This window comes from Mustela erminea, chromosome 1 (assembly GCF_009829155.1).
Source record: "Mustela erminea isolate mMusErm1 chromosome 1, mMusErm1.Pri, whole genome shotgun sequence".
Classification (NCBI taxonomy): Eukaryota; Metazoa; Chordata; class Mammalia; order Carnivora; family Mustelidae; genus Mustela; species Mustela erminea.
Window position 1 is genome coordinate 138,768,434 of NC_045614.1, and position 72,089 is coordinate 138,840,522.

At 39.5% G+C, this 72,089-nt stretch overlaps 1 protein-coding gene and 1 long non-coding RNA gene across 2 annotated transcripts; both read right to left on the reverse strand.

The window, feature by feature from the left end:
- Positions 1-7,446: 7,446 nt before the first annotated feature.
- LOC116601108 lies at positions 7,447-10,806 on the reverse strand. Its single transcript, XR_004289922.1, has 3 exons — positions 10,768-10,806; positions 9,070-10,386; positions 7,447-8,944 (listed from the first exon to the last, which is right to left on the reverse strand). It is a non-coding gene; the product is annotated as an uncharacterized LOC116601108 (long non-coding RNA).
- Positions 10,807-21,971: 11,165 nt separating this feature from the next.
- Positions 21,972-54,717, reverse strand: TIPARP (TCDD inducible poly(ADP-ribose) polymerase). The gene is made up of 6 exons (XM_032343991.1): positions 54,484-54,717; positions 50,280-51,237; positions 33,204-33,372; positions 31,709-31,869; positions 26,058-26,336; positions 21,972-25,419 (listed from the first exon to the last, which is right to left on the reverse strand). The coding sequence occupies exons 2-6, from the start codon at positions 51,194-51,196 to the stop codon at positions 24,972-24,974; spliced, it is 1,974 nt and encodes a 657-aa protein (XP_032199882.1). The 5' UTR covers positions 51,197-51,237; positions 54,484-54,717; the 3' UTR covers positions 21,972-24,971.
- Between the last annotated feature and the right edge of the window lie 17,372 nt (positions 54,718-72,089).

Here is a 72,089-nt window from a genome sequence, read left to right on the forward strand (position 1 = left end):
TAGAGGCCTGGCATAAGGTTCTCTGATACAAGGCTACATGCTCAGTTAGTGATAGTTCTCATGAGTGTCGAGTCAGAATTTGCACATGTCAGACGTCTTTGATCATTTCAAATGGGTGTTCAGAATCCTTTTGAAAAAATTTACTTAAATGCTTTCACACAGGAGCACCTGGCTGGCTCAGTCTGTAGACCATGCAACTCTTGACCTCAGGGTTATGGGTTCAAGCCCCATATTGGATGTAGCGATTACTTTAAAAAAATAATTAAAAATCTTTAAAAAGAAAGGAAGGAAGAAAGAAATGCTTTCAAACATATATAAAAGTGCATAAAATAGGGATGCCTGGGTGGCTCAGATGGTTAAGCATCTGCCTTTGGCTCAGGTCATGGTCTAGGGTCCTGGGATCAAGTCCTTTATCGGGCCGCCTGCTCAGCAGGGATCCTGCTTCTCCTTCTGCCTGCCACTCTCCCTTTGTGTGCTCGTTCTCTTTCTTTCTCTATCTCCCTGACAAATAAATAAATAAATAATTTTAAAAAGTACATAAACTAATACAATAACTCTTCTTGTACCTATTACCTTGCCTTTACAAGGATCAGCATGTTGATCTGCCTTCTTGTAATTCTGTTCTGTTTTTTAAGTGGTAAGAAATGTAATGATTCCCAAGGTAACCTGTGCTTGGTATTTTAAACCTTCTGAGAGCCAGTGCTCTCAGAATGAATGGGAGGAGGGGGATAACGGATGTTAACATAAGCTAGAAAACCTACGCTAGATAACAGACACCAGAAAAACCCATTATAGTTCTGACCATACAAAATGCATCATCACAACTCAGGCCCCTAGACCCACAGCCATGTCCACAGAGAGGCCTGCGTCCTGGACCACACTGAACGCTGTCAGTGGTATTGTAGAGTTAACTCCAACTAAGACAAATATGTTTCTAAACTGTGAAACCCATAGAGTGGCTTCAGGTCCAGCCCATCCATCCCTCCACCCAGACTGTATGTTCTATGCAGAAAACTGTGTCAGAGCAGCTCTTCATGATGAACAAAAACACCGAGGAGGCTGGAGTCCTGGCCCTGGCGTGCTGGCTGAAAGGTCTGCTATTTGAGAGTATGAAGGACATTTGGGACTTCTCTCCTCCCAACAACCTGTGGCAGTCCTCACATCTGCCAGGGGACATGTGGTCCTTGCCGTTGGTTTCTAAGGCTCATCGTTCTTGAATCCTCAGTGTGACGTACTGACGCCCCCAGTGAGAACTCACAGCTCCTAATGTTTCTTTATTCATAAGTTAATCATTGAATGGGAAGCAGATCAGCAGAATAAACCAGACTCCAAGCCCAAACAAAATATGAATAGGAAGGAAGAAACAAACCAGCAGCAGAGCTCAGAACTCAGCTCTGCTTACTTCAGGGTAGAAATCAGAATTCAGCACCAACCAGGGCTTCTATGAATCCAGAGCCGAAGATGGTTCCTTGGGGCTTGGGCTGCAGGGAAGGGGGTTGCCGGAGCCCTGAGGCCCCACTGAGGTCGCGGTAACTCTGGGGCCCATGAAAAGAAGACACAGACACTCAAAGCAGTGAGGGAGCAGAAGGCCAGCTGAGGGCAAAGCACAAGCTGACATTCAGCAACCTCCTCCCCACCCCCCACCCACCCCAACATTGTGGGATCTGTGTGACATTTCTCAGGCACTCCTAGCTGCCCAAGAACAAAGGAAAGGGAAAAACAAATGGTTAACTGATAGAGATCACAGTCTTGTAGGACAGGAGTCTCCATCAGTTTGCAACTGTCTTAATGATTTACAAGAAAAAAGCAATCTCCAGAAACCTAGAGACTAATTTCCTGGAGCCCTAACATCACCTTCCCCTCTATAGGATAGAAAATCTTATATAACCCAGTTACTCCTCATGAGCCCAGTGCAGCTCTTTCTGCCCATGGGTCTTGTCCCTGTGGTTTAATTATAGCACCTTTTTCCACCAAAGATGTCTCAAGAATTCTTTCTTGGCCCCACCTTTTCAAACCACATCAAAAGTATGGAAGCCATGTTTGGTTCTCTTGTTCTGACACTGCTCACCTCAGGAATTCTCCAGGAAACCTCCAAGGAAAAATCACACATGCAGTCAGACATCTGAAGAAGGCTGCAAAGCTCCTGATCCCACCGCTCATCACCCACACCTCCCTAACCTTCTAGAAGGATGGCTTTTCCACAGTGGGAGTGTGGCTTATTGTGAACTTAACCCAGAGCACTGCCTGTCACATACTCACATACTCGCATTCCTGCCAGGTCACTTGCCTGCCCGCCCAGCTCCCTCCCTGAAGGTTGATAACCTCTCCCCACCCCCCAACAATGCCCTGTGACTACAAAGTGATGAGACTTATCTCCAGAGCCAGATCTGGAACTCTGTCTTGTTACTTTTCAGTCACACTGGGCATGTGACGCACTTGGAACACCTCAGAGGACAGAAAGGTCAGAAAGGTGTCATGGTTTACTTAAAGGACTCAAAACTGTTAATCGTGGCTAAGAGCAGGGAGGGGGGGGAAAGGAAGAAAAAAAGAAAGGAAAGGAGGAGGGAAGGAAGAAAGGGTGGGCAGTGGGCCACAAGTTACAAATTATCAAGAAGTCCAGCTCCTATTTTATATTAGTTTAAACCAAAATCATTTCCTCATTTGCTAGAACTGTTTACTTCCTTGGGATAAGCTTTTCGTTCAGTCTGAGGTGAGGAGGAATAACAAGTCAGCTAAAAAAGTTTTCCTTTAAATTGTGGAAAAGTCTCGGAGAATCTTTTAGCAAAGCCAAAGCTTGTTCTGACAGTCTTTGAAGCATTTTGTCTTAACTTCATACTGAGTTCACCTTTGCGGTTTTTGTTACTGTAATGACAATGTGACTTTCTCTCATGCCTTCCCTTTTTAATGTTGCTTTCCTCATAATAAATCATCTCATCATAATATTCTTACCCCAAGTGAAAAAAAAAAAACACCAGACAAAATGGGGGATACAAATTCAACCATTCACTTAATTCACTTCCACCCCTCCCCCAATTCTGTCAGCAGCCATAGGACCAAACCTGGGGCATCTCCCAGGCCCCACTCAGCACAATGGTCATCACCATATCAAAGAATCCCATGGTGGTAATTCAGGCAATGGCATCTTGCACCTTAAATATCTGGACAAGTGCCCACAGCCACTGGCTGGCCAAGGCTTCTTGGAAAATAAAGGCTCCCGCAGGGGCCACCTTTTGTTCTCTTCCCTGTAAATGAAACTCACCGGGTCCTGGAAGCCGCCTGCCCACTTTTGGTAGGACATTCCTCCCTTGAAGGAATTGGAATGAGAAGCCAGAGGAAAGGGCTCCTTCTCTCCCAAGGTGTGCCCGGATATCTCTCTCCTGGGCCACCTGGTCCCCCTCTGATGCCTTTGTACAGCTGGTGTTGACATCAGGTTAATTACACAGTCCCGTGTTTACACACGGATCTCCAGAAAGGCAGGGAGCAAGTTCACTGAGCAGGGGTGAGTTGCAAAGCTCATTGACTTCATTTACTTTTCCTTAACATCTGAAAGTGGTCTTCCCAAACACCAGCTGGTGGGGGACGTACACACATGCCCAGCTGTCTTCTTTGTCAGTGAAGAAATGGGCACAAGGTAGAAGCTTCTGGTCCAAGGCCACACCGCAAGCATGTCAGCCACAGAGCCAAAGAGGATGGGATTGGGGCCGGGGGTGGATAGGCATGAGTTCCTCTGCTCCCACCCTGGGCAGCTCCAGCTCCTCTGAGCAGCATATGCTCTTGGTGTATCTCAAAGCTTGGCAAACAACTCTGAAGGGCGTCCATATGCAAATGTTGCACTGTTTGCTCACCCCTTAGCTTTCTAAAATTTGTATCTGAATTATTGAGGGCCAGCCCTTTGGTGTGATATGTAAATGGAAACTCCCTGAGGGCAGGGAATGTTGATGTTTTCTTGGCTGCAGTAGTATCCCCAGTGCCTAGACCTGTGCCTGGCTTATAGCAGGGGCTCAATAAATCCAAGCTAAATGGTGACTGAATTTTGACTGCGTTCTGAGAGCCTTCTGTGCTAACAGTTGGGCCCTGCCTGCCTGGTGTGCCTTTGTGGGGCCTGTACTTCTTACCCATCTCAGTGATAAAGGCCATTTAAAAAAGCTTTTCGTTGAGCTTCCCTGAAGAAATCACAGAAGACCACATCTAGAACGGCCTCTATGCTACAGATTATCTTAGCCTATACAACTATACAAGTATTAGGAGTAAAATGGTTTGTTTAAGCTCCCTCTGTTTTAATGCCTGCTCTAAACTGAATTATGTCCCACCCAAATTCATACACTGAAGCCCCTTACCCCCAGCAGGAGAGTATCTGGAGAGGCGCCCTGTGTTCTCTCTCCTCTCTCTCAATTTATCTCCCTGATACAGTGACAAGGCGGCCATCTTCAAATCAGAGAGATGGTTCTCCCCAGAATCTGGCCATCTTGGCACCCTAATCTCAGACTTCCAGCCTCCAGAACAGTGAGAAAATATATGTCTGTTATTCGAGCCACCTGATCTGTGGCATTCTGTTATGACAGTCTGAGCTAACTAAGACAAAATCGCAAACTGGCTTTCCTACTGTAGATTTGTGTCAGTCCTAGGCACGCTGGTCATCCTGGCAGAGCTCCTGGGCAGAACAGTGATGTAGAGGGTTTACAGAGAAGGCCAAGTCCTCACGATTGTGACTTCAGCTCTGGAAAACCGAGCAGATACACAGGTTCTTATTAGGTATTCATTTTAGGGGAATACACTGTTAAAACACTGAGCCAGGCCTGGCAAATTAAGCCTTTGTGTGGGGAAGCTCTCCTAATTCGAGGGCATTTTGTTTCAGAAACAATCTCAGTGGGTCCTATGAATTGGAATCATCCCATTCCTCCCCATGCCACTTGCTAGAAAGCACGTGTTTCTCTCTGCCTTCCCACGAGGCAACCAAAGTTATTTGTGGGAAAACCCTTATTTCCTGGGTGGAAAATCTAAAGTAGGCAGATGGATGAGTGATGACCTGTACAGAAACGTGACAGAGAATCGTAAATTACCTTTTTAAAAAAACCTTGTACATTTTTATATACACAGATATGTGGTTCATTTTTTCTTTGAGGGCTATTTCACAGACGGTCTGGCAAATACATACTGTGAAAAGGAAGCACATCTTCAGCTCTTCGGAACAATTTTGGTCCTTACATCTTAGCAATCCTAAGCATCAAAGAAACTCTGATTATCTCAAGTCATGCCCAACTTGGCATCGTACTTTCTTCTGACTTTGGAGAGGGCACTGGTTCAAATGCTCAGGCTAGCAGGGGCTCTGCTAGCCCTCAGAGGCTACTGTGTAACCAGCAGGCCATTTTGCTAGGTGTTACAATCTTTGGGAGTAGGCACCTGTAGAGCCTGGGCCTGAAAAGAAACCACTTGGCAGACTCAGGAAATTTCTCCTGAACCTGGTGCTGCTGGTTCTGTCCCACACGGGATAACCCTGTACTGCCACATTCTTCCACAGAGTCAGAAGTTCACTAGGTCCCTGGGCTTGCTGAGATCAGAGGAGGGAACGCTATGAAAGGCGACCAAGAATGAGTTCCCTGGAGGTGGTGAGTCTGCAGAGATAGAAGTAGAGAGCGGCCACCGGAGGCTGCCTTCATTGGGACAGACCGCTCTCCAGTGGCTGCTTCCTTGGGCATCTGCCGATCTGAAGGCCCATGCCTGCCTGGGGTGACTGGGAGACTGCTCTGTGGGGGTGTTCACACACAGCCATCCTGCCAGAAGTGGGGGCCAGCTAGAAGACTTGTCTTTGAAACGGCACTTTCAGCTTGAGAAAACATTAATTGTTCATTGAAGGCATTGGAGAAGTGAGTGTAATGGGGTATGTGGGGGTCTCAACCCCAAAATCCACCTGCCTGGCATGGCACTAATGTGCAAAACACTAGATGCAACTGTATATGAGAAACGGAGTGGCAGATTTCTCTAAGAATTCTGAGAAATGCCCACTCTTTCTTTGGCAATGAACACGAACCTACTTAATATATTTAATTAATCAAGACTGAGAAAGATTTTCCAGTGGGAAAAGTCACATGCATCGCCTGTATCTTCCAGAATATATAACGTCTAGAAAGCTCCAGTGACATGTTCATGTCTTCCTGGTGTCATGCCAGTAAATGGGTGGCGAGAAATGTTTATACCAAGACTCATTACCAAAATTTTCCTCGCGGCTGAATCTAATTAATTAAGCTCAGCCAAACCTGCCAGCCACACCCAGGACCCAGCCAAAGAACTTTAGAGGATTCTGAAACACCCCTTTAGCAAACACTCATTTATTACTACCTGTATTCAGTGAATCACCTCAACATCAGATACCACCTTCCAGAACTTCCTGAAAACAGTGCTTTATAAACTAAAAGTCAAAAACCTCTGCTTTATTTTTCATTAAGGAATATCTTTATGTTCTCTAAGACTCATAGCAATAGTGCTTGATAGTCTTCAAATACTTTACAAATATTAATTTGTATTCCACTTTGACTCATATTTTGCCCAGAACCAAGAACAATGCGATCAATTTTCTTCAGTCCCATGTCAAAGGACAAGTTAGTTCCCACCAGCCCCGTTTGTTTTCCCTGAATGGTGCGAGCCTTATTTTTTCTCCAAAGGCTGTACCATTTCCAGAATGGGTTAGAAACTCATCTGAGCCACGCTACCACCACCCCGAACCCCCACATTTCTTGGAGGGCTCTGGAAAGTTACTCCAGAGCAAACTCACATCCATGGGTACCTTTTTACCCAGAGTTTCTGTCAACACACATGTATGGGGTGCTGATTCCATGCCAGTACTGTTCAAAGTCCTGGGTAAACAACATAGATGGTCATGTTACCTGCTCTCCTGAGGTTCATCTTCTAGTGGAGGGCAGCAGGGTAGGGGGAAAAGTAAACAAATAAACGAAGAAGTCCTTTCTGATAGTGACAAGTGGTAGGAAGACAACACAAAGAACACTGGAGAGTGACTGGGGATGTGTGTGCTGGTTGGTCAGGGAAGGTTTGCTTAGGGAATAGCAGTTTAGTTGAGACCTGAATGATAATATTTTATGTTAATCGTGTCATGTTCGGTCTGATCTACTTCTCTCTCTTTTTTTTTAAAAAAGATTTTATTTATTTATTTGAGAAAGAGAGCACACACCTGAATGCTCATGTGCAAGCAGGAGAGGAGAGCAGAGGAAGAGAATCTCAAGCAGACTCCCCACCAAGCCAGTTGCCCAGTGTAGGGCTCAATCCCACAACCCCAAGATCATGACCTGAGCTGGAATCAAGAATCAGATACCCAACTGACTAAGCCACCCAGGCACCCCAATATCTCTCTATTTTTAAAGCAATTCCATGAAGACAAATACTCAAATAGAGCAGAGAGTGATCAGGAAAGCATTGTCCTCTCATAGTTTTTGGTTTTTGAGTGGGAGGAGATATACAGGGAATGATGGTAAATTGGTTGTGTCTGAAGAGGTCAACATTGCAGTATCTACCAAAGTTTAAAATGCACTGTCCTTTGGCCCAACAACCCCACTTCTAGGACTTTTGTCTATAGGAATAATGGCACTTACGCATGAATACACACACACGTGTGTGTGTGTGTGTGTGTGTGTGTGTGTGTAAGGATTTCACCACAGCACAGCTTATAATCTAAAAGACTGCAAACAACCCAAAAGTTCATCAGCAAATTCTAGAATATCCATAGCAAAGAATGTTTTGCAGTCATTAAAAAGAATGATGTTGAGCTCCAAGACAAACTAAGTGAAGAAAAGCAAGGCGCACAAACCACGTGTTCAATATACTACCACCTTTTAACATGTCTATACACACATACATATTATCTTTGGAGAGGGATGCAAGAAACTGATAGTTTTTGCCTTAGCCGGTATTAGAGGAGAATCAGGGAGACTCTATCTTCTTTTGTGACATTTGCATTTTTTATGTATTGCATGTCTTAGCTAATTAATAACCATGTTTTGACCATCAAAGCTTCACAGTATAAGCAAATGCCTAATATTCACACAAAATTCTTTCCATGTGTCCTTCTACATCATAGTTCTAGCCAGAATGAATTTTAAATGTTCAAAGTGCCAAAGCTCCTAAAGTCAGTTGTGCTGTCAACTTGCTGGCGGGCTCGATGTTAGGACACTTCCCAGCTTGGACTTGGTTGGGGCTCTAGGAGACTGAGTGTAGGAAATGTTTCAGAAAAGGCATTTTCTTTTGCGACAAACATCCTTTTGGAAAGAGGACTCATGCACTCATTTCGAATCCATTCAAATATCTGAACAACTGACCTGACTGGTGTTCAGAGAGAGAACCGAAAAAAATACGATTTGTCTTTAAAAATATTTCCCAGTGTCTATAGATATTTTAATTTTCCTCCAAGTTAGAACAGACGTTGTTTTCTAAGAATGAACTTGTTCCAACTAGAATGTTTTTCTTAGCTCTCACAGCTATTTCATGTTCTGGTCCATTTATGATTATGGACTGATAAGAGTCTTCAGCTACTAGTAAAATTTTAAGAAATATGATGAAAATCAAATGTTTTTCAGATGTCTGTATTCCAAGCACAGTTTCTGCGGTTTCCTACTACGCTGTGCCAGAGAAGAACAGCAAATAAGACTTAGAACCTCTACTCTCCTGGGAATAAAATCTGCCCCATGTTAAATAAATCATTTATACATATAAAAGTTTTATTTAAAAGAAAACGTGCCATCAATAATCTGAAATAGCCATGGAAATGACATTCAGTATCTATTTTAAAAATGCATTAAATATGTAGCAAGTCAAATCACGAGGAGCTAACTAGCTTGTAGGCAAAACTTCCATCAGCTACAAGGTGGATGTGAGAATGCAGGCAGGGGCAGGGCCCGGGGACTTGGTAGAGTGGCCTGTGGTTTGAGTCTCGGTGGGGCTGCAGAAAGGAGAAATGGCTCATTAGAAAAAGCCCTGGTAACACCCAGAGAACAGTTGCATGTGAAGCTGAGTCACAGAGCACAACCTGACCAGGGAGGCGCAAACAGGACAGAAACAGCTCACCATCAACACGTGGACAGCAGCTTTGAAAGCACCACTCAAGCAGTGACTGTCACCAGTTCTTGGCAGAGCCTTCCCCTCTGTGAACCGGGCTGAGGCTGAAAGGTGTTTCTGAACACTGGCTTGCAAGCCATTGGTCTTGATGGCAGCAGGAGCCCCAGGAGAGAAAGACAGAATCAATATTGCAGCTGGCCCCTCCCCGCAGCAGCCCTGCTATCTGTGCGCAGAACCTGATCACTGGGGAGGAAGTTATTAAAAACTGGGTCACTGCAGAGGGCTGCCTAACCAAGGATCAGGGTCCCCGCCCTCAAGATCAGGTTTCAGGGAAGGCTTTTGTGGCTCTTGAGGACAGGCTTTCTCTGGTGTTCTTGGGGGAGGGAGGGAAAGCGTTGTCGTGTGGGACCTGGCAAATGGAGATGGAGAGAGAGGAAGAGAGAGAATGATTCAGATGGGACTCCAGAATGAAGACTGAAAGTGGCTCTGTCCCAGGGAAGGGCTCTTCTATTATAGGCAGCAAATATATCTTTGGAGATCAGAGTCACACGTGGGAATAATCTTGGATTTCAATGTGGATTTTCCACCTTCCATTTGTGAGATCCTTCTAGGGAGTCACTCTGCTTGGAATCAGATGAGTTTCTTCATGAAACATATATATGTCTCTAAGGTCAAGGTCTTAGTACTAATGATTGAAGCTATAGATTTATTATTTATTTATTTGTTGTAGAATCATAGAGTTGGAAGGGGCAGTAGAGATCTAAGTCACTCACTTTACAGATGAGGAAACTGAGGCCGTAAGTAACTTGGATAAAGCTCTCCAGAAAGCTGGGGCTTGAATTTATGTTTTCTTTCTCTGAGCAGAGTCCTTTGCCATTTAAAAAGTAATTTTCTACTTACACATTCTACTCACACCTCTATTCACTCTCTTTCCAACTGTGCGGTCTATTTCCCTGCCCCAAAGAGAAGTGAATATGTTGATTCAGCAGAAAATTTCAGAAAGCTGAGCTGAGAGAGGGAGAGGAAGAAGAAAAGAGAGCGAGAGAGAGAGCAAGCCAGCAGATCTATATAAAGGACCGCCAAGCTTAATGTGACCAAAGGTAATCTTCATTGACAAATAATGTCCAGATTTAATAACACTTTGGTCAGAAACTGACAGTAGCTCACATATATGACATACAGAAGATAAGATTAATCCTTGTCTTCAGGGGAAGCCATGCTGGCTGATGTCTTGATGTGGTTTGGGATTTTTGCACCTCATTGTTGCAGGTAACATTCATGTGGCACCAAAGGAGAAGGAATTTGACATTTTCCAGTTTAGTAGGTCTAAACAAACCACATAATTTGGCATTAGGTAGATTGTGTTTTACCAAAATTTCCCAGTCCTGCTGTCTATATTGAACAACAAACAAAATTATTGCTACTCTGGCTATCTGTGAAAAGACAATTTAAAAACCTGGTGCCTCGGGGCACCTGGGTGGTTCAGTGGGTTAAAGCCTCTGCCTTCAGCTCAGGTCATGATCCCGGCATCCTGGGTTCAAGCCTCACATGGAGCCCCACATTGGGCTCCCTGCTTGGCGGGGAGCCTGCTTCCCCCCCTCTCACTCTGCCTGCCTCTCTGCCTACTTGTGATCTCTGTTTGTCAAATAAATAAATAAAATCTTAAAAAAAAATAAAATAAAAAATAAAAATAAAAAAAATAAAAACCTGGTGCCTCAGGGCTGAGTCGGTTCAACAGCTGCCTTCAGGTCAGGTCATGATCCCAGGGTCCTGGGATTGAGCCCCACATAGGTCTCCCTGCTCAGTAGAAAATGTGCTTCTTGCTCTTCCTCTCTCTGCCCCTCTTTTCCATTCATGTTCTCTCTCTGTGTCTAAAATAAAATAAAATAAAATAAAATAATATAATATAATATAATATAATATAAAATAAAAACCTGGTGCCTCACCTTACATATCTTCTTGTAACCTGTCTTCTGGTGATGGGGAAATGTCCCATTCTGCTGAGTCACAGTGATTTCCTCCTTCTCTCACTTGGGTTGGGGCTGTGATGCCCAGTGACACTTTGGAGACATATCCTGCCTTATATGTTTATGTGTCTGTCTTAGCTAATCTTAAATTAATCTTATGCCTTAAGAACAGGACCCAGAATCTTGTGGCTTGTCTTCTGCACATCTGCATTCACTCACTCACTGAACATTCTTATTGGGTGTTCACAACACCTGGTTTCTGAAAAAGGTACTGAAGATACAAAGATACACTCAAAGTGCTCACAGCTTAGTCTACCTTTAAATAACTAATAATAATGTAGTGTGGTAAAGGCATGACAGACTTGGTCTAGATGGCCGTTAGGAAGTCTTTCCAAAGGCCACAGGCCCTGTTCTGTTTCTTCTTCCCTTATTTCATCTCTGTACTTCTAGACCTTCATCCTTGAAGCAACCATGCCATTGCATTGGTGCCTCCCACATCTGAAAAAGGTCTAGTTTAGAGACGGTAAAGATCCCACACACCCCTGTCATTCATTTCACCTCCCATTCTTATCCCAATGACCTACTTTTGTGGATGGATGTGCAGAAGCTTGAAGTCATCTCAAAAGTGAGGTAAAAACAATGATCAATTGAGATGAAGGACAAAAATATTGAAATAACCACTTATATCCATTTTATCTAAAGAATTTTAAAGAAAAATCTTAAGGGCCTCCAACTTTTCACTTTTCTGACACTGGCACCCTAAAAGACCTGTCCATTGGACGGGCACCTGTCACATGCAGTAGGCTTGGTACCCTTGGGCAAGAGTAAGGGGTTTCCTGAGTAGAGGGAGGCATCTGTCTTCTTTTCCCTTTCAGAGTATTGCAACACATTACAAATTATCTGTGCTTGGTTGAGTGGGTTTGAAGATGATAACATCCTAAGTCGAGGGTTGGCAAACTATGGCCACAGTCAAATCCAGTCTGATGCCTCTTTTTGTAAATAAAGTGTTATTTATACAGTCACACTCATTGGTTTACATATTGTCTATGGCTGCTTTTAGACAACAAGGGCAGAGCTGAATAGTTGCAACAGAGACCACATGGCCTGAAAAACCTAAAATATTTGCAGGCAAGCCCTTTACAGAAAATATTTGCCAAAACTTGTCCCAAATAGTTTGTTTTTTGTTAAAATTTGTGAGATGGGTTGTGGTCATAAAAATCTTTATATTGCACCTAGATTCACTGGTTACCTCATGACAAAGTTCTTCAAAGGAAGGTGCAATTAAAGATCAGTTATACATTTTTAATTTTACAAAACTCAAATGTTTCAAAGTTGCTGACCTTGTTTTTTGATGACAAGTAGTTGATTCTAGTGACCTAGAAGATATTTTGGAAAACACACACGCACACACACACACACACACACACACACAAACCAAAAACCTCCACACATTTCAACTATATTTTCAAGTGAAACTTCCACTTTTCAAGGAGAGAGAAATAGGCATTTCACAAGAAACCTGTGAAAGAGCATTTTGGAAAAGAATATTTTTATGTGTTTCCATTTTATATTATTCTGCTTCTTTAAGAAAATGTAAATATCACATAAAAATATTAAACTATGCATACTCAGAAACAGAAGTAGAATTTTCTTGTTTAAACACCATCTAAATGAAAGTTTCAATGGAATTTGAAGTTGTATGATCAAGATATAAAAATACAGTATGTATGAATATATGCAATATATAAAAAATGTGGTATTTTTGTATTAGTTTGCAAGAATAACTGACATCTGGGAATAGGAATATTCACTAGCTGAAGTATGGTCATTATGGACGTCTATTGGCTGTAAGTACCTTTGTGATACACTTTTTTCAACTATTATTAGTAGTACTTTTTTAGTGAAGGCAAAAACATTTGTATACATTTAATAAATATAAAAACATTACATTTCTTGTATTTAAAGTTTTCTATCTTTTGTTTTACATTATTTATGTCATCTTTTTCTTGTTTTATTTCTATTTTCATGTCTGTCTTATATATAGTTTATTAGCAGAAAAGGAGATATATGTAATTTATGAATAAATAAATAAACATACAATAGGGTATGCCCCCCAAGTTTTTAATGATTGGAATGTAAAAATTAAAAAATTTGGAGATGGGGCGCCTGGGTGGCTCAGTGGGTTAAAGCCTCTGCCTTCGGCTTAGGTCATGATCTCAGGGTCCTAGGATCGAGCCCCACATCGGGCTCTCTGCTCAGCAGGGAGCCTGCTTCCTCCTCTCTCTGCCTGCCTCTCTGCCTACTTGTGATCTCTGTCTGTCAAATAAATAAATAAAATCTAAAAAAAAAAAAAATTTGGAGATGACTGATTTTCACTGTAAATTTGGAATTTAGCAGACAGATTTAAATAGGACTCTGCCACTTGCTGTCTACATTCTCTTGATCAAAATAATTTTTTGTTATGGGCTTTATTGCCTCAACTGTAAATTGAGATAAGGCCCATCAGGCACTTAAATATAGAGTCTAACATAGAGTAAATGTTCAGTAATTATCAGTGAGTGTTCAAAAAACATGAGTAAATATTACTGTACCTAAATATCTGCAAGTTCTCAGCCTTCTTTAATAACCCAACAAAATAACTCCGCTCCTCCTACCTCACTTATTTATGAGAAGCTCAGTATATATTCCCCTGAATTTCTACAGAGGAGACTTACATTTTTTTTGGTAGTGACAACCAGTAGTGGTTGCCTGATGTCTCTCTCCTTGGCTTGGTTGTCTATCACCTGGAGGCTCTGTCCTGTTCCTTCTTTACATGACTCTAAGAGCAGCTTCTTTGAGCAGTCTTTAAGACCCAAGGCTGTTGTAAGACTTTACTTAAAACTTGTGGAGAACACAAGGTAAAGAGAGTTCAGAACAGGAAACAACTCAAAATGCAAGTATCAGGGACGCCTGGGTGGCTCAGTTGGTTGGACGACTGCTTTCGGCTCGGGTCATGATCCCAGAGTCCCAGGATCGAGTCCCACATCGGGCTCCCAGCTCCATGGGGAGTCTGCTTCTCCCTCTGACCTTCTCCCCTCTCACTGCCTCTCTCTCAAATAAATAAATATCTTAAAAAAAAAAATGCAGGTATCACACTATGCCCTTCCTAAATTCATGTACTGCTCACTGCTGGGAATGTCCTACTGATTCTGTCCAGCCTTAGATCTGGCCTCTTTATTGTTGGCCCTATTTTTTTCTTTTTGAGAACTTTCTGCCTTCTTAGCACTTCCTTCAGGGTCCAGCCCTAGTTCCTCAGGCTCTCTGTTAGGCCCAGGCCTTAAGGCTTCCCTTTGGGCATTGAAGTCCTCCAGGAGTACCAGTCACATTGATGAGTGGATGCTCCCTGGAATCATACAGTAAGACAGCCCTGATGCTTTCCATCAACACTGAGGTGGATTAAAAAAAGAAAGAAAAGAAAAGAAAAAAGAAAAGAAAGAAACCCACTTCATTTTCAAAATTAAGAAGCCCATTGAAATAAAAACCCATTCACCTCAGGTCTCTAACTTTTGCATGAGTTTGTTGCTTTTCTTTCCTAACTCCATTTATCAGACTGATAACAGTCTTTCCAGACTCCATTTATCTGAGGCAGGGATCAAGGTCAAAATTTGTGTACTTCCCTTCTAGGAATTTTTATAGTGGAGTTGGGCAATAAAAATGTATTATCCCCACTTTCTTTTCAGCTCAGGTCCTAGAAGTCTTGATTTCTTTCCTTTCCACCACCACCAGCACAAACAGCAAAAATACTATCATCACCACCACCACCATCATGATGTACATGGCCACCTTGACCATGAATATCACCATCACTATTACTACCAACACCCTCACCATGTTTCTTCTGCATCACCACTGTATCGCCATTGCTACCACGCCCAGCATCACAGTCACCATCAACATGAAGGACCACCCCAGTGATCGTGATCACTGCCACTGTAGCCATTACTATCTCCTTATTGGCTTTCCTGAGGCTCTATGGTAATTCTGTGAAAAGTTGCCACAACTTATATATCATATCATATTATATTATATATATTATATTATATTATATTCCCTTTTTTTGGAAAGCCTATAGGCATGTCTGTCAACTGTCTCTTCCCACTTTTTTTTTTTTTTTGATTATCAAGTATCCCCTTTCCCCCATTTCTGGGAAGGATAGAACAAAACTCATGTCCCAGTCCTGATCTCTAGCTTCCATACAGCCCAACTGCAGGCTCTGACGTTGGTCTCTTCAGACTTGGGGCTGATCCTGAGTCTTGTCAAACATACAGTTGCAGTTTGGTAATATTATTTCTACCCTTTCCATCCTATTGTTTCCCTGTATCTCCAGAAAGACTCCCTTCTTTATTTCCCTGGGGTGGGGGTGGGGCTACCACAATCCTGACAACACTAACCTGAAAAAGAGGGGTAAAAATTATACGTGACCCCCTTGCCTTTAGGGGCTTCTTTATGCCTTTGGTCATCCTATGGCAGAAAACCCCAAAGTCAGAGAAGTTTTCTACCACCTGGCGTTCCAATAAGAGACTATCTGCTACTCTTGGAGCCAGTTGGTCTCTTGTCTACTTTGCCCTCTGAATGGGAGGCTTCTGTTAAACCAGAACAGAAAGGAGAAGACTGCGTTTCAACTGGTGGGTATATCAGTGGTGGAACCCTTTTCAAAATGGTCTCAGGATAACCACCGCTGCCCTCAGAGAAAATAGAAGCATTACAGCATGCCTTCACAAATAATATCAGCACAAAGGCATAGCCTTCTTAAAGGCTTTCAGTTTTCCTTTTAAGTTGAATATGGCCTCATATAGGACAGGGAGGGAAATCAGATTTTAGGAAGTAGTAATAAGACTTCCCTGTAATTAGGAGCACAATTATAGTAGGAGCTAGAAACAAATATTTGATACAGTACCTGGCTAACTTTGGTTCAAATATTTAGATTGAACGAAAATGGTACATAGCATAGGTGGCAGCAGGCCAGAAGTAAGGTCCTATTGGAACAGCCATGCCATTCACTTACATAGAGTCTATGGCTGCTTTTGTGCTATAGTGGCTGAGTAGAGTAGCTATGAGATTTTGTATGACCCACCAAGTCTATCATATTTACTGTAAGCCTCTTTATACAAAAAGTTCATCAACCTTTGCTTTAAATAATGAGTAATTTTCTTTCCCAGGAGCTGGCAGGAAAGTGAATTGAACTGGCCTTTCATCGAGTCACAGAAGTAAAGCCTCATACCCCAGGTAGGGCATCAGAAGTAGGGAAGAGTTGAGGCATGGCTCCTACATAGTCTGCTGGATCTGAAAGCGTTTAGTTCTCACTGATAATAGACCTTCCAACCTTCAGTCTAGTTTACAGTATTAGAGATTGGAGCCAAGACCCCAACCAATAAGAGTTTATTTGCTTTGCTTCCTTTGGACAAATACCTCCTCAAAGATATTGCGGGAAAGTAGAGTGACTGATCCAAGGCAGAATTGGGCATACCCAGAACTGGGTTTTCTGGGTTTTTGTCGGATTACTGCCTGGTAATGCCTAAATGCCATCAGATGTTTTTCTGCATTAATGCGGAAAGCTAGTTTAGTGTGCTTGCTCATAATGGTTTAAATTTCTCATCTGAGTAAGCTTATCTCAACATCCATCATAAGCTCAAGCCTGTGAGATCCCAGCAAAACTGAAGGATGAGTCCCTTTCTGATGCTGCCCCTTGCCAATCCCACTTCCCTTCCAAATTCTGAGAACCCAGACTTTCATAGCAGTTCCATTAAAGCCAGGGGATTGGCTTTGATGCTGAGGGATAAGGTGGGCAGTTAATTTATTGCTTTCATTATATTCTGCTTACCTGTATTTTATTTTTGTAGTTCATACTTTTAAAAATTTTTACTAGGGTTATAAGGAGCACTGGGTATTATATGACTGATGAAATCACAGACCTGTACCTCTGAAACAAATAATACATGTTAATTAATTGAATTTAAATTATAAATAAATAAAATGTACAGAATTAAGAAAATTAAGAGAGAGGGGCAGGTGCCTGGCTGCCTGTCAATATAGCATATGACTCTTGATCTCAGGGTTGTAGTTCAAGGCCCACATTAGAAGTAGAGTTTATTTAAAAAAAGAAAAAAAGAAAGAAAATTAATAGAATAATGTGAGATAATCTTGGGAAAAAGACTGGCCACACATGAAAAAAAAGAAAAAAGTAAAATATACATCAGATTTTGAAGACCAGTTTAAAAAAAAGAATATAAATTATCTAATAATTTTTTTTAAAGATTTTATTTATTTATTTGACAGACAGAGATCACAAGTAGGCAGAGAGGCAGGCAGAGAGAGAAGGGGAAGCAGGCTCCCTGCTGAGCAGAGAGCCCGATGCGGGACTTGATCCCAGGACCCTGGGATCATGACCTGAGCCGAAGGCCAAGGCTTTAACCCACTGAGCCACCCAGGCTGCCCCTCACTAGTAATTTTTATATTGATTACATATATGTCAAATAAAATATATATTATAAAATACTTCTTTTACTAGGAAGTAGGAGTTTATGAGTCTAAAACCAAAGAAAATGTATGCTTTAACTTTGCAGGGGCTTATCCTTACTCCCAAATATAGATCTTCAATTTGGCCTCATTTGAGTCCTTGGACTCAAGTAAAAAGAAGTCAGCATACAGTGCTATGTGTGCTACATAAATTCTCCTTAATCTATATATAGGCCATGCCATTATTTATTATAAGGAAATTTTAGAGATGCTAACCTGCCCAAGTTACCCCACATGGAGATAATGATGCTAGGCTTCCAACCTAAGTAACATAATGGTTTTTGTTCCTGCCCCTCATGCTGCACAGGCCTTCTTAATGCACAGGCCTTCTTAATGTCAGTCCACTAGGAAAGACAAAGTTTGACACTGAAAATAGCTCCATTTAGAATCTGGAAGTTTCCAAAACCAGACAGTGGTAAATCCAGCATTAAGTCAGCTTATAGCCTTCCTGAAACAATGGTTTTCCTTCCATAACATTTGGTCTTCAAGGAAACGTATACTTAAGGTTTTTGTGAAATAAACTGGAAAACACTCCTAAGGAGTGCCCTTTAATGCAATCCCTCAACTTAACCTTGAAAAACAATATGTGTGAGAAATAATTGGTTTTTCTCCCCAGTAACTGCCTTCCTTCCTAATAAAATCCCAATCTTGTTCAGATACAGGTGACAACTTGCTTAATGGATCACTCACTTGCCCTATGGTGTGAATGTTGATTAGTCCAAATCATTCACAGTGATTCTGTCTTCCTTGCCAGGTTTGGTTTAGGGATGGACATGATACAACCCAGAACAATAATACAAACATGGCAGAACACTGGGGTGCTTTTGTAAGGTTTTTCCAACTTTTGAAATTTAAAAAAAAAAAAAAAAGGCACTAGATGAAGATCATCCTCTCCTACTTTTGGATGTTGCAAATGAGATGTAGTGTTTGAGGTCAGAGCAGTAACAATGAGGGGAGAACCAAGGGAATTATACAGAATCCTTGGAAATGCTGCACTTTTGAATTAAGCAGTGTTGAAATAACCTGTTCTGAATTTGTTATGATAAAGAATTCTTTATACTCATTTATGATTTAAGATACCCTTATGCATTTTTACCAAACAATCTGATTAACCTGACCTTCTCCACAAGACTCTTTGGAAGAACGTACAACAGAGAAAAGAAAAGAAAAGCTGACTAACTAGATGTCCCCTCCTTTAAAGTAAATTTCAATGCAGCCTTTTGATAAGTAGTTCCTGAATAAAGGAAAATAAGACACTTAGGAGTGGAGTTACTCTTACTAAGATTTGAGACTTCAACGAAATCTTTACAAAGACAAGAGTTTCTGATATTCCTTAACAAAAAGAGGTGGGGAAAACAACAAAAACAAAAACCCTGTTTTTGGCGAAGGAAGCCCCTCTAGATCATGGAGCACAGTGTCCTTTCAAGGAAGAATTACCAGACTAGAAGCTAGTCAACAAAATAAATAACTGTGTGCTCTTTTCCTATATGAACAAAAGACCATTCAAAGGAGACTTGAATTTGTAAAACCCATTTTTAGAAAATCTTGGTACTAAAACTTGCCATCCCTCCCTCTTTTCACCAGTTCTTTAAAGCAGTTTGCTTTCTCCCTTTCAAGACGACTGGGCTATCTGATTCACTATAGTGCTTGTCTTTATTCAGTAAATACCTCTTTAGAAGAAGCCTTATTTTAAGTGAGGTTTGTCTTTAGTATGTGTATATACCACTCTCAGAAAGCCACTGGTGGTTTACTCTCTTGGAATTTCACACAACCTTTTAAAATTTCCAACAAACGTGGGAATTTTTCTTATTTGTAGTGCTCTTTTCTAACTTATGAGGTTCTTGATAATTCTTTAAGATTTCTATTATATTTACTACTTGTATTACTTTCTTATTGTTATTACAAAATGCCACACATTGGTGGCTTAAAACAAATTTCTTATCTTACAGTTCTGGTGGTTCGAAGTCCTAAAATCAAGATGTCAGCAGAGCTGCAGTACTTCTGGGAGCTCCCAGGAAGACAATTTCCTTACCTTTTCTGGCTTGTAGAAACTGCCAGCAGTTCTTGGCTTATGGTCTCATTCTTCATCTTCAGAAGGAGCAGCATAGCCTATCCCCATCTCCCATCTTCTGCTTTCCTCTTATAAGAACTCTTGTGATTATATTGGGCTCCCTAAGATAATCTCCCCATCTAAAATCCTTAATTGAATCACAACTGCAAAGCCTCTTCTGCTATATAATGTAACACAGTCACAGGTTCCTAGGGGGCTATTACTTGGCCTACTGTACTACTACCACTGGCAAAATTTTATTGTATACTATGAGCTAGGCACTGGGCTAACTGCTTTACATTTTTTTATCTCAATTAGTCCACAAGCCACACACTAAGATTGAGTAACTTTCCTAGGCTTCTAAGTCATTGCTTTCTGATATATGACAGCAATTCATCACAAAATTGAATAACCATGATTCACAAAATCTGCATTCCCACTCCTGTCTAGAACTGACTTGTATATGTCTACAAAGTTAACTACGAAAGTAAGACTACGAAATTGTATTTTTAGAAAAATGTAAGTCATGTGGGTAGAAACTTGCATTTAGAAATAAGCCACATTGGGGCACCTGGGTGGCTCAGTTAAGCCTCTGCCTTCAGCTCAGGTCATGATCCCAGAGTCCTGGGATCGAGCCCTGCATGGTACTCCCTGCTCAGCCAGGAGCTACTTCTCCCTCTTCCTCAGCCCGCCACTCTCCCTGCCTGTGTTCTCTCTCAAACAAAAAAAATCTTAAAGAAAAAGTTACATTAAAAAAAAAAAGAAAAAAAAGAAAAAGTTACATTTATGAGTGGTTGGAACTAAAGCTGTAGTTACTGGGTTCATTTAGCTTAGAACCTTGAGACCAGTGCTAATTACATTTACCGTTGCTTCTCCTAAGTGGGACATTTCATTGCACTCAGCTTGGAAATTAGGACTTAACTTCTCGACAAAGATACTAAGAAATACAGACCTTCAAGTAGGGCCTTATCAGAAAAGTGTGGGTTAATGCCCCAAACCCATCACTGCTGCTCAAAACCGATTTATAAACTGATGAGCATTGAAGAGTTCCTTGTTATCATGGAGCTGAGAAGCAGCTGTTTAGTGCGTTTGCCACTCACATATATTGCATGCAGTCCTCACTGCACTGCGAGAAACACTAAAGAAGTGCCCCTGATGCATTTAAACAGCGGGCCTGCCAAATGATAATTCGGCACCTAAAACTTATTAGGCATTAGAAGGGTTAGAGGCTCTTGAACACTAGTTTGAGCCCCTCAGTGGTCTGATTTGATTAAGGCTTTTTAAAGTTGGGATACAATTAAGGAGATATATGCAGTTATAAAACTTGAATATAGAAATAGTTTAGCCCAGTGGCTTCCAGCCTGTTGGCTATAAGCTCTAGCGGCATATGGGAGTTATTGTAAGTAGCCCATTAATTCATTTGAGCACCGAATGTTGTCGGTAGACTAAGTATAACCTACATATCCAACGCAGATATGGCTGGGATAAGTACACAAATTTTCATTAAAAGACCACTGAATTCATAGAAACTTTTGATCATTTTTCCTTTTATTAATCATTAGGTGCTTAATGGACATTAAGTTCATGAAATTCCGATATTCTTAGAGTGGTTGGACACTTTTGCTCTAGCTTGGAAAATTTAGCCAAGTGTCCATGGGACACTTCTAACACACAAACATTTCACCTGAGACTGAAGCTTTAGAAGAGCTCCATCTGACAGGCTCCCAGAAGATACACTGAATTAAACAATAACATATCAAATAAGACCAACTAATAATGCTGATGAAACCTTTCAGTTGGAAATTTTTCTATCATGATAGCTTATGAGAAAAGTTAGCAAAAGGTATAAAGCACTGTTTCACTTTTTAACTTACCTGCACTAAGTTCCTAAATCAATTAACTGGGTACTGGGTACGTCAGATTTTAAAACCCAACACTCTCTTCTCTAAAGAAAAGGTATCTAAAGAAAATACACCTGTGTGGCTTACTTAGTTAAGCATCTGCCTTCGGCTCAAGTCAAGATCCCAGGATCCTGGGCTCGAGCCCCACATGGAGCCCCACATGGAGCCCCACTTTGGGTTCCATGCTCAGTGGGGAGTCTGCTTCTCCCTCTCCCACTTCCCCTGCTTGTGATCCCTCTCTGGCTTTCTCTCTGTCAAATAAATAAAATCTTAAAAAAAAAAAATTAAAAAAAAAAAGATTTTATTTGAGAGAAAGCACAAGTGAGGATGGGAGTGGGGAGGTGTGTAGAGGGAAAGCAGACTGCCCAACCTGAGCAAGGAGCCTGATGCAGGGAATAGTCCCAGGAACCCTGGGATGGTGACCTGAGCCAAGGCAGGTACTTAACTAATTGAGCTATTTAGGCATACCTGTATCTGGCTTTTAATTTGTAGATGAAAACACTATCAGTTTAGTACAGGACTTTACAAAACATTTTTGCATTATAGGATCTCAAAGTTGGATTATTCTTATTTGTAGTCTCAAAAAAAAAAAAAAAAAAAAAAAAACTCCATGAAACAAAACAAAAAAACTTGTTTCAAATATGAGAAAACTAACCATAAAAAAGGTGATTTTTCCAAAATTATGGTATAATTGAAGAGCTTAAGTTATTTAAACACACACACACACACAACAGCAACAACATAAACAATATGGATTTGATTTTAGAAGTATACAGAATTTTCTAAATACATTTTGATTATTTGATCCCAAGTAAGAAAAACCAGGAACATTTTGTAGTTATCTTACCTTCCTTAAATGAAGAAAGAAAAACCCCTCTGATTTAAATTGACTGTACAGCACTGTTTGGGTGTTGAACACATTCTTTTTCAGTCATTTTCAGACCTAGTATAATAAAAATTCTTCTTTAAAGAACAGGGCCCTCATGATTCTCTTCAATATCTAAATAATCATTTACCAAAATAAACAGGTTTGTTGCAAAAAGCACAGAGTTGGGTTTTAGAATTTATAATTATAAAGGATCCAGTATTTCTAAACTCTGCACATATTAAAAAAAGCCTTCCTGTCTACAAGACTGTGACAACGGAATATCTCAAGGAATTTGCAGCCTCTCCCTAGCAATCTTAACCATAGTTTAAAAGAGTTAAGCTCCAGCTTTCTGAAATGATGTAAATTACAGTTGTGTCACTAGGGAGAAAGATGTACTGAATGCTTTTCAGTATGTTTTTAAAGCCATGGAACCATTACAAAATTTAGGCTGACTCCACAGCTCTTGCTTATTTAAAACAATATACAGTACTATACAGGAATTTAAAAATGATTACACTGGAGGGAAAGTACTGTCAGAGATGCTCACATTTACAAATCAGATCACTTTAAGTTGGCTGAAAGCTAAGGTGCTCGAGTGCTGACAAGATCTCTAAAATTCCTTCGCATGTTTCCATCAGCACCTGTTGATGGGGACAATCTGCTCATTTTTCACTATAGCTGTTTGCTGATAAGACAACTTGTCCCTTTTCCTCAAATATTTACCTGCAAAATAAAATATTCAGTCTTCTCTTGTGAAACTTACAAGTGACTGCTACCTAATATAGTTTCTGCTGACTCCTGGAGCACAAAAGTTTAAGCAGCAGGCTCTGATTGGGTCTGTTCAGTCGCTCAGTCACATATTCACTCAACCAGTCAACAAGCATTTAAGGACAGATCATCCACTATGTGCTGAATTCACTTATCTTAAATGGAACCAAAACAACAAAAGTTTTAAAGAATTACTGGAACTTTTATTTTTGCTTAGTTTTATTAAAAAAATAAATATGTCATAAAGCTTTATTTTCCTTTAAGGAGAAAAAAAAGGAACAAGTTTCATAAAATCAAATAAGCAATGGTAAGGTGTCTTAACTTGAAAAAGATTGGGAATCACTGGTTTACAAAGTTATAATTGACTGAAAGTACAACTGTAACAGCCACAGTTGGCTGTTTCATGCCAATGGCAGCAAACAACGAGATCAACTAGGGCAAAATAAATAATTGTGTGGAAGCCCTGATAAGTGCTTAAACAGACTGATTCACTGAGACATCAGAATAGATATATCTTGCTTCAAACAACACAGGAGTTCCTGAAAAGTTTTGTGTAAATGAAATAGCCACAAACATACTAGGAGAGCTTGGTATCTGAAAGAATTCCACAGTGAATTCTTTTGTGAACGACCACTACCACTTTTGTAAATCCGGGTATTGGCTTTGCTTAAGGCAAAGTATACCTAGCTGCTACCTCTCTGAACTGAGGTATTAGCATACACACCGAACACTGCTCCAGCTGGGTCAGTGGCACAATTTCCAAGTTTGTGTTTCTATTAAGTAGTGTAAAATAGAGTCAGCCGGGGAACCCAGCTGCATCTGGCAAAGCAGGCAAAGGGTGGGATAACCACCTTTAACAATATTTCCAAGCCAACAAATACTTTGGAGAGTCTACTTTGTGCGAAGCACGGTAATAAGCCTTAACAATTCAATTATAGATGTACTTCCTTTCTCTAAAACCTTCAGTTGGGGCCTACGTCGGGAACTCTAAAAGTAATACTACTAATCCTCAAGACTGACTTTAACCAAATTAGCTGCCCAGCTCCTTCAGATTGGGGTAGATGATAATGGAAGAGGCTGAGTTTCCTAAGACTGCAGTTTTAACAACATAAGAATCATGTTTCATGATTCTTAGTTAGTGAAAAATCTTCCTGGCGACAAAAATTTTTCAAATGGTTCCTTTTTTTTTTTTTACTTCCTCTGAATCCTCAGGCAAATTCTGCAGAACAGTTAAAGTCACCAATGCTCTCTGCTTGGGTGATATATTTCAGTTCTGCTGCTAGGATAAAAACTTCCTTCCACCCACCAGAATTTCATGAACTTATCCTACACCGTAAGTGATGCTTTGGACAGGGAGTAAGTATGGTAGTATTAGCTCCAGTTGTTTTATCATTTTAAATAACAGAATCCTCACTTTGCTCACAGCCTCCATTTCATTTGGCCAAACTTCTACCAGGCTTAAGTCACATTTAATTGGTTAGGCTGTTCAGTTTCTTTTTAAAAATGCTTCTAATACCATTGCTGCCTATATGTACAAGTGTGAATAAAAAGAGTAGGCAATCTGTAGTCTTTTCCACACTGAGTACACTAACAACAATTAGTAAATAATTAAAGAATAAGTGGTCATTTTAAAACTCGTGTTTTTCTTTAAAAAATTTTTCACTTTCTAGCACTTAAAAAATGGGTCTTAAAAGTGCCCTATTAATGTCCAATGCTGTTCCCCACTCTGTCCCACCCATCCAAAACCTGCTACAAATGCTGGATTGAGTTCGTATCGAATAATTTAGCAGTACCAAGATTTTTCAAATGGAAACAGTGTTACTGACTTCTTCATATTGGATAACAAAATAAGGGTAACTCTGATCATCATTAAAAATGACAAAAATCTGAGGCTCAAAGAAATTATCCACACAAGAGTCATACAGGTCACTGGTAACACTGCCCGGATTGACAGGAGGGGGTCTTCTCATTCCATGACTGCCCATCGTGTATCTGCCAGTTAGCACTTTGGCCAGAAACATGAAATGGACTCCTTTGGAGGACTTCTTAGAAAAGTTATGAGAATAGCTTGCCTTCTTTGCAAAATAACTGCCTTGTCCAAACATTGTAGCATGCTTTCCACAGACTCGAGGGTCAAAGTTGTGCTTGCAGATTCCATCTACCACATCCTGGGATGTTCCATGAAATAAATGTCTCTCATTGATTATCCTGTCACGGCCAAACATTTTCCTGTTCATATATTCCTTTTTCCTAATGAAAAGAGTGGACAGGGAATTCAGAAGAAGGAAGGTATGGATCAATTTAATAGGCAAGATGTAGTCATAAACTCATTATGGTTTCAATGACGAGGAAATGTTAAAGTAGCTTTCAAGGGCAAAATGCCATCAGAGATCATATTAAAAGTATAAAATGATCTTTTCCACTGCAGGCAAGAAGAGCCCCTTTCCCCGCCGCCACCCCAACACTGATTCACACTTGCTATTTCTTCCATTTCAAATCTAGTTCACAACCTTACTTTCTCAGGATAACTTGTCGAATTCCACCAACCTGAGTATCTCTTAATTCTGAGATTACTCAAACCTGCATGTATTCCTTTTGTACTACATTTGCTTTTTGTTGATTTGAGAGGCAGCATAGTCAAGTAATTAAAAGCAAAGCCTCTGGTGCTAGACTGCCAAAGTTCAAACTCCAGCACATATCTATCTGATTAGTTGTAGGTCCTGTGGCAAGTTACTGAACTTACATGGTCTGTTATGAAGAGTATATATGAGTTAATATGCGAAAAAATACAAACATATTAGATTTTGTGAAAGTCTTTACTATTATGTTCTGCATCTATCATTAGTACATTAAGAAAAGCTCTTAAATTTCTCGTACTGCTGACTCACCTTTTATATTTCTCCCAAAGAAACTGGTTTTGGACTCTCAGTATTTGCAAAATTCTATATTTAAACTCAGGCACAGTCTTATGAAAAAGATTATAGATGATTCGATAACTTTTGTCCTCTACAGAAACAGGCACTTGGATGAAGTCCTGAGATGGATGCATATAAATCCAAGTTTCAGGGTAAAAGTTTGCTGAGGTGACCCCATCAGGGCAGATGATCTGTGATGATGAAGTTGCTTCAAGAGGCGGAGGAGCCTGTGTGGGAACACCACCAAGTGTCCTGGAAGGAAGAGGAAGAAATGGCAATGTAAAACATTTAAGTACATCTCACATCATAGCACTCTAAAGCAGTATCTAAAATTGTAATTTGTATAGTTTAAGTGCTTGTTTTAAAAAACAATATAGAATATGCTATGTATTTAAAAAAAAGTCTCCAAGTGACATTGCCTATACACAGTTAACCTATTATTAGCTTCTTCCCAGCCTCCTCCTTGTGGAGCAAACTCTGGAATGTACTGCTACAGGCAGGCAGGCAAGCAAGGGACAATTTATAAATATCTTCACTTTGAACTGTAGACTCCTCTTTTGCCTGTACAGTTAAAGAAACTCTAAGAGAGCAGTGATAATATATGTATTCTTCAAACTTTGCTGTACTAAGCAGAAAATTTACCATGACTAAAGGCTCTATAGGTGGCGGGGAGCAGATTGATGGGGAGACAAAGGCAGGCAGGAAAGAGGGAGCTTACAGGAAGATGACATGAAATATTAAAAATAAAAAAGCTTAGAGGTGCCTGCGTGGCTCAAGTGGTTAAGTGTCCAACTCTTGGTTTAGGCTCATGTCACGATCTTATGGGTTATGGAGGCTCCATGCTCAGGGGGAGTCTGCCTGAAGATTCTCTCCCTCTGCTTTCTGCCTCCCACTCCTGCATGCATACATACACATGGCTCTCTTTCTCTCTAAAATAAATCTTTAAAAAAAAATTAAAAAGCTTATACTTTCTGTATAACACAAACAAAAATCATTGGAGTAGGCACTGAAAGCTGACATTTGGCATTTGCTTCATCTTTCAATGTCATGTGTTAACAACAAGGTCGTCAATTGTATCCAAATTTTATAGCCTTAGGTGTGCTTAAGATGAAGCGAATTACTTTAAGCTTCAGACAACAGAATGTGTATCCTTGAACCTTTAAATTTAGTTTTAGTCACTTGGACAGGTGACTTTCTATTAAGTAGCAGCTGAACAGTTATTCCTGTTCAATTAAATGCTTAAATTTAAATTATATTTCTTGGCCATTTTCAAAACAGAACAAAAAGGAAGATCAGAGAGAGAAATTCCTGGCCCTGAGACCCAGATTCAGGGCCAGGGTACCGTAACACTCTTCAGCATAGAGTGATGGTCACAAGGAAGCAATAAGTCTGTGAAATGGATTAAACTAAATTTTCAAAAGAGTTTTGTAACACAGAAGTTACAACCGTGAGTGACTGTGCATCTCATCTGCAAGAGCATATCTTACCATTACCCTCCTCATAATCACAGCTGCCTTACAGTAAGCACATACTATGGACAGGCATTTTACATACATTATCAGTTACTGTCCTAACAACCCAGCAATAAGGCTTGGATATCTGTACTTTTCAAATAAAGAAACTGCTAGCATAGTAGCAAAGAACAGAGACAGGATTTGAATCCAGGCCTATCTACATAGTTTCTAGATGCATACTCTTTCCACTGCTATATACTTCACAATTCATACACATACACACACACACACTCTCTCTCTCTCTCTCTCTTTGCCCTCAAGGCTTGAAAGTGATGGATGTATATTAGGGCTGCAATGCAGGTTTGCCTGACTCCCACTACCACCACCTCCATCTCACACAGTCTTTTGACTTTTAAGAGATGGCTTGATAAGAAGTTAAAAAGCTATAGAGGCACAACTGCCTTCTCTAACACCTGCCCCCCTTAAGTGGTTGTGCCTACGATTTAGCATGCCTCAAGATCCCTTGGGAGACAGAGACAGGAGTTCTGAGAGGAACCAGGACTTACAGAATCCATACAGTTCAGGGGTCAATTTAAAGGGGGCACTGGCTTCTCTAACCTTCCTGGCAGAGGCATAATAGTTCTTGTTCTCTGAAGCGTTTTCATAAAGCCCTGACAGACTCCTCCGGAGCCTTCATTCACTGGCACATTCTTCTGAAGAGAGGCCCCACTGCTTTAATCAGATTCTGAAAGGTAACTCCTTCAAAAGCCATCACTATTCTGGAGAAATGGCAGGAAACACAGAGTATAAGTTCCCTATTTTTAGCTGTTCCTTCTATTCCTGCTCTGCAAAAAGAGTAAATTCCAGCCTACCAGATTTTCCAGGATTATTAGGAATTGAAGTTACCAAAAGAGGTTTCTCTCTCTCTCTCTTTTTTTTTTAAAGATTTTATTTATTTGTCAGAAAGAGCGAGAAAGAGGGCGCACGCACTTGCACAAGCAGGGGGAGTTGCAGGCAGAGGGAGAAGCAGGCTCCCTGCTGAGCAAGGAGTCTGATGTGTGACTCAATCCCAGGACCCTGGGATCATGATCTGAGCCAAAGACACAGGCTTAACCTACTAAGTTCCCTAGGCGTCTGCCAAAGAGTTTTCTGAGTTGGGGAAGGAAAATAAAAATTCTCCCAACCACTTTACCCAAAACAGGTTTTAGGCTGCTGTCACAGCCGTACTGAAATCCTGGCACTGACCAAAAAAGATTCATAGATACTTGAAGATGAGCCTGTATAAGTAAATCCTAACCATCCTAAAACATTAAAATTAGATTTTATATTCATAATTATCATAAATTCCCATCTATAGATGCTTACTTTTAATAAGCCAATATCCTAATTGGGCTAAAACATTAAAATGCATATAGACAGCTGTCTGATGAACTTCTACACTACACTTGCCATGAATTAGAAATACATATTCCAAGCACAATTATAAATGTGGCTTTATTTTCTGAGGCTGCTGAGTTTGTGTTTAGCTCATGGGTATTCCAATGACATACCATGTGCTTCACAGTGCTGTACCAGCCTTCTCCAAAGAGGCAAAGTTGAAGGGTCTAGAACTTGCACTCAAGGACCTCTGAAGAATGGATTTTCAGAATTCAAGGTCATCTTTTACACTCTCCTTCCCTCCCCTTGCCATTTCAGAAGATGTTTCCTAACCCACTTTCAGTGACAAAGTAAAAATTAATTCATTTTATCTTTTCTGGGGGGAGAAGTAAAACCCTATCAGGCTTTCCCATGACCACAGAGTGACTGCACAGGATAGATGTCCTTTTGGCTGAAATGAACTCCTACAACTCTAAATTTGAGATTTGTTTGCTTATGCAGCCTCAGCTTAAATATTCTAAGAATATTAAAGAATAAGCTTTTTTATCAACCTCACTGAAAAGCAGCAAGCACCAGGAAATAATACTTTCTTTGTAACTATGAGTGATAGATGTTAACTAAACTCCATTGTGGTAATCATTTTGCAATATATGTATGTCAAATTATTAGCTGTACACCTTAAACTGACAGAGTTGTAGGTGAGTTATAGCTCAATGAAACTGGAAGGAATTAAAAGCACCAGGGAAATTCTCACTTAGGAGGAGTCAAATTTGCAGGAAATTCATAGATTAAGTCAGCCAGCCCCTCTCCTCAGCTCCCTTATTCTGGCATTCCCAGTTTCTAGGCATCTCTTATTTCATGATTACTATAGCCTTTTTTGACACTTACGTTTTAATCTGACCCTCTACATTTACTAACATTTAAAAACAAAACTTTCTTCCTGGCTAAGATTAAAATCATAGTCTCTCTGGAATCTGTTTTGCAGCCTGCTTTTTGAAACTAATCCCTCTCTACTCTCTTTCCACTAGGCCAGTCTGAGTGCCTCAGGGCCCCAGACTCTAGGGCAGATAGGAACTGAAGGGCTGCATTTACCCATTCCATCCTGGTGAACTTGCTGCTTGTTTCTCTGCTCTTTTCTCATTGAAGTGTCTGCGTAATCTCTTTGATTTGCTAAGCTCTTACTTTATACCTGATTAACGCTGTTTTAGACAAAAAGACTAAACAGGAGATTTTAGAAAGAAAAAGGAAGAAATAACAGACTGACTTTCTTTGTTCTCTTATAAGCCTACGTTATAGGCTTACCTTATAGTAAGGTGCCAAATTTGTGGCACTAATTCTACTACTGCTTATAGTATTTTCATAGTTCGTACTTTTACAAAATAAGCCTAAATTTAAAAAGAGGGGGAGGGATTATTTCATAATTACTTGTCTTAGGGTTGAAACAAATCAATGTTCACCATTCTGTAAAAGTCCCCCATCAATGCAGCACTCGAATGAGCATTCTTACTCTCACTCAGAAGCTCCATCTTGCTTGATTGGCTCAGCATGCCAAGCTGCTGGTCTCACTAATGAGTTCTACCATCTCACTAGGAGGACAATATGTTCCTAACTACTGGACGCTGACACTATCTCCAGCTGTGCTAGTGAAATCACAGAAATGGCATTTTTATTAGTTTCTAATAAAAAAAAAAACCCTACAAGGTAAAATTTTTCACACTTGGACTAGGAAGAAACCACACATTTACCCAAAGCCAGCATATATTTCTTAACCAGCCTTACTAAAAATTGCTTTTTGATACTGAGCATTTCAGGGATTTTTATTCATTTGTATTTTGTTTTTAATGTTCCTTCTGCAATCTCATAATTAGAATCATTAAAATTCTGTCATAATGATCTGGGAAAAACACAGTTTGAGACTGAAAAACAAACAAACAAACAAACTAGTCAGAATATAAAAACAGCATCTCTAAGATAAGTAGAAGAGAAAAACCAGTATTACTCTAGACCTCCCCAGTTCATAAAACCAAGTAAATCTAGCATTATTTCTAAAAAGCAGCCTCTAAATATGGTATATCCGATGAGAGTACACAAAGATTTCCCTAGAGTTACTAATTTTCAAAGATGGCCATGCTACTGGTAACAGGCTCCACCTTTTTGGCATCTATGGAGATATACTGATGGGCTATCTGGGGTGGGGAAGAGGACTTGAGAAAATGGAAGAGCTCACCTACAATTCAGAAGGTTGAATTCAGTTTCAACCTAGAAGTATGACAGGTAATTTTAGGGAGTATTACAGGAAGGTGGGCCTTACATAGAAAATGAGAATGCAGATTCTTTGAGAAGAATCTTTCCTATGAAAATTCACTCAAGGAAGAAGAACTGGAGAATGCCACCTTGAAGGGCTCTCCCTGCTTGACCTTGCAGTTTACCTGTTCTGGGAAGCAGCACCATTACATGGATGGTTATCATCAGGAAACTCAATCTTTCACAAAGGAAGCAAATGCAAAAAACTGCCTTATCCCCGATATAATTACTTTTTGTTGTACAAAAATGTTACTTCTCTTTGCTTTTCAGTTCAAAAAAATCAACTGGATAATCACTCTTTTAGTTAGGTTAATTGTAGCTTATCTGAACTCTACTCTGAAGAATTAAACCCATAGAATAACTCAAAATTTCACATTCTAGAAGTATTAACCAAGTTGGCCTCTTAATTTAAAATCTTTTACTCTTTGTCATTCAGTTGTATATTTACATAAAATGAGAGTAAAGATAAGGCTTTCCACTGACACTTACTGTAAATATGGAAGCAGTGTAAAACAGGAGCGGAAGAGGGGTCTCCTTTTTATTTCTCTCCTGAAGAATGAGTTGTGAAGAATGTAGTGGTTGTTCCACATCATAAATCGGACCTCTTTCAGACCTCGAGAGTTGGCTTCTTCAATCAGTCGAATAACAGACTGGAGTAGAAAATAGAAGGTAAAGGAAAAAGAAGTTAGAAAAAAACAATCACTAGGAAATATGAAAAAATGTTACTGTAACTAAAGGCAAAAATAGTTAACCTTAATGTTAACATCAGAAAAGCTTCAATAAAGTGCAGAGTCAAATTAATTCCCTTTACACTCAGGATTTTTGGGGAGGGGCAAGGGGGGGAAAGAAACAGAATAGAAAGATGCTCCTTCTTCAGAAGAGCATGGAATTCTATTATGAAACATGTGAGGCCCAGGGATCAACTCTATTTTGAGGCCTTAACAATGTCCTAGAAACTAGTTTATATTTCTTAAGGGAATTTTCAGAAGAGGATTAAAGATAGTAGTGTATATAGTTCAAAGAAACTAGTTAAGTTCCAAATCCAAGAAATCTTTCAGAGGAAAAACACAGGGACATGTATTCTGAGAATACATTTTAAATAGTCTTTTATTCTCCTTGGAAGGTATTAGATACTAGTGATTACTTAAAAGAGTCTCAGAAATCTTAATTCCATTATGTATTATTAACCAATTAATATTATACTTAGGTAGTTTTCTTTTGCTATTGCCTTAAAAGAAAATTCCAAAGGGTAAAGAAGTCAGTTATCCCTTTTTGTAATGCTGGAAATGAATTTAATCAAATCAAAGAAGTCAGATCTTTGGAATGTAAAATTAATCTCTAAAGTCCATTTCATTGTTTTAAAATTTGACTCTGAATTCTCATTAAGAGGCAAAGTAAACCCATCATCATTTTAAAACCTTACTTTGTGATTTGATTTAGGAGCTATTCTTACCATCTCACACTAAGGATCCATGTACACATATGACACAATTTTAAATGACTGAATTGCCTGAAAACAGCTCAATAAACATTTTCAAGTATTTCTTCCAGGGGCTTAAGAGTGCTTGTTTCCCATTAGACTTCCAAGATGCTAAGTATAACACATGATTCAATGAACATGAGCCCAGGAGCCAGAAACAGCTAGAAATACACTAGTGCTCATCTCATTAAAATTATTCTAAAGGAGCACTAAGTCTGAGTACTTACCATGTAAATACTTGGTCTCTACAGTATTATGATACTGGGGAAAGCATTTTACCTCTCTGATAACAGTGGTATTTATGGATTCCAGATCAGTGAAAAGAAATACATCCTCAGAAAAATTGAGAATAATGTTAATTATATCAACAAAACTCCATTTTGTATCAGTAAGCTCTTATATTTGTTGTTCTGTTTAGTCACTGTTGTAAAGGATTAGAAGGAAAGGACAGTGAAAGACAAGAAAAATTTAAATGCACTTTTGGGGAAAAGAACCTGTAAATACCTCAGGATACTCTCTCCATCCAAAGTGGTCCCTACAGAAGAACTTCCAGACTGTGTGGTAAATAGAGTTTACATTGCTAGAGGGTGGTGTGGACAGCCTTCGTAGTTGGTCAAATTCAGTTGTTTCATACACATTCATGGCATTCAAATCTGCCCAAAATTCTTGTCCTCTAAAAAGACCCCCCCAAAAAAGAACTGTTAATACATTTGCAAAATAGAAATATCTAAACATCTCATCAGACATTAAAAATATGTAGTATAGCATGCTGTAGAATTTTCAAAACTTATTTGGAGTAAAAAGGACACTACTGGTTGTTTCTCCATTTCCTACATGCCTTTTTTTTTTTAAGATTTTATTTATTTATTTGGCAGACAGACCACAAATAGGCAGAGAGGCAGGCAGAGAGGAAGGGAAGCAGGCTCCCTGCTGAGCAGAGAGCCCAATGCGGGGCTCGATTCGGGGCTCGATCCCAGAACTCTGGGATCATGACCTGAGCCAAAGGCAGAGGCTTTAACCCACAGAGCCACCCAGGCACCCCTCCTACATGCCTTTTCTTAACAAGACCAAAGGTTCCAGGCCATGGAGTTATGGTACCACACTGACTGATGTTTATCCCACAGTATCACAGTATCACAGACCTAAACCAATCAACATAATCCCACCCGCCCCCAAACCCGGGTTTCAGCCAATCAGGGAGTCAGTTTTAAGATGAAGCTGACAGAGAAACAAAAGAAACTTCTCTTAAAGCTTGCCTTTTTTCCCAGAGTTATCAGTTTACTTATCAATACAAAATATACAATATTGCCTGATGAAAAGAGAAAAAAAAACAAAAAAACCCACCAAACCCGAGATGAGACCAGTATTGCTATTTTACCCAATATCAATACTATCTTTTGTCCCGGGGGTTGGAGGGGGAGAAGTTGGCAAAACATGAAGAGCAAGATAGTTTGGATTATTATGAAGTTTGGCTGTGAGAATATTTTTGTCATTTTGTTATCTCGTCTGCTGCTGCTGAATCAGCACTTCATAAATATCGCAATACTTTGGGGGGAAAATCCCATTATATGAATCAATATCATTTAAGGAATTATAATGGGTGGTCCATTTAAAATCTCTTTTCTAATGGAACTTCATCTAGTGTTTGAAATATCTTAACCGTTATTTTAAATAACTGGAAAAATGTTCATTGTATTGTTCTTTTTGTGTATTTTTCAAGATATCCCTAAGAACATATGAAAAATAAAATACATCATAAAGTAACATCATAGATATCAGCAGAGTGACTAAGTTTCCAGACACATTCCTTCATCTTCATCTTTCTACCCTTTTCATAATGGAGTTCTTTCTTTCTTTTTTTTAAAAAACATTTTACTTATTTATTTGAGAGGGATAGTGAGAGACAGCATGAGCAGGGGCAGGGGAGAAGGAGAAGCAGGCTCCCTGCAGTAGGGAGCCTGATATGGGCTTGATCCCAGGATCCTGAAATCATGACCTACAAATGCTTTGCCAACTGAGCCACCCAGGAGCCCATCCACCACAGATTTCTAAATGGAGGTCTATAATACACAGGATACTCCAGATATAGTGCACTCACAATGACTGGTTCATGTGAAATCCAGGTGTTGGAACAAATATTCCCAATATTCAACTTATTTCCTTGTTGTAAATTAGAATTTTGAAAAGGTATTAATTTTGATCTAGGGGTTTTGTTGCTTAGTATAACACTTTCCAAATTCTGCTCTAGGAACACTTGTTTCAAGGACTGTTAATAGGTATTCTGTGTAAAAAGCATTTTGTGGTCAAATGTTTGAAAAAAACTTGGTTACACAAAATTAAACAATTTACTTATTGCAGCCACTCCTCAGCCCCTTTAATATACTAGGTAAATACTGAAGCACCATGATGAGGGCTATAAAGTATCCTTCCAAAATTGTCACAACGCTCTCTTCATTTTTTTCCATGTATGCCTATTAACATCTCTCAATAAATACTCCTAGCAAATCTACCATCCTCTATCCTTATGTTCATAATTTTTGAAACAGATTCTATTTGGGGGGGAAAAAAAACCACCTCAAGTCATATATCCAACTAATGGTGCCAATGAAGCATGTAACTAAATAAAAGCAGTATGTTCCTTTAAAAATTCCTAAGGCATTTCCCCAAACCCTAATTTCCTGCTTAGGAGAACAGACAGGAAGGAAGGAAGGAAGGATGGAAGGAAGGAAGGAGGATATGATCTTAAAAGTACCATATACTTTTAATTAAGTGTGAAATGGAAATAAGACAATAAAATGTAGTTTAAAGTTACATTTGGACACTTCTTGGTTTAAAATTATTTATGTTAAATAAGGGGACTTAATTCAAAAGGAAAAAGTGTTTCTGGAAAACTCTTTAAAAAAGTAGAACAAATGCTGAAAACCGAAACTCCTATACCTAAACTAAACCTCACATCAAGTTGCTTAAACGTTTTTCACTTAATTTTAGGAGAATCTGATATTGAGCCAAGAGATATTAACCTGTTTCTCCCTCTTAACATAATTTCCAGTTCTAAACAGATTTTCTTGCTTTAAGTTCATTTCCCAGTAAGTGTTCCCAATTATGAGTTAAATCCTCAGTATTTTCTTTAAGGAATTCGTAGAACAGCAGTTATTATGTTAATATGCATTATAAACAGCCAATGCTTTTTGTTGTTAAAGTACCAGATTTTATTCTGGACACCACTCTAGCAATTTCTGTTTAAGCCTGTATTATTAAGTCTTCATAGATAATGATTTGCATGAGAAAGACATCTAAAACTGCAGCTTTTGCCACATCCTCTGTGCATTTCAGTCCATTGGGTATTATGAAATTTCTATGACAAATCCTAATTTACTACAATCAACTGTTCTTTGGATTGATGTATCAAAGTACTGTTTTAGCTCTATTTGATTTTCAATATGCTTTTCTAGACTTTGCAGAGACAAAACAACAAATTTGAAAAACATTAAATTATCTTTTTATAAGATTAATTTTACCACCTGCTCTCCCTTAAACAGGGAATGCTTAAAAAATCCAAAGCCAAGAATTTCTTTTCTCCTCCATCTGCATCAGTAAAAAATGCATGCGATACAGATGCCAAATGTTCAACATACACCACTCTTCTTTATCAAACCATTGTCTCCTATTATGAGAAAGCAGTTATGAGTCATGTATGTGTGGTAATGGTGATGGTGGGCTGTATTAGGCAATACACAAAGAATTAAACAGATGTAGTTCCTGGCTTCCAGGGGCTTCAAGAGAGAAATAACTAACAAAACATAAAACCAGAGTCCATACATCTGCCTACTAAACTCATCAGTGGCAAGTACATCCTGGGAATGAGAGGATAAAGAGTTAGCATGCAGCATTATGGAACAAGAGGTGGTTACTGGTGTCTAGGAATGGATCAAGTCAGGAAAAGTTAAGAGGCTTTACTGTATCAATCAAACATAGCTTTTTCTAAGAGAAAGAATTTTAGGAATAGTTTAAATAATAGGAAAAAATACCGGTAAAGAAAGAAAATAAATACCAGGATTGTGTAAAACAACAAGAAAAAAATAATTCAAGCATTTTGCTTCTTGAAGAATGGTAGGGACAGGGAGGGACAGGAGAAATGCAAGTAGCTGGAAAAGGAACTCTATTAAACAGGGGTACAAAGCAGATAAGGACACGTGAACTAGCGTAAAATAGGCAACATGAAAGATGTCAGGCCATGAACTGAGGAAGTAAGCCCAGGATCTCAGAGCCTCAAATTTAAGAGTACAAATTTAGAGTATTGAGGTGATAAAGGGTCGAAGCAGTAAATACTGGATGTGTGAAGATTGAGCAAAACAGACAATGCTAGAGATTTGGAGGTAGAGGGAAGCTCTGTAAAGCAGGGTGCAATAATCCTGGTAGATGAGAACTCTATAAGGCCTAAAGACATCCCCCACCGAGGGATGGCCAGAAAAGAGAGAGTATGGGAGATGGCCACTATATAGGATTTAGATTTGACTAAATATATCATGTGGCTAAATTAATCAGTACTGACTTCCCCAGGATATAACCCTATCACGATGAATCAGGAAAAAAATCTTATAAACAGATTGATGATTTTTGCTACAAAAGGAAGAATGAGGGCGCCTGGGTGGCTCAGTGGGTTAAGCCGCTGCCTTCGGCTCAGGTCATGATCTCAGAGTCCTGGGATCGAGTCCCGCATCGGGCTCTTTGCTCAGCAGAGAGCCTGCTTCCCTCTCTCTCTCTCTGCCTGCCTCTCCATCTACTTGTGATTTCTGTCAAATAAATAAATAAAATCTTTAAAAAAAAACAAAAAAACAAAAGGAAGAATGAACTAGGACTGCTGAAATATTAACAATTCTGCTTCTGTATGCTTCACCAACAAACATACCACCACACATACCGATGTAAGAATCCAGATACAAAACTAATCTAAAATTCTGAAAATAACACCCATTCTCATGATTTAGATGCTTTATAACAATGATTCTCCCCCTACTCAACAAATAACTTGACATACCAAGTAAGACATTTTTCAATTATTTATTATCTATGCATGGAGCACCTACACCTACCTAAGTCAGAAAGAAATGTCCCACAACCATCATTTCTTCTGTGTACACTTCAAATACAAAAGAAAGTAAGCGGGGACCATGATGTAAATAACAGAACTATAATGAAAACCCAAAACTATTTTTAAGTTTAATGAAACAGAAATTAGTAAGAACATGATCTCTTTGTTAGATAAATAGTTCTTGGGATTATGCATTTGGGAGCCCAGTAAGGAATATAACCATTTTAGACAATTTTTCTGTATTTATAAGTTGTTTGAAACCAATAAAGAAATGTGAAAAACAAAAAAATCCTAAGTAGACACACTGACTAAGCACTGGACTGTGTGCTGGGGATAAGATGAAATGGGCCAGAGTCAGTAAGTTGAGAGAGAGAGAGAGAGACACACACACACAAGCAAACCCAGTGGTATGGTGTGAAATATGGCACAAAGGTGCTCTGGGAACAGTTCAAAGGCAGAGGGCCTACCTCTACTGGAAATGGGGTCAGGAAAGGTATTCATGGGAGGTATCCTAGAGTAGATGAAATGAGAATCAAGTCTGGCAGGCCACCACGCAGACAATGGGAGGCAGGACATCACATGCTGAGTGACTGACATGTGCTGAAGCCAACCAAACAAGGCACAAGAGACCCAAGAGTGGGCAGTACATACAGTTCATGTGAGAGGTCAGAGTGTTATGTGTGTGAGGGGGATGATAAGAGATAAGACTGGACTGGATATGTTGGCTGGGGCCAGATAATGAAAAGCTTTGTATGCTGGGTTAAGAGGTCAGGACTTGATTCTGTGGGCAGTAGGAATCACTGGGCTGTTTTCAAGAAAGTTCAGACTCGCCTTTTAAAAAGCTACTCCAACAATGATGGTATGGAGGACTGATTTGTTTATCTTAGGTAGGACAAGGTGGGGAAAAGGAGGGAAAGGGTGGAGACAGGCACTTACTTGCTAAATATTTATTAGCATGTTTTTCATTATTATTAATACTTATTATTCTTAGGCTTAGCCATCTGTAACTATTAGAACTATTCAAGACAAATGATGATAGAGAACTAAGGAGGCAATAGCAGGGAGACTCTGAAAGTTATTAAAGAGTCAAAATCTGACTGCACAAGATAGGGATTACATGTGAGGCCGAAGGGAATGTACAGTCTAGGATGTGTCCCATGTTTCTGATCTGGATGACTGGGTAAGGTGCCATTATAGGAGACAGGAATTATAGGAGGTGGAACACGTTTAAGTGGGAAGATGATGCAACTAAAATACAGAAGTCAGACTTTAGCAATGGTCAATTAAATTTTTTGACCCTACTCTGAGCAGTTTTAACAGAGGGGCTAGATTTCAGAAATTTGTCTTCCATCCTCTAAGAGTTAACTATTTTCCTATAAGGATAAATCTGTGATGTCAAACTAATTCACACCTGCTCTAATCAGCCGACTAACTAGACACAATTAATAGGTCCTCTCATTTTATTACTGTGATGTAGAGTGAAAATTTCTCCCAAAACTGAGGGTCATTAACAATAGTAGGATAAAGATCAAATGAAGTATATAGAGTATTTAAGCTCTTCTGCTATGGACTTGAGACAGGCATGACAGATGGGACATGTTTGCTGCTGCTAAAGAAATTTCACAGGCACACAAAATATAGCTGGCTTTTGATACCTGGCTTTGATGTTTACAGAACTCATTTAGCAATGTTGGAATATCTAGCAGCTTATATATCCCTTCAAATATGTTACAAGGTGATGAGAATCAAAGCCATGGCATATACAATACCAACGTATTTTGTGAGAGCAGTGTAGTTATTTAACTTCAGAGGACTACGTATTCTAACTTTATGCTTCAGAAGTATAATAAACTGTCATTCATTCTGTTATTAAGATTTTTGCTAATACTGACTCAAATAGCAGAGTTACTGGGGCAATAAAAAATTTTCTATAAATGCTTATATAAGCAACATCTTTCAATATGTAGCAGAGGTAAAATTCTATATTTAACTTCTACACTATGACATGGGTCTTAGTACCAACTGGATTTTCCCTCTTTGTATCCAGAAGTAGCTATAAATACAGACATGCCTACAGATCAAAATTAGAAGTTTCCATTATTACACATATGACCCTCAGTAGTTGTGCGTGGGCTAAGAATCAAATGTTGACAATTAAATCGGTCCACCTCTAAAGAGACCCTGACCAAATCAAGACAGGATTGCTGAGGCTTAGCTCACTCTGTAAAACAATTAACATCAAACTTGGATCATGGATTTAGCTCATCGTTCTAAATATCTCAAACAATTTTGGGTAGGCAAAAATATATGTATTTTTAAAGATTTTATTCATTTATTTGACAGAGAGTGAGATCACAAGTAGGCAGAGAGGCAGGCGGTGGTGGGGGAGCAGGCTCCCCGCTGAACAGAGAGCTGATGCGGGGCTCCATCCCAGGACCCTGAGATCATGACCTGAGCTGAAGGCAGAGGCTTAACCCATTGAGCCACCCAGGCCCCCCGCAAAAATATTCTTCACTTTAAGATACAATGAGTTTCCAGGAATCAATTCTTAAACTGGTGATCATTTTAAGACAAAATTCTGACTGCATACGCTGCTCCCTTGGTGCCTCCTGAGACATCTTGGAAACAGGTGAATGGGAAGGCACCGAGTTAGTGAGTGGATGCTGTCTAGCATCACACTGATCTGTATTGTGTGTTAAACGCCATGGCTAATTTACAAATTGTGAGACATCTGACTGTGATCTTACTTTTAAAAAATTTTTATTTATTCATTTATTTGACAGAGAGAGAGAGAGAGAGAGATCACAACTAGGAAGAGAAGCAGGCAGAAAGAGAGGGGGAAGCAGGCTCCCCGCTGAGCAGAGAGCCCGATGCGGGACTTGATCCCAGGACCCTGAGATCATGACCTGAGCCGAAAGCAGAGGCTTCACCCACTAAGCCACCCAGGCACCCCCTAACTGTGGTCTTAAAGTCATTATAGAAATGAACACTGTGAAATAAAAATGAGAGGATAAATAAGAGGAGACAAAAGGAAGGCAGATTCCCTACATGAAAGAAAATCATTTTTAAGCTTTTGTAATTCTATATTCTCCAAAAGCATGAGAAGAACTAAACAAACACACAACATAGTTTATTCTCAAAAACCTTTATACCAAGACACATTTGAGTACACCTAAGTGCTTCCTAAACCCTAAAAAATACCATACACTGAAGTCCCCTCTGCCCTATGCAACCACTAAAAGCAAATTATAATATCTACTTGAGGAAAAGAACCTACTAAATTTTGTTATGTTGGGCTTTTTGTTTGCTTTTACTACAAAACTACCAGATCAAAGGAAAGAACACAAAAGAACTTTCTAATAAGATGTGGTAAGCCTAAAAATCTTTCATAAATAAAAATTACACCTATGAGATCAGAAAATCTCACTGCTATCTATTTACAGAGGCATGGGATTAAATTTTGCACTCTGAAGACATCAGAAATGTCATACAGCCTTAACTTTTAGCCAAGTTCAGTCACATGTCCTGAGGCTCCTAGAAGGTAACTTAAGTGAGACATACTTCTCAACCATGGCCTGAAGAGGAACTGAAACTTAATTTCTACAAGAACAGCTGGGATAGAAAGCACACAACAGATTTTTTAAAAATGTGTATCATACCTTATACTGCCTTAAATTATGCAGTTACTGCCTTTTATGAAGATGAGTGAATATCCCATTTGTTAAGTGAAATATTTTTAGAACTGTGAAGTTTCTATCTTACCTCAAAGTAGCCAATAAAAACTGCCATGTACTCAGGGCACCATACTGATTGATTAAATTTTGTGAATATAGAATTTAACAGCATTGGAAGAGGGCTAAAATATATTTGCTTATACAGTTTTCCTCCTTGATTACAAAATCAATTGTATGTAAATGCTAAAATTACTTTAAAATAATTGCTTTCAAATAACCTTAAATAACTCAGAACTCATTTACACATAAATGAAATTATAATTATAAATAACTATCATAAAATAAATCCTGACCACCAGGAGAAAATACAGGCTATTAATTTATAGATCAACTTTTGAAACTACAAACTCTTTAAAAAAGGGTTTTATTCAGAATTTTCTCAACTTAGCCTTATCTTTTTCCCCACTTAGTACAGATAAACTAATTGATAAATGAGCAAATTAAAAATATACACTTCGATGGCTTATTATGAAACCCAAAGATGACTAAGAAGCTCTCAAGACTAGAGATTTGAATATATGCAAACTAACCATACAGAGAATTCAACACTTCCTGAGAGTTTTAAGCAAATTTCTTAAAGGGAAAAAAAAAAAGGCTTCCTACAGAAAACATATTAGGAGATACCTTTTTTCTTGTGTACATTTCATAAACTGTGACCACAAAACCTTTCAATATGGCTTTAAATCAGTAACTTTTTCTGGGGGAGAGGAATCTATGAAGCCAATCTGTTTCTCTGACAGATTCAGTTTTATCAATAGTTAAGATAGCCTAAATTTTTGGTAACAAATAAATTGTGGAATCCTTTATACAAGGCTTCTGATGTGTGGCAGCATTTGGACAATCAAACGTTATAAGCAAGCAAAGTGCCTTCTGTTTCATAAATTCTACCCCCATTCAAGGATATCTTTCTTTTTATTACCTCAGAAGGCAAATCTATTTCTCCTGTGCTTATTTTTATTCTCTCAACGCCTGGAAATGAAAGAGCAAAGCCAGGTGGCAGTCAGAAACCAAAGACCAACCGCAGCAGGAAATTATTTAGAGTATTTTGTGCCGTTTGCCCTCTCTACGCCCTGATCAGCTGCAGGAGCTGTGAAGATCACAAGGTGCAGGCAAGATCCTGAGAGCATACACAGTGCAAGCAAATTCACCCTTGGGCCTCTATCCCTGCCATTCTTTCCCCACTCTTCAGTGCTGATAAAAATTTCAAGCAAAGAAGGTCACTCAAACTCTATGGCTATATGTTAAATGAGAAGGGACAGTTAAAAAAAAAACTCAGTCCAAAAAGAAAAAAATTTTTTTTAATTTTATTTATTTATTTGACACAGAGAAAAAGAGAGAGAGAGAGAGAGAGAGAACGAACAAGCAGGGGGAGCAGCAGAGCAGAGGGGGAAGGAGAAGCAAGCTCCCCACTGAGCAGAGAGCCCGATGCTGGGCTTGACCCCAGGCCCCTGAGATCATGACCTGAGTCAAAAGCAGACACTTAACTGACTGAGCCACCCAGGCACCCCCCCAAAAGAAAAAAAATTGTTAATAAAGAGAAATTCCTCTAAGTTTGGCCTAAACATATTTTCCAGTCATATGAGAAGTGCTATGTTTCACATAAAGAGAATTAACAAATCCTTCCTAGAAGCAATAGAGCCAAAATAAAGGACATCCATTTGCATAAATAGTATAAATTTCCTGAACTCCTTCTCAAATAACTTAGTCATGGGAGATTCTAATATACTCCTGACACATTCTGTGGCACACATACTTGCAAATCACTGGTTTCTGTAAAATGTGAAAGGGAAGAGTCACTGGCATTCTCACTAAGAGCATACCCTTTCATTGTGATGACCATGTAAAGGTTCTTTACTGGCCAAGCAGGTGTTAAAAGTATACAGCACATAGCAGAGAAAGATCAAGGAGACAGACACCATTTTGCTGTGTGGACACAGCAAATAGGAATGCTTAGTTAACTCCCTTCTATGCTTGTCTTAGCAACAGTAACAGGTTAGGTCAGCAAGGAAAATTGTTTAAGTTTCACAATTAGAAGTTCATTAATATCATCAACTTCTAAAATTTAAGTTATTGATCACAGAAGTGGCTATAGTTAGCATAAGACTGCAACTATAATTTTGCACAAATCAAATATAAACCTTATAAACTAGCAAGTTGAATAAATGGAATTTATTACGCACAAAATCCTTTTTGCCCCCAGATTTCAAAATGTATTTCAGAACTTACTGCAATTTCAAATTCCCCCATTACCAAGGAATTATCAAGGCTTATAGTTCAAGTGTCAGGGACTGGGCTGGACTAGGTTTAACACTTACAGGGATTTTAAACAGACACAAGTCTGTGCAGTATAATTCCTGGCCCCTAGAAAGCACTATCGTAAGTAACCTATAAATATAATAATACATTTTATTAAAGAGGTTCTTCATATCTAAAATGTAATTTGTTTGCTCCTAGAAATGGTAAACTTCAGAAGTATTTTATTCTTTTGTATAGTTTGTGCTTATGGTGTTGCAAAGTATGGTTCAACCGAAGACCTTAAGCTATTACTCAAAAATTTCAAACCCAGAATGAAACAGAACATAACTAAACCCTCTGCACTTTGTTATCTTCCAAAAAGATATAAAATCACTCATATTCACTTCACTTCAGTTTAAGACTCCCAGTTTTATTTTAAAAGAGAAATTCTGCTGCTTTTATGAAGGGAATTTCTTGTAAAACTTAACAGTATCTAATTACCAGAACCAGCCTTATAAAGTTGCGCTGGAATAATCAAGAATCATCTTATAGTTCAAAATATGTTTTTTCCTTTGCAAAAATGATACATATACTGAAGTTTTCCTGCCACAAAAAGAAAAGTGCAACTCTCAAACAAGACACTAGTTATTATTAAAGGTTACTGATCTAAATTAAGAGGACCTCAGGTTCTAATGTGATAAAAATTATTACAATCAAAGGATGCAAAATCTAGTGGTCTCCAATCAGAGGATAAGAAAAAAAGAGGTCAGAGGAAATCAGTCATAATCTCAAATGGCTGGATTTTAGTAGCATTTCTTGAGTATCCCAGGTTTATATGAGCTACGTACTGTTTAACCCTTTAGAAAGAGCCTCCAAGCCCAATATAAAACTAAGATCACCAACTAAGATCAGAGATACACAGGTGGAATTTATAAATTTACCTGCTTTATGGTAGAATGCGAATCCAGAATCTAGAAATTCTAGTGTAACAGTAGGAAACAGATTTATAGGAACATAGTAGAGTCAAATCGTAGTGTTTGCATGTCCATATGCACAGAATGAAATCTTAAATGATGAATGGTGCACACTTATTTTTTCCATTTATAATAAAACATAAAAACTCTAGAGTCAACTCAAGAAAATGCATACTGTATCATGTAATTATTTTTAGGGATGGCCAGGTAACCTTAAGCTATTTCCTTCAACTATTTGATTTAAAAGTTATACTTCTTTGACATTTTGAAGGTTCATTTTCATTCTAGTAAATACTTCAGGAACAGACTGACCCCAACCTGAAGTCAGGTGACAGCTGCTTCAAAAAGTCTAATCTGCTTATTGACAAAAAGACAAAAAAAAAAAAAAAAAAACCCACCCAGAAAGGGAATAAATGGATGATTGCTATTGATCCCCATGATAGCTCTACACAGACCCAGTAACTTCGCTGGATTAGTACAGACAGAAGCCAATTAGTTTTATTTCATATGTAAATAGAGCACAAAGAGGTACAAAAAATAATTCATTGAATTGCTTTATCCTAAAGCAGAAGGCACACATTTTGAAAGTCACTTCAAACACAGTTCTTGCTTATGGAGCTCTCTCTTTCTCTTAGGCAGGAATTTTTAAAATAAATTCAAACTCATCCAGCTGTGTATATTCAAGAAATACCAAAAAGTCACAAGGCATAGTAAATTTCAGCTGTTCTCCTCTATCCAGTGTTATCAATAACACATAATGAGTTAGTTCCTATATCATCACAGCTGTGCAGGCCAGGGCTAACTTGGCTAATTTAACTATTCCAGTATAGTTCAGTCAGGAGCTTGCTCTACTTTACAGATAATCCACTCTGCAAGTCAAACAGAAAATAGCAGCATATGCTCTATGTTATCATTAATAATACTTCTCCCTGTCTTCTTTCACTAAGTTCCTGTGAAGGCATCTAATGGTATTGTCTCTTGGATAGATTAAAAAAAAAAAAAATCAACAACCTTCTAAGAGCAATTAACAATCAAAATAACTCCAAAGTAGACTGTAACACCATTCTAGGCTTAAACCATAGCCTAGTAAAACTCCCTCTCATATTGATAAGCTTTAATTTCCAAAGAGGAGAAAAAGAACACTGGTCTCCAAGCAAAATTAACCATGGAATCTAGTTTGTACTTTCTTCTTCACCCTCCCCCTCTTTTAGGAATTCAGGATTAGAAATAATCACTTAACTTGGGACTTATTTTCACCTACAGATTACCTACAAATGAAGTTTGCAGAGTGCCTTTCCTTCATGGGTGGTAATAACTAGAAGAATGTTCTGTATTAAGGCACACTTTAACATGAATGTAATATGAAAAGCAGTGGTGATCTCAGTTGCTCAAGAGAAATATGCACATCCTTCACAATTTCAATTATCCACAACAGTATTCTACACAGTTAGTAAAGCTCTTTCAAAACTGCTTAGTCCTGCCATTTAGTATTATTTTCTACTAAGGATGAGTGCCTAAATTGTCAGAGACTATGTTTTCTTAATCGAAAACACAACATCCAATGTTATTTTCTTAACTGTGTATTTGGAATTTGGAAGTTCTCCAAAGCCCATCCCGTGAGCAAAAGAAGCCTTGGCATCTGAATATGGGGAGTTCATACATACAACTAGTTTCCAGTTGATGTCAGCAATAAACATCTGGAGATATATAAGGGCAGAGTGAGAAAGGACAGTGGGATTGTATCATACTTTGGGATAAAGACAAAATTGCAAAGAATAATTAAAATTATTTCATTACAACGAACCAAATAAGCATTTACTATTGAAATCCTTTTTTTTTTTTTTTTTTTTTAAGGTTTTTAGTACCCAAGAATCTTAGAGAGTTGAAGAGACCTGTGAACTCACGTAGCTCAACTTCCTAATTTCATTCTTGGGAGTGAAATGAATATTGCACATCTAATTTGGATTTAGATGTTAAACCCAATACATTTGCAAAACAAAGGATTTTATCTGTACAGTTTGAAACTATGAACTTCTGTCTCTGCTAGAGACCCAGAACTATGAACTTTCCCCAAGTTCCACATAATGAAGTGACAGGGATATGGTATATAATGATTTTCCAAGTCATATAAACTGCTGAAAACAAATGGGATAAACAATTGCCATTCATTATTTCTGAATCCAAAGACTGCTGGGCCAGACTTGGGCATATACACAGCTGAACACACACTTCATGATTATGTGCAATCAGTACAGATAGACCAGCTTTACAGGCCTGACCACAGAGATTAATAGCTTTAGCCAAATAATGTGGTAACCATGTGAACCTGGGCTGCTCCAGCTTGTTTGTGAATCTCTCAGCAAGGCTCAACATGCCGTTATCTGCATCTTGTTGCCAGGAAACACAACATCGCTTTGGAATACAAGGAAAACCAGGTTGCAATGACCACAGGTCAACTTCCCAAAAGCCTAATTTTTGACACTTAGCTATCTACAATCTTGTATTTCTTACTGTTGTCTATGAGAACTTCACTTTACTAATAATTAGCTGTCAATACTTTTTGCTATTTTTATCAGAGCAGGACCACTACCACTAACAATGTGGCAGCAGCATTAGTAATTACAATAATTCACTCATGCTTTTCCTCTCAAGTGTCAAATGAACATTAGTTTCGTTAAAACAGATCTGGAAATCAAGCACTCACTCCAACTACTTTATTACTAATCCAACAACGTACACTTATAGGCCTATATCTAGGCCTAATTCTTTAGCCTAGTAATTTTACTAAAGAATAAAATACCCAACATGCTGCTGACCTAAGAGTTCTTTTGAGATCGAAATATCTGTCTTGCCTTGCTCATGGCAACAGAACATAATGTGTTGGACAATAATCCAGCTAGTTTCTTCCAGACCAATTCAGAAAGTAACTTTATGTACCAAGATGCTGAAGTACTCAGCGGACTGGAAATTTGCTTCATAAGAGTGAAGTGGGAGGCCACTATTCTGCAGTTTTGCAATCTGGAGATGGAAGGATTACAGTGGCTTTGAGAGTATATATAAAATTAATTACCCTGATATACCAATTAGAATTGCTAGCTCATGGGCAACACAGATTTTGGACAATACCTTATTTAAAAGATTTTTGAGATAAAATGGAAAACATCTTTCTCTTCTCCAATGCTTACTTTAAAAAAAAAAAAAAAAATTAAGGGGCGCCTGGGTGGCTCAGTGGGTTAAGCCGCTGCCTTCGGCTCAGGTCATGATCTCAGGGTCCTGGGATCGAGTCCCGCATCCGGCTCTCTGCTCAGCAGGGAGCCTGCTTCCTCCTCTCTCTCTGCTGCCTCTCTGCCTACTTGTGATCTCTCTGTCAAATAAATAAATAAAAATCTTAAAAAAAAAAAATTAAAAGTACTTAGCTTTATTACAGGACATAAGAATTTTGTGACCCAAGCAAGACAGAATCTTGACTACCTGGTATTATCAAAATAATACATTAATGATTAGAAAGCTACATTTTAAATAAGATTTTATTTATTCATTTATTTATTTACTTATTTACTTACTTACTTACTTACTGGGGGACAGGGGAGGAAAGGAATGGAGAGGGAAGGAGGGAGGAATAGAAACTCTGAAGCGGATTCCACACTGAGTACAGAGCCCAATGCGGGGGCTCCATCCCACAACCATGAGAGCTTGACCTAAGCTGAAACCAAGAGTTGGATCCTTAACCAACTCAGCTACCCATGATTTAAGCTACATTCTTGATATTATCTTACTTTTATCCCAATGGTTCCTATATAATAATGCCTTAAAACTGGATCTTATATTGTCTCTTATCTTATTCCATGCATTCCTTTTGAAACACAAGATGCAGAGTTCTAGTCTCATGATAATTAAGTTGCTAAAGAGACACACAGATCCTGTGTACTATACAACCGAAATAATATAATATTAAGAGAAAACCACTTACCTAATATTAAAAGGGAGCAAGTTTAAAAAATAAAACACAAAACTGGTTTCTACAATGTCAGCAATGCCCGGGTACTATGTTGAACATATGTTAACATCAAGACTAACAAAATTAAACAACTTAGAAATGGTTTACTGACACCATTTGATTGCTAACTCTCCAGACACCTGGGTTAGTGTAACTCAAGTTATCTGTGAACAATGACAAAGAGGACTGTGAAGAAAGTGTTTCTCTTGGGGGCATCTGGCTGGTGCAGTCGGTTAAATGCTCTACTCCTGGTTTAGGCTCAGGTCATGATCATGGGGTCATGAGTTCCAGACCTTATCTGCTCAGCATGGTGTCTGCTGAAGACTCTCTCTCCCTCTTCCCCCACCACCCCCCCACACCCATTCGCATGCTCGCTCTCTCAAAGAGATAATTAAAAGAGGGAAAAAGGGTTTCTTTTGGACTTGTGGGTTACGATACCAGCGTATTTTTCCTTCCTATGGGTCATCTCTTCCCATACTGCATCAGGCCATTCATCATCATTAGGCCATTCATCATCTGTGAAGTTGTCAGGTCGCCCTCATTGTCTCCCAAGTCAGGTAGCACAGACAGATGTATTCTTCTCCTATCATATAATTTTAACCCTCTCTCTTGGTCATAGACAAATAGCCATTAATATCACATATTTTAACTCCTATACTACAGGGGAAACAACTAGAAATAAAAATTAATGCTTACCATACCTCCATTATTACACTAGCAACTTCACAAGTGGCAACTATCATTTTCCTCTTCATTTTTATGTTCAATTAAATACAAACTGAGATGTGGAAATTTCAATTCCCTTAGTGACTACTGCTTGGGCATCCACACTTAAAAGAAGTAGATTATTTATGTACATGCCTTGCATACAAAAACTTGAGGATAACTTTTTTATTTAAATGATAAACGTATCTATTAACAAATTTTCCCTCCAACTCATTATTCAGGTCTAAGAAAACAGCCTGAATTGCAGAAAAATTTTATCTGTAAGATAAATAGAACAATAAACTTAACGGTAAAAAGGCTTAAGGAAATAAAAGAAATGTAACATGTTTGGGCATGATTCAGAAGTCTGGGAAGAAGTTCCCAGAAAAATTGTGCCATTCAAAATGGAAAGAGTGCCATAATAATCTCCAAACAATACTATTTCCCTTTAAAAAACAGAAGCTACTCAATATGCAAATATTTAAAACAGATAAATTTGGTACTCATCATTTATGCTATTGTAAGATTAACCTTAGACTTTCTTTCAAAAGCCAACTCTCTTGTGCAATTAAAACAGTATCTGATTCACAGTATTCAATGTATATGCAACTTCTCAGGCATATACATATTGCACAGGGTGACATATGAATTGTTCAAATCATAAAACCTTCATTTTCTGGTTAGGTAAATAGTCTGCATTCAACCAGCGTGAAAAATCAGGGTAAATAGCCAAAAGAATAAAACCTGTCAGATTACTACTTAAAGAAACCACCCTACTAAGCATTTAGCCTCTTGACCTTCTCTATAGAATTTAACAGCTTTAAAGTAGTTATAAATACATACCCATACTTCATTCTCATTCTATCATTCTCTGGATTACAGTAAAATCTTTCCAAGTGCTCCTGGGAATCAGTGGATACACTCTGCCACTTTTGAGTAGTTGTCCTCTTGATCTGCCAATGATATGGCAAGACCGTGTGGTGCTTCAAACAATCCCTGCCATAAATACAAGTGCCTTGCAAAAAGTCCATGCAAATTTCAATTCCGTTCTCCTGGTGAGTATGGTACTGTAGCTGGTTTACCAGCTCAAACACAAGGTCAAGGGAAGCCTCTTCACTTTTGTCCTGAAAGAGCTCAGTACTCAACTTATCACTGGTGTCCAAAATGTATTGGATTGTAAAACTATTGTCTTGGAAAACCCCTGGAATGTAATCCATAACTTTGTCTATGCAGTCAGGACTAGCAGGAACATCACTTGAAACTGAATGCAAAAGGTCAGTCTGGAAGTGCCCTGCTGTAGAATCTGCCACCGTCCCACTAAGAGTTTCAGGTGGAAAGCTATGATCCTGGATTGGAACCACTTGTTCTGGAGCATCAGTGGAAGGATGGGCTTCTGGTATTTGGCCCCCAACACTTGTCCCATCAGGAATCAGAACAGACATACTATTTTCTGCTGGTGGACATGACGGACTGATTTCCAGGGGTTTTTTCACAATAGGTTCATGTAAGCTGCTCTCATCTGCACTCTGGTTTCTAGATCTGAAAACACCATCAAGTGATCCAGATTCTAGCAAAGTATTTAAAATGGGCCTCAAAGACCTCAGGGTTCCAGTTCCCAATCTCTTTTGCTCCTTTTTCTTAAAACAAGTCTTCAATGGAGTGATCTTCTCAGACAGTCTCATTTGGCATGAAAAATCATCAGGAGGAGAGGGAGGCTGCACTACACAGTCTGGCTCAGGTTCGGTGGTTTCCATTTCCATGGTGTGGATTAGCTCCAATTCTTCCTCAGAGTCTAAAAATCCTACCAGGAAAGAAAAGAAGATGATCATTTACAAGCTGACAACAACTGGTTCCCATTCATTCATCAAAATGTTTTGTTTCAGTCTGTGACTAAGTCCGTGAGGTCACTTGTCTTATACCATATTTCATCTTTATGAGTTAATTTTAAATTTTATTGAGAAATTAAGGCTCCAAAGAAGCTAAGGCTATTCAAAAGCCCAGAGCAGGTAAAGGTAAACCTTCCAACAGGCTCTTGACATTTATTTGCGGACAATATACAATTGGTAATTCTGCTGGGGTATGAATTTTTACTGTAAGTCTAGAGTGTGGTGGGGGGTGAGGGGTAAAAATAAGTGTGGCTAACAGATGACAACAGGGAAACCACATATCTGCTTTGTGGTTCTCTTCACAGTTGTTTCTTTATCACCAATCCCAGGAGGTGACAAAACCTGTTTCTTTGTTTTTTTTTTTTTTAAAAAAAAAGTTCACCAAATGAAGGATAAACTTCGAAGTTAAATAGTGAGTGAATTTAAAAGCATGAGGATATAGTCAAGAAACAGGGGCTCTCAATTGAAATGTTATATAGGAGAAAGCCAGGAGCATGTTGAAGTGTTTCTAAATTTCAATATATTCCCCAAGGATGTTAAGGGTCTACTTTTACAATCCCCAAAACATTACCACTATTGGAGGAAGAATACCAGTTGATTGTTTAGCAACAGAAGCTATATCAGCAGTAAACACTACACGCTGTCTTAGAAACCAAAACACAACTTCATAATTTAGAAAGGGCCTCCATATCCTTGTCTTCAGAAAAGTTACATATATGATTTTATCTATTAAAACAAATGAAGGCATGTTATAGAAAAATAATACAAGAATAAAAAACACACACCAAATGTGTTTCAATGAACTCCTGAGACCAAAAAAAGTGCTGTTTTCAAAGAATCAGAAAACTAAAACCTAAAGTAAAAAGCAAAGAAAACTTTGTAAAATGACAGTTCTCTCCACAGTCTAACATTCATTAACCAATTCTGAAAATATTTACTAAGCATTGTATGAGATGGAAGAGCTGGTGATGAGCAATTAATCTTCTCTCTTGGCCAACTGACCAAAAGAATAAGAGATCATTGATGTTAGGGCCCATGACTTCATCAAATACTCCTCCCAAGTGATCAGTACCATGTGAGTACAATGCACACGGTGGGTGCTCTATAATATTTTTTAACCGAATCACTGAAGAAAATGCACCTGTTAAATGAGTAGTTCTGTTAGCCTTTATAGGTCAACAACAGAATGATAAAACTGACTACCCAGAATAACAAGTATTAAAGATCTCATTGGAGAGGTTCATGAATCTATGTATAGAACATTCATAATGAACAAACTCAGAAATAAACAAAAACACAGTACAGTTAACCCCTGAACTAGGCCAGAGTGGGGACAGTTCAGGGAACTCACCCCTGGAAAAATCCGCTTTTAACTTCTTGCCTCTCGAAAAACTTAACTACTAATAGCCTACTGCCGACCAGAATTAACAAGCTGATTAACACGTTCTGTGTTATATGTATTATATACTGTATTCTTAAACAAAGTAAGCTAAAGAAAAGAAAATGTTATTGAGAATATCGCAGGAAAGAGAAAACATGTTCATAGTACTGTACAAATTCCGCATATAGGCGACCCCGGAAAGTTCAAATCCCTGTTCTTCAATGCTCAACTGTATATAACCAGGTGTTAGTGCACACGGTAAGTACAAAAGAAAAAGGCGGAAAGAGTTCAGTGTGAGCTGGCATTGTTAGGGAAAGCTTCACAAGGAGGGACTTGACATAAGACATAAATCAACTGGAAAGCAGCCAAGCCAGGCGTTATTATTCATCACTTGGTGATCTTGCCTCAAGGCACAATTGGCACAGATTGTGGTATTCCCTCTCCACCACACTAAATCCGCTTGTGTCTTCCCTCGCGTGTCTATGCGCGCACGCGCGCGGTCACACACTCACACACACACGACATTCCTCTCACCTCCAATCAAGGGAAAAGAGACACTGGAGGTGTATATACACACACACACATACACACAGACTATAACTTTTCTTGTTATTGCCCTCCGCCAGGCTCTGAAAGAAAGCAGAGAACTGAGGAGTGGCTGGAGTGGGGAAGTCACTAGAACCTAGTTCCTCAATTAGTTTGCATAACAGAAAAATAAAGACTGGAAGGACACTTCCTCCGGTCCCCCGCTGCAGGGACCTACCGCTCCACCCCTCGCCTCGTGATGTCCCCAGTCCTCCGGGACTCCCGGCCCCTGGCACCGAGCGCGGACACCACCATCTGCAAACTCAGGACTCCTCGTCGACCAGCCGCGACGCGACACCGGGACGCCGAGCCCGGGTCCGAGAGACGCCTCCTGCCGGCCGCGGCGGTTTTCGCAGCTCCGCCCCCCGGGCCGGGCCAACTCCGCTCAGCGCACCGCAGCTGAGGCGCCGCCGGGCTCGGCCAATTCCCGGCGTTCCGAAGCATCCCACCCCCTCAATGGCCCTCGGCAGGCACCGGAGCGCCCCCCGAACCCTAGCTGCAGCCTGGTCCCAACGAGCGCCCCCCGCCCCGCCCAGGCTTCCCTCCATCCCAGAAGCCCCTCACGGCGCCTTCCACAGTTAATTTCTTCCTCGCCTCCTCAACCGACCTTCCCGACAGGATCGTCCTGCCAGTCTCGGAGGCTCCAGAAAGGAGCCGAGAGGTGCAAGGGGAAACGCGGTCGGCGGCTCTCGGGGTGGCGGCCAGGAAACAGGCGAACACTTCTGCGCCTTCAAAGTTGATCTGAAAACAGCCTGCAAACTTCTGGGCTGCAGCCGGAATGCGGGTCTGCCGGAAGGCTCCCCTCAGCTGCCGTGCCCGGCGCCTCGATCTGCGAACTGCTCCTCCGCCTCAGAGCGCTCGGGGTCCGCCCGGCGGGGGAGGCCGCATAGACGCGCCCCCCGCGCCCACCCAGACCAAGTGGGAACCCGGAGACGCCGGCGACCGCGACTAAACCCTTCAGTGTCTCCCTCCGATTTATACACCTGCCCGAGGCCGTAAGTGATTAGTAAGTGTAAGCCAATCCCATCCCGATACTGACTGGATCCGAATGAATTCGGCAGGAAGAAAACGCACAGTCTAAATATCAATCACCCTAGATCCCCCGAAAGGCTGCGAGGCCGGCGCCACCGTCCGCGCCCGCCATCCCAGCTAGGGTCTCTCGCCCGCCCCTCAGAGCCCACCCGGAGCCCTTCACCTGATCGAGCAGCCTGAGAGAAGCGACCGCAGGAGCCGAGTCGCCGCCGCACCGCCGGCTCGCTGGTAGCGTCCGCGCGGGAGGATTGGCGCGGAGAGCGGGCTTGGGCGTCTAAGGGTCGCAGGCCGGAGACGCGACGAGCAGCGCACGGGCCATTCCGCCGCCGGGAGTGCAGAAAGCCGCGACCGCACTGCCGAACCAGCTCTCTCGCCTGTCACCGGGAGCTCTGCTTTAAAGTGGCTTCCGGTCGCCTCTTCTCGGCTGTCCCGTCGCGGAGGCGGAGCCTGAGCAGCGGGGGAAGAGGGGTGGGGTGAGAGGGCCCGGCGCTCAGTGGGTGCCGCTCAGGAGGCCCGCCCCACGTGCGCGTGCGCGCTCGCTTGCAGGGAGGCGCGCGAAGTGTGCGTGCGATGGCCGCGTGTTCCCGCGAGGGGGCGTGTCCTTCCGCGCGCCGGCTGGGTACCGGCGAGTCCAGGTCTGCGCGCGTTGGGGAGCGCGCGGCTGTGAGGAGGGGAAGTGTGGGCCGCGTGGGGCAGACTCTACGTGCCCGCAAACACACGGAGGATCACTGGGTTCCGAGGAAACCCGGGCACCCGAGAGAGGATGTGAGACAGAACGAGCCGTTTCTGTGCGGTTGGCTTTATTTGCCTCCTCACAAAACGCCTCTTGCCCTTGACGCCGCGGGACCCCGACAGGAGGCAAACGGCTGCTACAGCCGCTGTGGCCAGACGGGGTCGCCCGCCCCAAGCCTGACGGATGGCCCGCCGCGCACCCGAGTCGGCAGCCGGTCCGCCGCGGTCGCTAGCGCGCCAGTTTCAGGGGGAACGTAGCCTGACAGAAGGGAAACTCGGCTTTGGGGCTTTGACAGTAGAAGCGCGAATCTGTTCTAGAAAGCTTTTAAGTACCGTAATGACTAATTTATTCATTCAACAAATGTTTGTCGAGTGTCTGTTGCGTGCCAGGCATGCAACTAGGTTTAGGCTACAGCCCTGATTAACTCGGACGCCATGCCTCTTTTCATGGAACTTGCAGAACACCATGTATTCGTGTTTAAAATATACACTGCATGTGAATTTGCTATAGTTTCTGGACTATAAAATGTCTTGGTCTATAAAAGTCTTTGCTATAGTTTCTGGACTATAAAATGCCCTTCCTATATTGAATTTCAGTGATGGAAGTAGAGGCACTACGTTAGATTCATATAATCACTATTATATCGGAGGAGAAAGACCCTTTTGCTCAAAGTTAATTATGGCTGGGTGCCTGGGTGGCTCAGTGGGTTAAGCCGCTACCTTCGGCTCAGGTCATGATCTCAGGGTCCTGGGATCGAGTCCCGCATCGGGCTCTCTGCTCAGCCGGGAGCCTGCTTCCCTCTTTCTCTCTCTCTCTGCCTGCCTCTCTGCCTACTTGTGATCTCTCTGTCAAATAAATAAATAAAATCTTAAAAAAAAAAGTTAATTATGGCTATATCCCCCAGTAGCTGGCAGAAAAGGAGAAGGGAACACTGCTTGCGAAGAGATGCTCTCTGCCGGTGGCCTGAAATCTAAACCGACTGAATTCCATAATTCGGAGAGTTTCTGGGTTGAAAAAGCCAACTATTCCCTTACAAAACATGAAAGCCTGTAAAAATAGTAGCTAAGCAGCAGCAGTAGTAGAGATAATGGTTTCGAGCTTTCTTAAACTCTTCAAAACCAGATTGGGTGAAACACCAGCAGAAAATAGATTAAGGGTAGTACCTCCCCAGCGGCTTATTTCAAATTGCATCAAGTCATGGCCATTCAACTAAGATAGTAATGATATGGACAAAATTCAGACACTAATAGGTAAGATAGAATTTTCAGGCTTAACAGCTGTATTAAGACAGTATCTTGGTCTGTGCCTACCCCTACATAGAGTTACCTAGAAGCAAGTATCTAAGTTTAAATCTACCATTTTTACTATTTGGTCTTTGTCTCAATCTGTTCTATGGTCCTTAGATTTCATGCCTTCTTTTGGATTAAATATTTTTAATTCTATTCTCTCCCACCAGTAAGTTATACATTATTTTTATTTTCGTAGCAGTTCAGTTATTTATTGCTGTGTACAAACCACCCCAAAACTTAGTGATTTAGAATAACAGTTCTTATTTGCCCATGATTCTGGATTCTCTGGCTTTGGAATTCAGACAGTGCATAGTGCATGTGGCTCAGTTCTGCTTGGTGATGCCTAGGGTCTCAACTGGGGTGGTTCAAATAGCTGGGCCTGGCTCATCTAGGGCCATATGTCTTGGGCCTCTGTTCTGGCTATTAGCTGGATTCCCTAGTTTTTCTCTGTAAGCCTTGTCTTCAGGATTCATTTGGGCTTCCTCACAGCATGATAATCTCAGGGTTCCAAGAGAGAGCAGTCCAAGAGGACAAGCCTCAATATGCAAGCTTTTGCTTGCATCATGCTTGTTAATGTGTCTGTCACCAGAACAAGGCATATGACAAGCTCAGCATCTACATGGGAGGGACCCACAGGAGACCATGAATACAAATATAAGAAGGTGTGGTTCATTGGGGGTCCCTTGGATTAAGGGTAGACCACCTTATTCCATGGATTAATAGTTAAAAGTTACTAGTTAAAATTACTTCCAGAGTGTAGCCCTTTGGAATTCCAGTTTAAAGTCTTTCTTTCTTAGGCCCTGAACACAAATTTTTCACCTTCCATTCCCTACCCATGTCTCTTGAGGCAGTTGAAAACTCTAGCTAGTTCTTAGTTTTTCCACTATGACTTTCAGAATGTCAATTGCCCCAAAGAGAAAAATGGCACTTTCTGGACTCAGGACTCTTGGATCTAGGCTGCTCAGACTGTTAATGTTTTACTACTCCAGAGAAGGTATTTTCTACAAGGTCCACTTCAAATGTGACCCCTGGAAGAAATGGAATTGGAAGGTCCTCCTATAGAACAGAATCAGGAACTGACAGATTAACTGACCAAGGGCATAGATTTCTAATTATCCAACGGATTGGAGATGTTCTATGGACCAGTGACCACTATGTGTTTCTCATTTTCCCCTTTCCTGAATGGGACTTTTACCAATATCCTGTACTTTGCCTATCTACCATTATTTTAGGGGTATTGAGGCAAAAAACTTTTCTTTAAAAGTTGGTTGCCAGAGCATGAAGAGCCACACAGTTGTTGGGAGTACTCCATATCATTGGAACTTCTAGATCCTGGCCTCTGAGCTCATTATCGTAACTGGATGCGAGACTCTGAGATTGTTCCTCTTAGGGAGGAGATGAATGTATTCCTTGTATGAGAAGGGGCAGCCGATACTACTTATTCCCCTTTCTTCTCAGAAAGAGCCTGATACTTTGGGAGTGGGCGGGCAGAGGGCTAGCAATGTGCCTAACCAAAAAAACTCATTTTCCAAGATCCCATACACTTATGAGTAGCCATAGCATATAGTTCTGGACATATGATGAAGATTTCTAGAAAAGCATTTATTTTCCTTAACATACATAGACACACCTTCTGTTTCTTCTTCTTCCTCCTAGAATACTACCATGGGATGGAGATGGAGCCTCATGACAAAAACAAAAGTGAACATAATGTGGGAAATATAAAGATGGGATCCACAAGCTAGGGATTCTGGAGCAGAAAGATAGGAGTCTGTGTCATTCATGACATCTTGAAGCTGCTATGGTAGTCCTAGACTGTCTACCCTAGAACTCATTGTAACCCCAATTTAGTTTTTCTGTTTTCTGTTATGTGTAGCTAGACATGTTCTTAGCTAATAAACTAATACATAAACTATAATAGCTATCTTCTAACTGGTTTTCTTGCATGCAAACTCCACCAGTTAGATAGCAACATAACCATATGTCAGAAATATGAGCTGTCAAAGTAATGCATCAAGTCCTATAACATTTCCTGCCAATTTCACAGGTATACCAAATGCTATGATTAAGAAATATAGGTCTATTAAAGAAAAAAGAAGTACAGAGAAGACATAAGAGACATAAGACGTAAGACAAAAGAATCTTTTGCAGCCATCAAAAGAAATGAAATCTTTCCATTTGCAACAACATGGATGGAACTAGAGGGTATTATGCTGAGTGAAATAAGTCAATCAGAGAAAGACCGTTTTCATATGATCTCTCTGATATGAGGAATTTGAGCGGCAGGGTGGGGGGATTGTGGAGGGTAGGGAATGAAAAAATGAAATAAGATGGGATCAGGAGGGAGACAAACCATAAGAGACTTTTAATCTCACAAAACAAACGGAGGGTTGCTGGGGGGTGAGGGGGTTAGGGATAGAGTGGCTGGGTTATGGACATTGGGGAGGGTATGTGATATGGTGAGTGCTGTGAATTGTGTAAGCCTGATGATTCACAGATCTCTACCCCTGGGGCAAATAGTACATTATATGTTAATAAAAAATATATATACATGCTACTCAGAAAAAAAAATACCCATAGTTGAACCTTCTAAAGTCCCATTTTAACACTTTGCTACAGTTGTGTTTGGTCTTATTTTATTCAAAAGGTTTTTTTTTCCCTTATTGTTATAAGATTATTGTATATTCATATTTTAAACCCTATATTATAAGCAGCTTTCCATGTTAGCACAATCTTTTAAACAAATAGTCATCAAATATTCCAAGTAACTATGATGTTTTACCTCACTGGTTCTTTGTCATAGAACTTGTCAATTTACTTTAAAAAAATTTAGGGGCTCCTGGGTGGCTCAGTCCTTAAGCATCTGCCTTTGGCTCAGGTCATAATCCTAGAGTCCTGGGATTGAACCCTGCAGAGGGCTCCCCGCTTAGCAGAAAGCTTGCTTCTCCCTTTCCCACTCCCCATGCTTACGTTCCCTCTCTTGCTGTGTCTCTTTCTGTGAAATAAATAAAATCTTAAAAATAAAAAAATTAATTAATTTTTAAAAAGTATTTACTGAGTATATATCACATTCAAGTTCCTGAATTAAATATTGTAAGAAAACGTACATGAATAAGTGGCTCCTCTCTGAATACTCTTTAAAACTACAAAAGGCACAAACTTATATCTGGCAACATAAATGCTGGGGCACCTGGGTGGCTCAGAGGGTTAAGCCTCTGCCTTCAGCTCAGGTCATGATCTCAGGGTCCTGGGATCAAGCCCCATATCGGGCTCTTTCCTCAGCGAAGAGCCTGCTTCCCCCCTCTCTCTCTGCCTGCCTCTCTCCTTACTTGTGATCTCTCTGTGTCAAATAAAAAAAAATTTAAGAATACATAAGTAAATAAATAAATGCCATATGTAGGTGTATACTTTTTATATATGGCCCTAAGCCATTTAATTCTTTTTAAATATATTTATAGCATTAAAATATTTTAATTTCCTTTCCATTTATTCCTTTTATCGGTAATTTCTTTTCCTTGTCTGTTGGATTTGTCTTGGCATGGCTGATCAGTTTGGTAGAGTACTTTCAATGAACAGTTTTTTCATATAAAAGCCAAAACTACTCCCTTGAAATTTCAAGTTACCCCAGACTTCCCATTTTCATTAGCATAATACATGCTATGAAGTGTAAGTATCAATATGTTGTTTTCTATTTTCACAACTATTAGTAATAGTTAATTAGTTAATTTCCCAACATCCTTCTGATAGAAGGATAATCATTTCTGGTTGCCACATCAAGAAGGAAACAGTGACTAATGTGACTCAGCACAATGAAAGACCCGAGATTTGAAAACAGACACCTTAGTTCTTAGCAATGCTATAGTGAAATTACATGGAGAATGCAGCTAACGTGCATAAATGGTAGACTAGCAATTCCTTCTCTGTGAATGGTAAGTCCAGGCTATAATGTTTTCTGACTACGTTTATATAAAGACAACTTAATTCTTTGACTCAAAGGAAGTTCATAACTGCATGTATCTATTATAGTCAAAGTGAAAGAAAAGTGAAACTTATTATCTAGGCAACTGAATTACTACTGTTTTTAAACATAAAATCTATTATTGAAAATTTTGTGTTGATGTTTTTATTAATGGGTTAACCCCTGGAACTTACTTAAGAAAGATTTCCTATTTCCCTTGGAGGGAGTGCTGCACTCTTAGGATTCTAGAACAAGAAAAGATTTTGGCTGGAATTTATCTACCTAAAGTGGGTTTTGAATATGATGTTGATGGGAAAAGATTGGAAAATGCTGCTAGAGAATATGTCAGAGCAACTGAAGGTAAGAAATTTAATCAGCACAAATTAAAGGTGAATTAATTCAAAGCTCAGAGATAGGCCGATTCAGACTCAGACATGAACATGCTTTGATAAATGTGCACTTAAGATTCATATTTTCATAAAATGATAGAATATTCACTTTAAGGACCAATTTCAGGTTTTAAAAATATTTCTTCTTTGTAATGTCCTCTTTCTTGAAACTCATCTGTCTCCACCTCTGATGAAGCAGTAAGGTACCTCTGTCTGGGAAAGATGAGGATATCTGGCCTAGCAGAAAATTAAATAGATGAAATATGAATAGCATAAGTCCTAAAATGTTTATGCCAGATCATAAACTATTCTGTTTATCTAAGATTTGCATTTGTCAACTCCCTAATCATCTGCTGGACTGTTCCTGTCACAGGATGCATGACAATCAAGTATGCTCTTCAATTCCCCTTCAGTTTTGGGCCTGTTGAGTAATTCCTATAGCACACAAAGTGCTGTTTGATTTAACTGGTTTTGGGTCTATACAAAATGATTCCCTCAGAGAAGTCCGCAGATGTTTTCTGGATCATTCATTCAGTTGATTTAGAATACATTTATTGGGTGTATGTGTGCCGGGTACTAGTTATGCAATGATGACTTAGATAGTTCTTACTTTCTGTCTGTTTCTTATAGTAGAGTCTGTGAATTGACCATCCAGATGGCCTGTGAAAGTCTGCCGCAGATTCTCCAGCACCATCTTAGACTTTCTGAATCTGAATCTCAGAGAGCAAGGGAGTCCTCGCTTTGAAGATATTCCCTAGGTAAGCTTTAAGAGTTCACAGTCTTTTTTTTTTTAAATTAACATATAATGTATTAATTTTTTCAGGGGTACACGTCTGTGAATCATCAGTCTTACATAATTCACAGCACTCACCATAGCACATACCCTCCCCAGTGACCATCACCCAGCCACTCTATCCCTATCCCCCTCCTCCAGCAACTCTCAGTTTGTTTCCTGAGATTAAGAGTCTCTTAACAGTTTGTCTCCCTCCCCAGTCCCATCTTGTTTCATTTCTCCCTCCTTTCCCCTCACAACCTCCCCGCCCTGCCTCTCAAATTCCTCATATCAGAGAGATCATATAGTAATTTCTTTCTCTGATTCACTTGTTTCGCTTAGCATAATACCCTCTAGTTCTATCTGCATTGTTGCAAATGGCAAGATTTCGTGTGTTTTTTTTTTATGGCTACATAGTATTCCATTGTGTGCATGTATGTATGTGTGTGTATGTATATACATGTGTGTGTATATGTATAAGTATTTATTTATTTATGTATACACACACACATACACCACATCTTCTTTATTCATTCAACTGTTGATGGACATCTGGGCTCTTTCCATAGTTTGGCAATAGTGGACATTGCTGCTATAAACATTCGGGTGCACGTGGCCCTTCGGACCACTACGTTTGTATCTTTAGGGTAAATACCCAGTAGTGCAATTGCTGGGTCATAGGGTAGCTCTATTTTCAACTTTTTGAGGAACCTCCATGCTGTTTTCCAGAGTGGCTGCACCAGCTTGCATTCCCACCAACAGTGTAGAAGGGTTCCCCTTTCTCTGCATCCTTGCCAACACCTGTGGTTTCCTGACTGGTTAATTTCATCCTTTTTGACTTGTGTGAGGTGGTATTTCACTGTGGTTTTGATTTGTATTTCCCTGATGCCGAGTAATGTTGAGTACTTTTTCATGTGTCTGTGAGTTCATAGTCTTTTAAAACGCTTGAGATGGGCTGGGAGACAGGGAGGGAAGGAGACTTCCAGGGTGTGGCCAAATGGAAAAATAAACAAACACTATGGTGATAGTGCTAAAATAGAGGTATACAGGCAAAGTGCTAAGAATATATAATGAGGAGTTAAGCCTAACTGCATATTGTCAGAGGAGAGAATTACCAGCAGCAGATTTCTTGAAGTATCTAGAGTTATTATTCTTTAACATGTTAAGAAACACAGCTGTTTCTATTTGGAGTATATCTACATTTATTTTTAAAGATTTATTTATTTATTTATTTGACAGACAGAGATCACAAGTAGGGAGAGAGGCAGGCAGAGAGAGAGAGAGGAGGAAGCAGGCCCCACGCTGAGCAGAAAGCCTGATTGCAGGGCTTGATCCCAGGACCCTGGAACCATGATCTGAGCTGAAGGTAGAGGCTTTAACCCACTGAGCCACCAAGGCGCCCCATATCTACATTTAATAAGGGGAAAAAGCCATTTACTTTTTGAAAAAGTGAATTCCCAATTAATTAAAGATGATGAAAATTATGTTCAGAGGTTCATCTGAGTTAACAGCATTTATACTGGTGTGAGTTTATCTTAAGGATATAATTAGGGTATGTACCCTAATTGGTTTGGTTCCAAAGCTGTTCCTTGCAAATAAATTGTGTCCAAGTGCTCATTTCATCAGGTCCCAGAATCAGTTCTCTTTGGGGAAACTTCCCTGTCCTCATTTATATTATCATGAGACATTCTTGCCCATAATAGTTTCTCTTTTTGCCATTCAGGCTCTGCAAAGACAATACTCAAGACTTTTCTCGGTAACAACAATGGAATTTAGGAATTTAACTCATCAGTAGTCCTGGCCAGCCACACTGTGAAGTATCATGTACATAGTATAAGTTTTCATATTGATGTCTAAACTTTAAGTGGTGATTTGGGTACTGGATTACCCTTGCCATTCACTGAAGAGGGATGGTTTTGATGCCTGCCTGCCTTTCCTTTGACTCCTCCACTATGCAGATAACTCCTGAGCCATAGGTTTTCAGGTTGACCTATACCTGAAAATTACTTGAGCCACTTTAAAAATAAATATTTCTAGTCTCTACACAAGACCACTCAAACAGAATCTCTCAGGTGGAGCTTATACATTGAATAGGAGCTATGTCTTATTTATCTCTTCCTCCCTACTTCCCAGGAGAACACTTAAGATAATCAGGTAATGACCCCAACTCATTCATTCATTTGTTCATTCATTCATTTATCACATATTTGAGTATGTGTTCTAGGCATTTCCAAGGGCTAGGGATATAGCAGAGAAGAAAATGGTCAACTCTTATCAACATTCTAATGGGAAGAGATAGAAGTGGTATCAGGTGATGATGAAAGCTGTACAAATAAGACATGCTAAGGGTATACAACCACATAATTTATCAAATAAGAACACTTTGAGAATAATCATCGGTAATTATGTCAAGACAATGCAGATGAAAAAAGGACTGCCCTGGATAAACTGAGATATATAGTCACTCTGGCTAAGGTGTTAAGCTGTGAATAAGGGAATGAGGTGAATTTTTAAAATGATGTGCCATGCAGGAAAGGCATTTCCTAAATGGAAATATTTAAGCAGAAGCCTGAAGAAGATATAGCAGCTAGCCATGAGGATATTTAGAGAAAGAACATTCCAGGTAAACAGAACAGCCTATGCAAATGCTCTGAGGTAGAGGTAAATTTGGCATATTAGAGGAAAATCAGAAAAGCCAGTTTGATTGGAGTGGAATGAACAAAAGAGTTCTGCTGAAGAGGTCAAAGAAGCAGCCAGATTTCATACCTTTTAGGCCCATGGTAGGGACTGTGGATTCAACCTTGACATAAAAATCTATATAATTTACATTTTAAAAGAATAATTCTGGCTGCTATGTGTAGCAGAACTTGTAGGATGGCAAGAGCAAAAGCAAGATCAGTTAATAGTCTAGGGAATGAACAAGTGTGGTAACCATGGCAGTGATGTTGTGATTAGATTCTGGACACATGTTGAAGGTAGAGCTGAGAGGATTTGCTGCTGAATTGGATTTGGGGTACAGGGGAAACGGAAGAGCTAGGAATGACCTGTCACTTTGTAGCTTGAGCAATTAAAAGAATGTAGTTGTCAATCTTTAAGATGGTGCAGATTGTGGGAAGCAGGCTTTTGGGAGCAAGGGGAAACTGTAATTTTGGACATGTTAAGATTGAAATGTAATCGATATCTAAGTGGAGATGGTTAGTAGATGGTTGGATAATGAAGATTAAAGGTAGGGGAGAAGCTAGCACTGCTTGCTGCTATATCTAAGGATATCCCCACTTCTAAAGCTAAGAGCAAACACATTGATTCCTTCAGTTGACATGAAAGTTAGTTAGGAATCTTGAAAGTATATCTTTTTAAAGAGTACTGGACTGAGGCGCCTGGGTAGCTCAGACTTGGGTCTGCCTTCGACTCAAGTCATGATCCTAGAGTCTTGGGATCAAGCCTCGCATTGGGCTCTCTGCTCAGCAGGAAGCCTGCTTCTCCCTCTCCCACTCCCCCTGCTGTGTTACCTATCTTGCTGTGTCTTGCTCTGTCAAATAATAAATAAAATCGAAAAAAAAGTATTGGACTGTATTCTGCATTTGCAGAAGAGGGAATTTTATTTTCACAAAGCTTGGAAGTAAGGTGTTGTCCAATGTTGGTGTGTCTACTCATTTCTTCAGCAGAGGTAAACTGTAATTCCTTTAAACCTAAGCTAACTTACAGTTTCCTTTACCTAACTTTGTTAGTGAAGATTCCATTCACGGAAGTTGACTGAATAAGAAATTACTCCGAGGCTAAAGAAATGAAACAGTTGACATTTGTATGTTCTATGGGTTTAGAGGGAGAAAAACATAGCCAACTCCAAGTCAAGCATAGTAAAATATGAAAATAAAAAATCAGTGAAGGCTCTTAAAAGTTTCTAGTAATGTAAGCGTAAATTTGGTTTTGAAACAAAATCTCATATTATCAATTACAGTTCCCATTATTTATTGACTTCTTGCCTACAGACTCCAAAGAAGCAACTTTTTTTAATCTTCAAATGCAAAACTGATGGTATTTACCAGGAAAATCTATATTAAGCAAAAGAAAATATTTACAATATTATGTGATATGTCATTTTTATTTCATCACCTGCCTGAAATTCTTATTTTTTACTTTCTGAAGAGTTAGCTAAATTGAGAATCAAGAATCTGAAGGACTTGTTCTCAATGCTAAGTATGTTTACACTGAAACCAAGGTAATCTCTTGGTTTTAAAGTTTTGGAAGTCACCAAAAAATAATGTTTCTTTGATTAAAAATAATAATGCTCTTTTGACATGAAAGCAATGAGACCATAAGAAAAATGGAAACTGAAACTTTTTAAAAAATCGGACTTCAAAGTTAAAAACCAGGAAATGTCAGCTGCATCATCAAAACCTGAGGCACAGTCCTGGTGGTGGAAATAAATGGGCTAATTGCATAGATAAATGGCTGAGAAAAGGACTTGTTGATTGATGATCATTTTTATTCATTCCACTATTTTATTGAACACTCGCTATGCGTAGTTGCTGGGCATGCACTGGTTAGCAAAATGAACAGGATCCATGCCCGCATTTAGCATATGGAAGAAAATAAATTTTACTCAAATCAACATATAATTACAAACTTCAGTAAATGCTCTGATGAAGAAGAGCAGGGTGCCAGGACAGAGATGAATCTAGGCTGGGAGAGCCAGGAAGGGCTTCTTTAGTGAAGAAACATTTGGCTGAGCTCTGATGATTAAGCATTAACTTGATCAGAGAGAGATGGGTGGGAACAGTTAACAATGGTCAGGGGATGGGAACCGTGTGTGCAAAACCAGAATTGTGAAAGTGTGGCATGCAGAAGAGAGCCAGTGGGTCTGGAAAGTAGAAAGCAAGAGGAAGAGTGGCTGGAGATGATTTGAGGATATAGACCTTCAGGCCTAATAAACGATTCTGAAGAAAAGTAGGCAGAGGACACCTGACTGGCTCAGTTGGGGGAGCATGTGACTCTTGAACTTGGGATTGTGAGTCTAAACCAAAAACAGGCAGTCACTGAAATGTTTTAATTAGAAAAATGACATGACAAAATTTTTATTTTTAAAAGTCAACTCTGTGGTAACGGGAACTTTCACTTCCAGTAATTGATTTGGTAATTCAGGCTTACATTCTTACTCAGAAAACCCACAAAAGTTGAACAAAATATTTTTGTTTGTCTTTTGTTTTTGTTTTTCTTTTTTTAACAAAGTATTTTTAAAATCATTCTAGGAGCTAAAATGAAGAATGAAGTTAACAAATCCATGGAGGTGAGCAGAACGTTTAGAGGCACTTTCCCCAAAGAGGTGGTTGAGAAGCTAAGCAGAACTTTCGGCAGACTAACGGAAGGAGGGATATAAATTCGAAGTTTGAGGAAGGTCAGAGGGGAGTGACAATAGGCTATAAGGTGGGCTCCAAAGGACTACACTGGAAATAATGGTAAACCAGTAATAGGCTAGCCCTCCTAGCTTCCACTCCTCTCATGTCCTCCAACTGGATTAAGGTGATCTAGAATTGCTAGTGGCCTTAACCTCTTGCCAGAAGCAAATATAAATCCTCCTTGGAGACAGATAATATAATTCTAGGCCGCAAACTATTTTTACAGTTATCTAAATGCAATATCTGACACTCAATTAAAAATAACCAGATAAGCATTCACAAACCAATGGAAAATGTCAAAGGACACAGAGGCCAGATTAAAGGTTCTTCTGAGGGACCAAATAGGGCAATTTGAATGATAAAAATAAGGAATGCAATTCATTATAACATATTGAATGAAAAAGAATCTGTGAGTTGATAAAATATGCAAAGGGCAAGAGTACAACAAGCGGAGGGAAAACTCATCTTTACAGAGGCATGCCAATTAATAAATGTAGATAGATTGATAACGTTAAAACATCACTTTGTGGGGCACCAGGATTGCTCAGTCAGTTAAGCATCAGACTGTTGATTTCCACTCCAGTCATGATCTCAGGGTCCTGAGATGGAGCCTTGCATCAGGCTCTGTGCTCAGTGGGGAGACTGCTTGAGGTCCTCTCTCCCTCTGCCCCTTCATCCATGTACCCTTTTTCTTTACAATAAATAAATCTTTAAAAAATCATTTTGGGGGGGCACCTGAGTGGCTAGTCATTAAGTGTCTGCCTTCAGCTCAGGTCATGAACCCAGGGTCCTGGGATCAAGCCCTGCATTAGGCTCCCTGCTCAGTGGGAAGCCTGCTTCTCCCTCTCCCACTCCCCCTGCTTGTCGTCCCTCTTTCTCTGTGTTTCTCCCTGTCAAATAAACAAATAAAATCTTTTAAACAAATCAATTTGTAACCACCAAAATAGTAATTGGTAAGGAAATAATTATTAATGGATATTAAAACCACTGGGTCAATGATTAGAAAATAGGATATTCACAGTCTCTGAGTATCTCCTTATACATTATTAGTAACAAAAGGAAAGGGGTGATTTGACAATAGAGAAATCTGACACACACCAACTTAACCAAATGATCACACTTAAAATAACCATTAACAGGCACTATATGCCTTCTGATATGGTGAACAGAAGAGAATAAATCATCAGCCATGTAGTATTCCTGTAAAATATATAAAATATATATACGTATAAATGCTTTTGAGTTTAGCAAGCTTCTACTGACTACTTGCAGATAAGGCATGTTTTAGGAGTTGTGGAGAACAAGACCTTAAGATATGTAATAATGCCTTTTTTGAGTTCAAGTTTACAGACTAGTTGGTGAGATAAGCCATCTGTGATAATTATATTATGAGAGTTATTTTATTGGCCAAGATTAAAGCAAGAGCATTTCAAAGATTTTTTTCAAATGCCTACCTGGTCATCCAAGACTCTCCTGTATAAACTATTATCAATAGAAACAGTTATAAGTCTGAAATAAGTGCTTTAATTAAGACAGTTTGATTTGGAAATCTTTGGACATTTTGCCCACTGTGCTATATATTCACTTCAACAAAATGTCAGTGTCTGTTATGCCTTGGGAACTGGATAGGCCCTGGGTATACCTCTTCACAGAACTTTGCTAAAAGGCAAAATCATCCTCTGGGAGATGTGTCCCTTTAAACTGATGGTAATCATTTCAATTTTAGTTTAAGAATTTTCAGTCTTGATAATAGATTTTGATTGCAGTTGAGATCACATGGACATTTGAGTAACCAAGAGATAAAAAGAGGGACTCTCCTTGAAACAAACAAATGAAGAAATGGATGACGAATTTTGGTCATTCCTAAGAAAGTATGGGAAGGTTGAGGAATTTGGTTGTGAAGTTATTTGGTTTTGTTTTTTGCAAAGAAGAGGATTTGTTGGTTATTGTTTGGTTGGTTAAGGAGATAGGAAAAAGAATAAGATGGAGAGAAGAGCATTACAGAAATTTCACAATACCTAACTACCTCGTCCCTGTCTGAGGAGTAGGAGCAGGGCAGGTGAAAGATCAAGTTCTAGAACATCAATTTTTAATCTAAGCCTGAGGGAATAATCAGACAAATACTAATAGTGGGACATTTTACAGAACTCTTTAAAAAGTATCAATGTCATGAGAGGAAAAGAAAAAAAAACCAGCAGAACTGTTCTAGATTAAAGGAAATTAAAGGCTCTGTCTGATCTTTATATAGATACTGGATATTAAGAAAATCCTATAAAGGATATCAATAAGATAATTGGGGAATTTTAATATGCACTGAATATTAGATATATTATGGTATCAATGTTTAATTTTTTGAGAATAAGAGGTAATGTGATTGTGTAGAAGAATGTCCCTGTTCTTAGGAAAAAGATACATGTTGATGTATTTAAAGGGTGAAGCATCATATTAGAGTCCTTTCATATGGTTCAGGAAGAAAAAATACTTATAATTATATGCAATCTTTACTTTGCTAGTAGTGCAGCATTCAAATGACCATGTAAAATGAAGTTGTGAAAAATTATTTTCATAACCAGTGGGAAAAATTACCATTGTTCCATGACCTGTATAAATATTTTTGTCAAAACATTATGACATTCAGTTATAAATGTAGGAAAATTTAAAAACTAGTAAAACTAATTTTTATTTGATACACTAGAATTTAAAGCATTAGAAATGTTGAGAATTGAAGTATTATATTTCTTTGTGAAAAACTTAGAATAGTTTGAACAGTTTTTCTGATTATAAAACTCTGGATCAAGCATCTTCTCTGTACCTTTGCAAATTGTCATAATCCTAGTTTGGATCAGCTTGAATCATTTTATCATTTGCATTAATCTTCAAAGTTCTTTTAGTGTGAAGTTTTTGCCAATGTCACTTCCTCCAAGACATTTTTAAGCTTTTCATCAAAATCACTTTCTTCCTTAATCTCGATAACTCTGCATTCAGTAAGTTCCTCTGGCTGTATATCTAGAGTGTTTCTAATAGTAGCAGTGTCAGTATTCCCAGTTATCTCTTCAACTCCATTTGTGCTTGATTCAAATTTCACTTTCAGTGTTATCACTTTTCTTTCCTGCACTTTCATCTTTTCTGGCCAATTACTCTTTCAAATATTATTTCATAAAGTGTCATGTGAGACTCGGTCTGTTAAGTGTCTGACTCTTGATTTCGGCTCAGGCCATGAAATCGAGCCCCCCCATTGGGTTCTGCCCTCACGGGGAGTCTGCTCGAGATTCTCTCCCTCTCTCTCCCACCCTGCTTGCATTCTCTCTTTCTCTCTCTATGAAATAATAAATAAATCTTTTTTTAAAAAGTGTCATGTGAATTTATCACTGGGAAAAAAAGAAACAACACAATTGCATGCTTTGTTGTCTGTGCTTGAACTGAATAACAGATGTGCAGTGACCAATCATTGACAAATTTTGAAAGAAGTATTGTGTTTGACACTGTCAACGATCATGATCGGCATCTGTTAATTAAAAGGTGATTTGAAGATTGAAGCTCCATAATTACTTTATGCAATTATAGTGAGCTGTGCTCGCTTCGGCAGCACATATACTAAAATTATAGTGAGTATACTATAGTAACAGAAATATGAATCATGCCATATGTAACTACCTGTGTATGTGTTTGTATACTTAGATATGTGTGTGGATCTCCATAAAGGATATAGAGGTACCCATTATACTATTCTTGCAGCTTTTCTGTAAATTTTTAAATTACCATAATAAAAGTTGGAGGGGGGAAGGAAATAGTTCCTGAGGAGATAAGACAATGTAATAAAAACCTGGAAAAACAACAGACAATAAAAACAGACCAACAGGGTATCCAGTGAGTAGAAAAAGCTATGGAACCAAACTGCCTGTGTTTGAATCCCACTTTATCCATCAGCTGTGTGACCTTGGGCAAATTATGTAATCTTTCTGAATCTGTGTGGATTCAAATGGAGATTTAAAATGCTACCTATTTCATAGGACAACATGATTAAATAATTTGCATAGGTGAAATATTTAGAACAATAGTGGTATATAGTTACTTTTCAGTATAAGCTGTTACAGGTTTGTTAAGATGGGGTAGACTTTTAATATGTTTAGATATTGATAAGAATCCAGAAGAGGGATATTGAAGTTTTAAGAAGGGATAATTAATGGTGTATAGTTCCAAAAAAGGTGGAAGGAAATAAGGTCCAAAGGAACAGAATAATTGTTCTTAGACTAAAGAGCATCTCTATTTTAATAGCAGGGGAAGAGAATAGGATGGGTACAGGCGTGGGTTGGGTAGTAAGTTTGCTAGGGAGAAGGTGTTACAAGATAATGACTTCTGTATTCTCCAGGAAATAAAAGGTGAGATATTTTCTGAGAGTGAGAACTAGAGTAGGGGATTAGAGGTTGAGAACAGTGGGGAACACATGAAGTGACCCTTCCTGAGAGCAAGAAAGCCATTTGGCCAAAGAAATATAATAGAATTGTTGGCAGTGTTGAGTTGAGAGCCCAGAGCTAGTGACCTGAAGATTATAGTCATATCAACGTGTCCTTTTATGTTTCTCAGTTATAGTGTACAGTTGCCTGGATGCAGGCATGGAGGATATGAGCTGTTGAGTTCATCCAAGACTGAAGTTCTTCAAGGCTGATGTTTTGAAATGGTAAAGAGACAAAGGAAATTATGGTATTGGCAAAAGAAGTACTGAAAGTATGGACTATGAAATCTAACCTGGCAGTAAGGGAAGCAGGAGAAGGCTAGTGATTAGAGAAAGTAAAGGGGACCATGAATCAGAGAAGGTTCCCCTTGAGGTCAAGTAATGATCCTAGTGAGAATTGTTTAACAAGCAAACTAGCCATTTTCTAAATTAGGGAGCAGTGTTCTGTGTAAACAGGATGTTTAATTGGAGTTCTTTCTGCTTTAGTTTTGGTTGAGGCCCTAAAGACAGAAGAAAACAAAAGGTGCTATAATGAGGCATTATATCACCTATGTGAGACCTGCAAAGAGATGGTCAAATTAGTCTTGTGACCCTTACTCCATCACCCTCCTGGAGTGTGTGCAAACATTGGAATTGAAAAATCGAAAGACAAGTGTTCTTTGGAGAATTTTTGGAGTACCTGGGCTTTTTCTTTCTCTTTTTCCTAGGCGAGGAGAATTGTGCTCCTCTCTCAAATGACATGAGAAAGATACTTTAAGGAAAACATTTGAAGACCTTCA

Bases quoted from the DNA above. Each gene is read 5' to 3' on its own strand.
- TIPARP (XM_032343991.1), bottom strand. From the start codon at position 51,196: ATGGAAATGGAAACCACCGAACCTGAGCCAGACTGTGTAGTGCAGCCT. The intron at 33,373-50,279 runs GTATGTATTTAT...GGGTCTTTTTAG, and splicing joins AGAATGAGAATGAAGTATGG to AGGACAAGAATTTTGGGCAG. The intron at 25,420-26,057 runs GTGAGTCAGCAG...TCTTTTCATTAG, and splicing joins CTTTGGGAGAAATATAAAAG to GAAAAAGGAATATATGAACA.